General features: G+C 39.2%; 3 protein-coding genes and 1 long non-coding RNA gene across 4 annotated transcripts; 2 read left to right on the top strand and 2 right to left on the bottom strand.

Moving 5' to 3' along the window:
• The first annotated feature begins 4,886 nt into the window (after nucleotides 1-4,886).
• LOC145119000 (small ribosomal subunit protein uS8my-like) lies at nucleotides 4,887-6,125 on the top strand. The gene is made up of 3 exons (XM_079054640.1): nucleotides 4,887-5,084; nucleotides 5,541-5,701; nucleotides 5,805-6,125. The coding sequence occupies exons 1-3, from the start codon at nucleotides 4,955-4,957 to the stop codon at nucleotides 5,901-5,903; spliced, it is 390 nt and encodes a 129-aa protein (XP_078910766.1). The 5' UTR covers nucleotides 4,887-4,954; the 3' UTR covers nucleotides 5,904-6,125.
• Nucleotides 6,126-10,133: 4,008 nt separating this feature from the next.
• On the bottom strand, nucleotides 10,134-11,545 carry LOC145120505 (uveal autoantigen with coiled-coil/ankyrin). The gene is made up of 7 exons (XM_079056314.1): nucleotides 11,357-11,545; nucleotides 11,218-11,256; nucleotides 11,083-11,136; nucleotides 10,938-10,991; nucleotides 10,670-10,723; nucleotides 10,501-10,572; nucleotides 10,134-10,388 (listed from the first exon to the last, which is right to left on the bottom strand). Exons 1-7 carry the CDS (start codon nucleotides 11,396-11,398, stop codon nucleotides 10,323-10,325), a joined length of 381 nt encoding a protein of 126 aa, XP_078912440.1. The 5' UTR covers nucleotides 11,399-11,545; the 3' UTR covers nucleotides 10,134-10,322.
• A 27,751-nt stretch (nucleotides 11,546-39,296) lies between these two features.
• On the bottom strand, nucleotides 39,297-40,432 carry LOC145119201 (uncharacterized). The gene is made up of 3 exons (XR_013713733.1): nucleotides 40,350-40,432; nucleotides 39,855-40,020; nucleotides 39,297-39,338 (listed from the first exon to the last, which is right to left on the bottom strand). It is a non-coding gene; the product is annotated as an uncharacterized LOC145119201 (long non-coding RNA).
• A 2,599-nt stretch (nucleotides 40,433-43,031) lies between these two features.
• LBO1 (2-oxoglutarate (2OG) and Fe(II)-dependent oxygenase superfamily protein) lies at nucleotides 43,032-44,885 on the top strand. The gene is made up of 4 exons (XM_079056663.1): nucleotides 43,032-43,377; nucleotides 43,575-43,822; nucleotides 44,112-44,439; nucleotides 44,516-44,885. Exons 1-4 carry the CDS (start codon nucleotides 43,117-43,119, stop codon nucleotides 44,774-44,776), a joined length of 1,098 nt encoding a protein of 365 aa, XP_078912789.1. The 5' UTR covers nucleotides 43,032-43,116; the 3' UTR covers nucleotides 44,777-44,885.
• Nucleotides 44,886-72,089: the final 27,204 nt, after the last annotated feature.

Raw genomic sequence — 72,089 nt, 5'->3', positions numbered from 1 at the left:
CCAGAGAGGGAGATATTGACTTGGAGATGAAGAAGAAGAGGAAATCGGATCAGTTTCAGGGTTCAGAGGGTTCGGGCAAGAGGCCCAAGGTTTTTGACTCGAGATCGATAGGCCAGTAGGGCCGGGGCCGCTGCGACAATTTTGGCAAGGCACACAATGGGGGGTGCATGGTGGGTGGTGTTGGCTGCTTCAAGTGCGGAAGGACGGGTCATATTAGCAGGGATTGCACTGTTACTACCACCACCACCCAGAAATCTGACTTGATTTTCTTCCATTGCAATCAGAGGGGCCATAAGAAGGCCAATTGCCCGAGTTTGGCAACAGCGGGACCAGTGGTAGCACTCGCTCCATCTACTCTACAGATTACTGATGGCCGCCAGGGCAATGCAGATGCGCCTATTGTGAGGAGCATGGCTTTTCTGCTGACACCTAATGTGGTGACGGGATCGTTCCTCATGAATGGTATCTCTGACTTCATATTGTTTGATTCGGGGGTTACCCGATCTTTTGTATCTCTTGCGCTCAACAAGAGGTTTGTAGGTGATCCAAGGGAGCTATATTTTCCATTAGAGGATGAGATTACGGATGATCGATCTGTCCGGATATCAAGGGTTCATCGGGGTTGTGTTCTGCAGAGGTTCATCGAGCAGTATCCGATTGATTTGGTTCCTATTCCTTTGCGCGGGAATAAGGTTATTGTAGGGATGGACTAGTTGAGCCAGAATGGGGCATTGATTTATTGCGAGCATCATATGATGCATATTCAAACCCCGAGTGGGGGAGAGTTAGTGGTTCAGGGGGAGAGTGCTCAGCATGGGCCGATTCTATGTTCAGCAGCTACAACCAGACGCTATCTTCAACACGGTTGTTCCGGATTTGTTTCCTATGTTAAGGATACCCGAAGGAAGGGTAAGGAGACTGTGGATGATGTTCCGGAATACCCGGATGTATTTCCGGAGGACTTGCCTGGAGTGCCTCCGGAGAGGCAGGTTGACTTTAGGATTGACTTGGTTCCGGGTGCGACTTCTATAGCCAAAGCACTGTATCAGTTAGCTCCTCCAGAGATGCAGGAGTTGTCTGCACAACTGCAAGAGCTGTTAGACAAGGGGTTCATTCAACCGAGTAGTTCGCCTTGGGGAGCGCGGATCCTGTTTATGAAGAAGAAGGATGGGTCACATCGGATGTGTATTGACTACCAGGAGCTGAATAAGCTAACAGTGAAGAACCGTTATCCACTCCATAGGATTGATGATTTGTTTGACCAGCTTCAGGTGCATCTTCGTTTTCCAAGATCGACCTATGTTCGGGTTATCATCAGATGAGGGTCAGAGAGGAGGATGTGTAGAAGACGGCCTTTCGGACTCTTTATGGTCACTACGAGTTCCCGGTGATGCCCTTTGGGCTCACCAATGCTCCAGTCGTGTTCATGGTCCTCATGAACCGCGTATGCATGCCGATGTTGGATCGGTCTGTGATTGTATTCATTAATGACATCCTGTTCTATTCGAAGACCCAGGAGTTGCATGACGAGCACTTGAGGGGGTATTAGAGACTCCGAGGAGCGAGAGACTGTATGCGAAGTTCTTCAATAATCACCCCCTTAATTGGATTGGTCATACCACTCATTCACAACAACCTTTAATCATCTTTTTTCGAACTATCTCGAGTCTCGACTTTTCAGGACACCCGACCTTCACCTCGGTCATATCCAAAGTCTTCTCTCAAACCATTTGATTGTTAACAACACATGTGACATATACCATGGCATCCCGTTGGACATGTTCATTACCATCTCGACTTGTCCTGGATCAATGACCTCTTCGGCCACATCCAAAGCCATCCGATTTGAACTCCAGCATCATAATTTTCACACCGTGTTGCTTGTCCATTCCATTCTTGTCTTGACAGCCATATATTTGCCTATCTCTCCTAATCTGAGAGATTCTTCCACCGAACACTCTCGGTTCACCGTCTCCCATATGTCGTGTGCAACCATAATCGCTTTGACTTTGATTACCCACACCGGATAATTCATTGGAGTCAAAATCGGAACTTGATACATCGAACCTGCTTCTTTGACTATCGACATCCTATTCTCTCTTTTGACAACCCCAAAATCTTTAATCAAGCTTGTTCCGAGAGCACTCTTCCACCGAACAATAAGACAAGGTCACGGCCACCTTTACCGTCTTCTATCACCCGCAAAAACGAACTGAATCAAAGCCACCCGCTTTGATGTCTTCCCGTCCGTTTATTTGTCTCCTCCGGTTAGTCTCTCATTCCCTTAGAACAATCCCGATCAAGAGAAATCGGGGCTTCTTGCGATCAAAACCAAATCATACCCCCTTCAACATAACACGATTCCCGCTGCGTGAAAGGCTACACTTTTCTTGAAAGCGACTCTCAAATCGACCGCCCTAGGTCTTCACCAGCCTAAGCTCTGATACCAAGTGTAGGTTTAGAAGTGCAGGTCTTAATGCCAAAGACTTCTCTAATTTAATCAAAAACAAATTGTGAATACACCTTAAGTAAAAAACGCAAGTAGCATATTTATACTAAAACACAATGAATTTGACTCTAACACAAAAACAAGAAGAAAACAATTAAAATAAAAAACTTTCCAAAATGCCCTTGCACTTATAAATCCGATTAACCCAACACATTAAACCTAAAATCATATATTTGTATCATACATAAAGTTATGATACAAACTATATGCTGATTTTAACAATAATATTGTTGATATATATATATATATATATATATATATATATATATATATATATATATATATATATATATATATATATATATATATATATATATATATATATATTTAAGTATTTAATTTTTTCCAGGATGTTTTTTTTTGAGACATTAGATCGAACACCTTGTGGGCATCATTGTATTAAGCTTAACTTTGATGTTTTTATCTAAGTTCTTTTTCCATAAATCTTTCAAAACTCAGGAACTTAAAAGAATTGATCTTAGTATTCAGCTTATATATTGAATCAGGTAAAACTATTATATATATATATATATATATATATATATATATATGAGTTTGATAAATTGTACACAACAAACCATAAAACATAAGAGACAAAGCAAATGATCTACAATTAATACTAAACTAGGGTTTACAAAAAAAAAAAAAAAAAAAACCAAAATTCCAAGCTAAAACATGAAAATAAATACAGATTATGAAAATTTCTTTCTTGAATCTCCAACAATTACAAGGAATAAAGCAAATAATCAACCAAAAACACTAAACTAAGATTTACCTGATTCCATTAAACAATGTTTTAGATCGAATTTGAAGCATAAAGAAGAAGAAACGAAAGAGACAGATTGATAAGCTTAAATCACAAAACAATTGGAGAGGGTTTCATCTTCTGAACATAACATAAGAAGTGAAAGAGAAGAACACTCAATTGATTCGCAAAGACATTTTTTTATTTTTACAGTGACCAATTTACCCCTAAGATATTTATCCTTATAAAGAAAAAACATGAAAACTTCCGGTTATTATAAAAAATGCCACTGTGTTTTGTATTAAAAAAAAAAGAGAAAATTTCAATTAATTACAAACAATCATTTTTAGTAATCAAAGGCTAAAAATTGTCTTTGCAGTCTTCACCAACTTTCGAGTCCTTGCCCGATCATATATATATATATATATATATATATATATATATATATATATATATATATATATATATATATATATATATATATATATATATATATATATATATATATATATAAACAATAGGGTTTTAGTAAAAGGAAACTAAAAAACATAATATATCTTTGTTACATTTTAGAAGGTGCCACACACCTACACCCCACTCTCCCTCTCATTTTAAAGAAAAAAAAAGAAGTTTGTTGTTGATCTTGTTGGTAATCTAGTAGGCACTTATTCATGTGTTTGTATGGATGAACCGTAGAAATAATCAATTTTGGTAACTAGTCTTTTAACATCAAATGTCAACATTCTCATTGAGATTAGTTTGTTCTAATTGGATCCATGGTTCCTGGAGATTATAAATTAAATTCTAATTTTTTTTGTTTATGCTGCTTTTGATAATTAAATTGTTCCAATCAAGAATCCCCAACATGACAATGGCAGTGAAGTGTTTCATGATCGATCGACTGACAACGGTTTACCGAGGATCTCGTAAGAAGATCGATTAGTCATTTTGGTTTTCTCAGGATTTAGTAAGACTTTTTATTGGGTATTTTTGTTATATGATTTTGATGATACTTTTACGACCATAATATCCAATATCATGACACGTTTCAATGTTTTGTTAAGTTCGCGTATGTAACATGTAAAAACATTTTTTTATCGAAATAATTACATATCACAATGGTTTGCTTAAGATTCGGGATGTAAGATCCATGAAATTGTAGTTATTTCTTGGACGATAGCAACTTGCGTAAAAAATACAAAGTAATCTTTAACACATTTTCACCGAAGTTGCTATCGAACACAGACTTACATACCATTTTCTGTTCCCCGCAACACCTTCGTGACCTTTCACATTAGCCGACAACACCTCATGGCTCTTTTCCTTGATAAAATAACATTTATTGGTTGGATGACAACTAAAATGAAACCATACACCCGCATCACTTTCTTCTTTGCGTAATTATACTTCTTTATTGGATGACAATTCAATCGAAAACTACATTTCGATTCATCCAATACAGAGAACCTTTTAGTAACTTACTATATATAGGCGTAAAACTAAAAGCCATTTTTCATTGGGCCAAGCTTTTGTGGCCCACTGCAAAAAAATTAAAATTCCAAAACCACCTCAAAAAATTAGAGAAGAAACTAGTCGGGTGCCGAAATAAGGCCCAATGTCCATATCTTTGGAGCGGGTTTTTTTCCTAGGGTTCAGCAGTCACTGCATCGGCCGAGCAGACGGAGCTTGACGAAATCGAAATGGGGAGGAGGATACTGAACGACGCTTTGAGGACGATGGTTAATGCCGAGAAGAGAGGTTTTGCATCCGCTCAGCTTCAACCCATCTCCAATGTCATCTCTTCTTTTCTCACCATCATGAAACAACGAGGTACACTTCCTCATCTTCTCATACATCTTGTCATTTCAAATCGAGTGTGAGTTGTTGGATGTCGAATCAGAATTTCAACCATGTAATCCAGTGTTTATGTTCATGTTCATGGTGAACTGGATTACGATTGACTTGCTATTAGGCTTTCAGATTCTTCTCTGAGTCAGTTCGTATATGCATTTTCAATTCGTATCAGTTTCACCATAAATATGATAGGACTAGTTTCGATTATATTCTTCTTCTTCTTCTTAAGTGATCTTCTCATTTCTTAATTCTGACTATTTGTCTCAAAAGAGAAAATCAGTATGTAGATCGAACACTGCTCGTTGTGAAACATAAGCTAACTTAACTCAATCTCGCAGTTATTTCATGTCATCAAATAGGTTCATAAACATGATTCTTTATCTATTTGTAATCAGTTTCTTTATACACATATTTCACTGCTTTTAATTACAGGGTATGTCAAGAATTTCGAAGTGTATGATCCTCATAGAGTAGGAAAAATAAAGGTTGAACTGCTGGGTAGGATTAAAGATTGTCGAGCAATTACATACAGACAAGACATCAAAGCTCATGAGATAGAGAATTACAGACTACGAACACTTCCAACGCAGCAGGTTTGCTGTTCATAATTTCTTCTTATGTCATTTATAACTCTTGAAGTGAATCCAGATTCCATTTTTAAACTTCTTCTTCATCATGAAATTGTTTTTGATGCAGTGGGGGTATGTGGTGATCACGACGCCAAATGGTGTATTGGATCATGAAGAAGCAATTCGACAGAATGTTGGGGGTCAAGTTTTGGGTTACTTTTATTGAGCATATCTGCATATGTGTTATGTTTCCCCTTTGCATGTAGAACAAGTTGGGATTCATTTTGAAGTTGCAACTAGATATCATAAAAGTAGCAATTTACATATTGTTTGTTAAAAGAGAAATATGAAGCACAAGTGCTTTAAATCTAATTATCCGTGGTTTGATTCACATGTGAGAAATAATTCTGAAATTAATTGAAAGCCAAGTGAATCATGTTTTCAACCATATTACTTGTCTTTTTTTTTTTTTGTCGAACTTTGTAATATCTTGATTTCCTTTCTACCAGTAATTTCATCTCTACTTAATTAAGTTGATAATCAATGACTTAATTTTTGACTTAATGAGTAACTTTTGGCACCCTTTAGCTCCTTGTTAGGGGGTTGCCTTTTAATAAAATTTGCAGGTTCCAATTTTTTTTTTTTTTTTGACTTGATGAGTTTTATTGGTTAAACATACACTTGACAATTAATTATACATGATTATTTCCGTTTTACATAACATGGCAGAATTACTTAATGAGCTAAGTCAAAAGGTTTGGGCGTAATGTTATATGGCACCAATTATTTACCTATTTGTTTTAAATATTCTACCAAGCTATTTTTGTGTTAAATTTGATAAAATATTATAGAAATTGTTGGTTGAAAAAATAAATATAAAATCATTAACATGGTTTATTTGGTCAAACTTTACCCATATATGACTAAGAGTTGAAGTTGACAATAGTTTATAACATTGATAAATTTCTCAAAAGTCATTAAATTTTTACAACTCGATTTTGATATTTTTTTTGTCTCAAATTACGCATTATTTTACAAATTTGTTATAATTCTGATAATTAAAACCGATTAACTAGGCTGTCAACTGATGTAATATGCTGACATGACATGATGGCGTGTTAGTAAACTATTTGGTGACATCGTATTTTTAGGTGTGAAAAAAAAAGTCTAAAATGTTGTGACTTTGTGATAATTATCCCAAATACAGTAACATTTATGAAATATCCAAAATATATAGTGACTTTTGTGATATTTATTCAAAATATAGTGATTGTTGCAAAGTTTTCATGGATAGTCATGTTGATAAATTAATTTTGTTTTAACTAAACTGTTTTTGTTTAAAAACTTTAAAAAATCAATAAATATTTAGTTTAAAAACTATTTATGTTTAATAAATTTTTATCCTTATTTATACTTGATGTGAAGTGGATCTTCGTAGTATGTATTGTCGGTGGTCTGCTTCAGCCTTGATAAAGATCTGTATCACAAGAAAGGAAACATGTCGACAGCCGTGCTCCGGGAGGGTGTCATGGGAGAACGCTTTGACGATCAAGTTAGTCTTCGAGAGAGATGAATATGTGAGTGAGTATAAAGTGGGGAGAGTCAGAGCTCAATCCCTTTATCATCAGAGGCATGTGTCGTTTTATAGTGAGGCTCTTGGCACAGATCCCGCTCTGGTAGACATGGGTGTTAGGCCCGGATCGGGACAATGGCACTAATTGGTATATCGTACATTTATCTTCTGCCTAAGCCACAAATTGGCTTAGCAATGATAACGGTGTGTGCACCATTAGCAAAGTTCGCAGGTGCTCCTTTGTCACATGACTACTTGCATGCGCATGTTTTCAGGTTGGCCACTGAACCATGACACGACAGGAGGGCCGACATGCTGTCACCTAGAGAGGTTGATCCTTAGTATCTTTAGTTTTTCTAGTGTGGCTAGAAGGCACGTTATCAATATTGATTTTGATATATTATATAATACACTCTTTTGAAATAATGATCGATTCTTTATAACTTTGAAGATTTTTTTATAACTTTTGAAGAAATGGGTAGTGATTTAAAATCGTTAAAGAATGTTTCAAAGCTTGTGGATAGTTATATTCTGGAGATTGCATCAAATGTGAACTTGAAACCTAAAAAGATAAATTCATTTTCAAAGGCTCTTCTGAAATCTTCAAGATCTTTAAATGACAGAGTAGAACTTTAAATATTTATTTTAAAGTCTATTTCTTATATTAAAATAATTTAATAAAAAAATAATGATTTTTTTTAACTATATGAATTCAACGTAAGATCTCATGTAGGGGTAGCAACTATCGACCCAACCCGTAACCCGACACTGACCCAACCCGAAAATAAACGAGTCTGGGTTGAGATTTTTGACACGCCAACCCGTCAACTCCCCAACCCACTAACCCATTTATTTTGTAGGTTGGGTTGGGTTACCTGTTTGGGTTCGCGGGTCAACCCGTATATATATATATATATATATATATATATATATATATATATATATATATATATATATATATATAGGGTCCGGTTCCGATGATGACTCTTTTTAAAGTGAGAACTAATGAGGACACCTTAAAAAAATTGAAACAAAATCTAAAAAAAATACAAATAATAAAATCGAGCATAGAACTATATCCGAGAGAAAAAAAAATTGGAAATTTTTTTTTGCATCATTAAAATTGAATCATAGATCATAAAAGTTGAATCATTGATCTTAAAAGTGATTTATGTTTCAATTTTAATGATTCAATTTTTTTTTCTGATGTAGTATTATGCTCGATTTTATTATTTGTATTTTTTTTCAATTTTTTTAAGGTGTCCTCACTTTAAAAAAAGTCATCACTCGATCCTCTCTCTCTCTCTCTCTCTCTCTCTCTCTCTATATATATATATATATATATATATATATATATATATATATATATATATATATATATATATATATATATATATATATATACACACACACACACACACACTACATTTTAAAAAATTAGATATATTTAATTATTAATGAAATCTAATTTCCTTCCGTATTCGTAATGTTTCGTATCATTGTATTCCTTCCGTATGCGTATGTGTCTAGTTTGTGTTTGCGGTGCCCTAATGAAAAAAGAAAAAACACATGTCGTCATTTTTAGATACTCATGAGTCATGAACGAAGAACGCATCCACTTAATATAAATGTTTTCATTTTTCTATTTTATTTGGATGTTAATGACTTTATGCATTTATGTTGAAAACAATTTTTTATGTTAATTAGTTTAATCACTTTATGACTTTATGTTAAAAAAAAACCATTTTTTGAAAGTATGTCGCTTATTTATTAAACGGGTTATATGGGTTGGGTTTGACCCACAAACTTGTAAACCCGCAAACCCATATATACTTAAAAGGGTTATATGAGTTGGGTTGGGTTGAGGTTTCCAACCCACCAGCCCGTGACCCGCCAACCCATATATTATATGAGTTTAGTTGAGTTTATGTTTTCTGATCCGTCAATCCGTGACCCGCCAATCTGAACCCAACTCAATTGTCAGGTCTAATCTCATGTGTTTTCTTGATTACTAATCATTGTAGATTTAACATTGGTAGAGTAAGAAAATGTTGCCTTCAACTATATACATCATAATGCATTGTCGTTAAAGTTAAAAAAATATTATCATTTACAAGTAGGATAATGTTATTGACGATCAATCAACTATTCAAATCTTTTAATTTAGTCATTAAAAATTATTTATACATATTATTAGTTGAAATTTTAAAATGTTTATATTAACAATCAAATATTTACTCTAACATGCATTCGATTATACTATTTATTGTTTTTTTTAAGATGTTAAATAAAACAGAATTAATGGGAACATAATTAGTTTATAAATATGACCATACATGAAAACTTCACAAAAATCACTATATTTTTTATAAATATCCCAAAAGTCACTATATTTTAAAAACTTCAGAAAAATCATTATATTTTAGATTTTTTTTTCAATTTTTACATATTTCGATGTCACATACCACATCATCAAAACTAACACGTCGGCATGGCACACTTGCTGGCAACCTGGTTGACCGGTCTAATAGTCAGAATTATAACAAATTAGCAAAAAAAATATCCAATTTGAAACAAAAAAATATTCAATGTCAATCGAATTTTTGTGAAACCTGGTTAATTTCATAGAATTTATCATTTATAAAAAAACTTACACTTTATGTTATGTGTTATAAAAGTTAATGAACATTGTAGTAATTAGTAAGGCTACTTATATTAAACAACATAAATATGCAAGTGTCACGATCTTAAGTGTGTAAGAAGAAAAAATAGGACGTTATTTGATTTCTCCTTTCTAAAATACCAATTGGTCTCGAGCTTGTGAACAAAATGCATTCTTGTAAATAATAAATAAACAAAATAGTAATAATAAACTCCTCCAAATAGAAGTAATAACTAATCACTATTCATTGCAAGATCCATTAATAAATTGGTAGATGTTTGGATTAATCATGAATAGATGATGATGATGATAATACCATGTTCTTTAGGCAATACAAAATTGACACATGAATATGATTGGGTAAAAAGACGATTAAGGACATGACATGACCTCTTAATTCAAACTTCGTTTCATATGTTCTCTCCTTCCACCTTTGAACCTTCAGTATCTTTAACATCTCCTGAAACATCCTGCAACTGTACACAAATAAGCTTTTTATGATGAGTGTTTCTTTTGAACATATAAATAAATATACGTTTTAAGTATTATTTATCCAGATATCACTTTAATGGAAAAAAAATAACTTACACCCAAGTTCTTTAAACTAACAGTAACATCTTCTTGTTGCTGTTGAAGAGTTGTTCTTAGTTCTTGAAATTCCTAGATCCCATAAAACCATGATATAAATTAGTAGCATAAATCATCATATAAATATTTGCATAATAATTAAAATGAAAGGCATTGAAAAAGTCCTTACAGATCGAAGCTGATCCACTTCCACATTCAAAGTTTTCTTCAGATCTGAAAGCTCCTGTATAAACAATTCCAAATTGCAACACAGGCTTCATTCACTTTATATCAATTAACCTTTTACAAAAATGCAATTCTTGTAGTGTTTTCTTTGGCATTTTCACAAAAATGACATAAAAGTTAAAGAATTATGTTCAAAAAGGTAAACGATTCAGTGAATTATAAGATTTGCAGCGAACACTTCAATTTTTTTTTTTGATACAAGAGATACTTACATCACGGTAGCTTTTAACTTGAGTATCTAATTTTGATCTCCAACTTTGAAGATCCTACGCGTTAAAAACAACACAGAACTACGTAGTTACTACCTTGAACGAAAAAGGGGATAAATCATCAATCAATAATAAATCAAAGCTTTACATTCTTCAAATTTTGAATTCTATCTAACAGTTCTGCTCGCGATTCTCTCAATTCCTGAAAGCAGGAACATAAATTAGGGTTTGTTACTCGTAACAAATATTGGACAACGCGATGAAAAAGTATAGTAGAACGTACCGAAATCTTTGAATTAACTGGTGTCAAGTTCTCTTTCTTCTGCAAAAAACAAAGATTCATTGAAATCGATTAACAAGCAAAGCATCAAAGATGGTCTATAGAGCTGAAGCAAAACAAACACAGAGTAACGATTACACACCGAAGAAAGAGGAGACGGAGAAGAATCAACGTTGGCAGCCATCTGAATTGAGTAGATCGAAGATTAGATTGCAGAGAGATTTAAGTGGATTTCAAATTAGTTTGGGGCAGAAGAAAGAGGAGTTTGGGCGGGCGAAGTGATCTGCGGCTGCAAATGCAACCTGCGATGCGGTTTGAACTTCAATTCAATTATGAGTCTAATTTGTCGGTTGTATATTTAACTCATGGGTCTCTTCATTAAAATGACCAAATTAATATTTATTATCAATACTTTTGTAAAATTATTTAATAAAAAGACTTAGGTGCCATTTGATACCCGTGTGACTCCAGTCAGCGATTTTGGCTGACTCGGTCAGCCACCATGCGTTTTATAGAAGCTTTCTCCATCAGAATGTCTGACCCATCTCACTTTTTCGGTCAAATTCGAAATAAGACTGACTGGAAAAAATGACGGTCCTACCCTCTCCCTTCTTTCTTCCCATCGTGACCTAAAAGTGATACCCAACAAGAAAACTTGGCCGCCTCCATTGACAACTCTCCATCATCGCCGTCTTCCTTTAGTCGGACCTCCGCCCTCCCTCAGTCCGACCTCCGGCCAGAAAGACGTCATGACATGTAAGCAAAATCCTTCGTTTTTTCTGTGAAATCAGAAATCCGTCTTCATTCTCCTTCTGTGTAGGATTTATGAAATCAGAAATATGAAATTGGTTACAAGATCAAAAATTGTTCTTGGTCTAATGTTATAAAATCTAAAATTGGTTATGAAATCAGAAATTCGTCTTGCTCTAATGTTATGAAATCTGAAATTATTTGTTTAAATGCTATGAAATCAGAACCATTCTTTGCTCAAATGTTATGAAATCTGAAATTGGTTGTGTATAAGCTAATAAGCTATGAAATCCGAAATCTTGTTTGTGTATAACCTATGAAATAATAAATCAGATTTTTTTTGGTTTGTTTTGTTTATAAGCTATGAAATCAGAAATCTTTTTTGTTTATAAGCTATGAAATCAAAAATTTTGTTTGTTCTAATGTTATGAAATTGAAACATCCCAAAAAGACAGACCAAAATTTTCTTTTTAAAAAACCATAAATTATCCATCACCATAAAGAGAAAAATCAAGAATCATGTATCTCAAACATCGTGTCATAATCATATGAGAAAATATCAGAGTCTAAACAATCCCAGGCTGAAACTGTGGTGTGTGCCATGCAATCATCCCGAGCCCTTCCCCTTGCTAGTGGAAGTACCTGAAACCAAAACTGAAAACTGTAAGCACGAAGCTCAGTAAGTCTCCCCAAACTACCACATACCATACACACATAACATGCAACTAGGAGATACAGGCCCCACCCACTCTCATGGAGATTCGGGCCCCGCCCACACTCCGCTAGCTAGGAGATTCGGGCCCCGCCCACACCCCGCTGTCTAGGAGATTCGGGCCTCGCCCACACCCCTTTGTCTAGGAGATTTGGGCCCCGCCCACACTCCGCTGTCTAACATGCATACAAGTATCACACAGACAACAAGTATATCTACCAAACAATCACATATCTATACATACTATGAGAATCGGGCCCCGCCCACTCTAGGCTACTATGAGAATCGGGCCCCGCCCACACTCAGCTACTAACATATCACATATACGGGCCGACCTTGGTGCCGTAGACCCGTTCCTACTGAAGGAAACTCACCTCGTAAGACTGAGTGCTGAAAACTCGAGTGAGGAATCCTTGTTCGCTACTCCGGAGACCCTCCGGCTATCAATTCCATAATAACACTTAATCAGAATCTGCTAATCCTCTCTTAGGGTAAAATGACCATTTTACCCCTGGTCAAAGTTAAGGTCAACCCCCAATCAACCCAACTCGTCGAGTTATCTCCCAACCTGACGAGTCCCTAAATGCTTAAACTCGTGGTCGTCAACTCGTCGAGTCCCTTAACAGACTCGCCGAGTTCTTGTTGTTGTAATAATCGGGACAACCCGCTTCAACTCGTCGAGTCCTTCCCCGGACTCGGCGAGTTCCCCTGTCTGTTTGAGCCATCTCAATGGATTAAGCTCCTACCATTCAGATCTGTGTTCCAAACTTCATCTACATACTGGAAATGCACTCTTAAGGGTAAAGTTTCCAACTTTACCCGTCCTTAGTCCTTCCTAATGGGTTTAACCCAAACCCTAACTTCTTTAAGACATAAAACTTGGTCCACAAGCCATAATACCATAAACCAAAGTACAATATACTAGATCTAGGCTCTTATCATCTGTGGGATACGTAAAGTCCCGAGCTTTCCTCCCATGCATGGTCTTTTAGGTCTAAAAGGCCATGTTCTTGCATATAAACTTGCATGGGGTCTCCATGGTCATAAAGTTTGCACCTTTATGCCATGGAACCTTTCCTAGACCCTAGATCTAAGATGTACATCACTTGGGACGTCCCAATCCCAAGGGATAAGGTTCTTAAACCAAATCCTTCATAAAATGGAAACAAATAGATCTAAGAGAAGAAGGATCAAGTTAGGGACTTGATTACCTAAAATTGCAGTAAATAGAGTGTAGCTCCTGGATCTACTTCTTCCCCTCTGAGCCTTCTATCTTCTTCTTCTTCCACAAGCTTCAAAAGGCACAATAACACTCAAAATGGCAAGAACTAGCTCAAAATCACTCAAGGTAGATTAGGGTTTCGAGATTAGGGTTTGGAGGTGATAGAGGCTGGGGTGGAGGCCAGATATGATGTTTAAATAGGGTGAAAACCCTAAAGATTAGGGTTTCCTCCTGATGGACCTACTCGTCGAGTCAAGGCTTCGACTCGTCGAGTAGACCACTTAAACCCCGCGTCCAATCTGGCATCTACTCGACGAGTTAGGGCTACCAACTCGTCGAGTAGCTCTTACAAAATGAAAATTTTAATAGTTTAAATGCGTACCAGGAACGGGGCGTTACAATTCTCCCCCACTTGTTTTAGACTTCGTCCTCGAGGTCTGCTGCGTCGGAAAACAACTCTGGGTAGTGCTCCCTCATCTCCTCATCGGGCTCACATGTCCACTCTGAACCTTTACGGTGCTGCCACTGCACCTTCACTAACTTAACCCGCTTGTTCCTTAGCTTCTTCGTCTTGCGATCTAGAATCGCCACTGGTCTCTCAATGTAGTTCAGGATGTCTTCAACCTGAATATCCTCAAGGGGTACCATTGCTGAATCATCCACCAAGCACTTCCGTAACTGGGAAACATGGAAAGTGTTGTGGATCTGGCTGAGCTCAGCGGGAAGATCCAGTCTGTATGCTACCTTGCCCACCCGGGCTATGACTCAGAAGGGGGCGATATACCTGGGGCCTAGCTTGCCCCGCTTCCGGAATCGTATGACACCCTTCCAGGGCGACACCTTCAGGAGAACCATGTCGCCCTCCTGAAACTCCAAGTTGTCGGTGTAACTCTTCTGCCGACTCTGAGCGGTCTGGAGCCTGCTCCGAACCTGCTGGATCCGCTTGGTGGTCTTGAGTACTACCTCCGTACTTCCCATGAACCTCTGACCGACCTCACCCCAACAGATTGGGGTCCTACACTTCCTCCCGTGGAGCATCTCGAAGGGAGGCCAGTCTATACTGGCGTGGTAACTGTTGTTATACGAAAATTCCGCTAACGGAAGATACGTATCCCAACTGCCACCGAAATCTAGCACACATGCGCGTAGCATGTCCTCGAGAGTTTGTATCGTCCTCTCGATTTGTCCGTCTGTCTGGGGGTGGAAAATAGTGTTGAAAAGGAGACAAGTACCCATCTCATCGTGAAACCGCTTCCAAAATCTGGAAGTAAAACGGACATCTCGATCTGACACCACCGAGACAGGCACTCCATGACGTGCCACCACCTCTCGTACATAAATCTCGGCCAACTTCACAGCCGATATGCTCTCCTGAATCGGGATAAAGTGAGCGTTCTTGGTTAACCGATCCACGATGACCCATATCGAATCAACCCCACGTGTGGTCCTGGGAAGCTTAGTGATAAAATCCATCGTAATGTCCTCCCATTTCCACACGGGGATGTCTAACGGTTGCATCTTGCTGTGAGGCCTCTGGTGCTCTGCCTTGACCTTCCTGCAGGTCAGGCATCTCTCTACGTACTAAGCTACATCCCGCTTCATGCAGGGTCACCAGTAATCGAGTCGAAGATCTCTGTACATCTTCGTCGCCCCGGGATGGATGGAGAACCTCGACTTATGGGCCTCATCCATTAGAACCTGTCGTACTCCACCCCAGTACGGAACCCAGACCCTCTCATGCAGGGTCAACAACCCTCGACTGTCATAATCAAACGAGGCCACCCGGCCCACAATCCTCTCGCACTTCTGACGCTCCTCTTTCAGGCCCTTAACCTGCGCCTCTCTAATCTGCTCCAATAGTGGAGTAATCACTGTAATCCTCAGACAGATGTCTCGGATCGGGGCCGCTACCGCCTTGCGGCTCAGGGCGTCGGCACTACGTTGGCCTTGCCCGGGTGGTAAATGATCTCACAATCGTAATCCTTAACCACATATAACCACCGACGCTGCCTCATGTTCAGATTCGGCTGATCCATGAGGTATCTTAAACTCTTGTGATCTGTGTAGATGGTACAACGGATCCCATAGAGGTAATGTCGCCAAATCTTGAGGGCTAACACCACATCCCCCAACTCTAAATCGTGCGTCGGATAGTTAGCCTCGTGAGGCTTCAGCTGTCTCGAGGCATAAGCTACTGCTCCCATGCTTGTTATCGAAGCATCACAGTAAAATACGAAATCCTCTACACCCTCTGGCAGGGTAAGAATCGGTGCCTCGCACAACCGCTGCCTAAGCGTCTCAAAGGTTGTCTGCTGCTCAGGTCCCCAACGAAAAACCACCGACTTCTTGGTTAGTCGGGTCAAAGGAACTGTAATCTTGGAGAAGTCCTAAATAAATCTCCTGTAATACCCTACTAGACCTAGGAAACTCCGAATCTCAGTTGGAGACCTCAGAATCTCCCACTACATCACGGCCTCTATCTTGGCCGAATCGACCAGAATACCCTTGTGGTTGACAAGGTGCCCAAGGAACTGCACCTCACACAACCAGAAATCACACTTGGAGAACTTCGCAAAAAGTCTCTCCTTCCTTAGTGTCTCCAACACCTCCCTTAGGTGCTCGTTGTGCTGCTCTTGAGTCTTGGAGTAAACCAAGATGTCATCAATAAAAACTATTACAGACTGATCCAACATCGGTCTGCACACGCGGTTCATCAGGTCCATGAATGCCGCTGGAGCATTGGTGAGCCCAAATGGCATCACCACAAACTCATAATGACCATAGCGAGTTCTAAAAGCTGTCTTCTGCACATCATCATCCCTGACTCGCATCTGGTGATATCCTGACCGTAGATCAATCTTGGAGAACCAAGATGCTCCCTGAAGCTGGTCAAACAAATCATCTATTCTCGGAAGTGGGTAACGGTTCTTCACCGTTACCTTGTTCAACTCCCGGTAGTCTATGCACATACGATATGACCCGTCCTTCTTCTTTTTACAAACAGGATCGGGGCTCCCCATGGTGAACTGCTCGGCCTGATGAAACCCTTGTCTAGCAGCTCTTGCAGCTGCGTAGACAACTCCTGCATCTAGAGAATAGCCAACCGATATGGTGCCTTGGCTATCGGAGCCGCACCAGGGACCAGGTCAATCCTAAACTCAACCTGTCTCTCCGGAGGTACCCCAGGTAAATCCTCCGGGAATACGTCCGGGTACTCTCGCACTACCGGTACATCATCAACGGTCGTCTTACCCTTATCCCGGGTATCCATGACATAGGCGACGTATCCTGTGCAACCCTGATGAAGGTGGCGCCTTGCCCTCGCCGCCGAACATAAAACCGGTCCGCGTTGTGGCCTCTCGCCCTGAATCACTAGCTCTCCCCCACTAGGAGTATGAACCCTCACTAGCTGCTGCTCGCAGTCAATCACTGCCCCATTGGAGCTTAACCAATCCATACCCACTATAACTTTATTCCCACGCAGGGAAATAGGAACCAGATCCACTGAAAACTGCTGATCGAATAATTGTAGCGTGCATCCTCTATAAACCCTCGCAACCCTGACAGTCCTATCATCGGCTATCTCTACATCAAGTGCGCAATCCAGCTCCCCCGGGGCTCTACTAAATCGCTTGCTAAGTGCGAGCGACACAAAAGATCGGGTAGCCCCCGAATCAAACAGTATCATAGCTGATATGCCGTTCACTAAGAACAATCCTATAGGCAAACACACAAACATGAGTAATAATCAAAAATAATAAAGAGATAGTTGAGAAGATACATACACGTAACCACATCAGCGGCTGCACGTGCCTCATCTGATGTTAACTGGAAGACTCTGCTCTTCGTCGCTGGTGCCTCTGCCCGGCCCTGGTGGCTATTTGTAATCCTCAAAGTGGTTGGAGCAGGTGCCACCACCTGTCCTGCTGATGCTAGACTCGGACTGTAACGCCCCATTTCTGGTATGTGATTTAAATAAAGTAATTTTCATTTTCTTAAGGGATACTCGACGAGTCTGTAGCCCAACTCGTCGAGTAGAGACGGGATGTTCACGCATTTTAAGTTGGCTACTCGGCGAGTCCATATGAAGGGACTCGGCGAGTCTGCCTGTCTGGATGAAACCCTACTTTCAAGGGTTTGTACCCTATATAAACGTCATTATAGCCTCCCACCCCAGCCTCCAGCACCTTTAGAGCATTTCCCCTGTAAACCCTAGCCCCCATTGTTGAGCTTGATCGTTTCTCATGGTTATATGTTTTCGTATAGGGTCGTTCTTAGTGAGCGGCATTTCAGCTACAATATTGTTCGACTCGGGGGCTACCTGATCATTTGTGTCTCTTGCGCTTAGCAAGAGGTTTAGCAGAGCTCCGGGGGAGCTGGATTGCCCCCTAGAGGTTGAGATAGCTGATGACAGGACCGTCAGGGTCGCGAGAGTTCATAGGGCGTGTTCGCTGCAGTTATTCGATGAGCAGTTTTCAGTGGACTTGGTTCTCATTCCCCTGCAAGGGAATAAGGTTATAGTGGGTATGGATTGGTTGAGCCCCAATGGGGACAGTGATTGATTGTGAGCTGCAGTTAGTGAGGGTTCGCACTCCCAGTGGGGGAGAGTTAGTGATTCAGGGCGAGAGGCCACAACGCGGACCGATACTGTGTTCAGCAGCGAGAGCGAGGCGCTACGTTCAACAGGGTTGCGCAGGGTACGTCGCCTATGTCATAGATGCCCGGGAGAAGGGTAAGGCGACGGTTGACGATGTGCCAGTAGTACGAGAGTACCCGGACGTATTCCCAGAGGATTTGCCTGGAATACCTCCGGAGAGACAGGTCGAGTTTCGGATTGACCTGGTTCCGGGTGCGGCTCCGATAGCCAAAGCACCGTATCGGTTGGCTCCTCCAGAGATGCAGGAGTTGTCTACGCAGCTGCAGGAGCTGCTAGACAAGGGTTTCATCAGACCGAGTAGTTCACCATGGGGAGCCCCGATCCTTTTCGTGAAGAAGAAGGATGGGTCGCACCGTATGTGCATAGATTACCGAGAGTTGAACAAGGTAACGGTGAAGAACCGTTACCCACTTCCGAGGATAGACGACTTGTTTGACCAGCTTCAGGGAGCATCTTGGTTCTCCAAGATTGATCTACAGTCAGGATATCACCAGATGCGGGTCAGGGATGAGGATGTGCAGAAGACCGCTTTTAGGACCCGCTATGGTCATTATGAGTTTGTGGTGATGCCGTTCGGGCTCACCAACGCTCCAGCCGCATTCATGGATCTCATGAACCGCGTATGCAGACCGATGCTGGATCGGTCTGTGATAGTGTTCATTGATGACATTTTGGTTTATTCCAAGACTCAGGAGCAGCACGAGGAGCACCTGAGAGAGGTGCTAGAGACGCTGAGGAGCGAGAGACTTTACGCGAAGTTCTCCAAGTGCGAGTTCTGGTTGCGCGAGGTGCAGTTCCTTGGACACCTCGTCAACCAGAAAGGTATACTAGTGGATCCGGCCAAGATAGAGGTCGTGATGCAGTGGGAGGTCCCAAGATCTCCAACTGAGATTCGGAACTTCCTAGGATTAGCAGGGTACTACAGGAGATTCATTTAGGATTTCTCCAAGATAGCAGTTCCGCTCACCCGACTGACCAAGAAGTCGGTGGTGTTTCGCTGTTGGCCTGAGCAGTAGGCAGCATTTGAGACCCTCAGGCAGAGATTGTACGAGGTGCCGATTCTCACCCTGCCAGAAGGAGTAGAGGATTTTGTAGTTTACTGTGATTCTTCGATCACAGGTATGGGAGCAGTGTTGATGCAGCGAGGGCATGTGATAGCTTACGCCTCTAGACAGTTGAAGCCTCACGAGGCTAACTATCCGACACATGACTTAGAGTTGGGGGCAGTAGTGTTTGCCCTCAAGATTTGGAGACATTACCTCTATGGGGTCCGCTGTATCATTTACACGGATCACAAGAGTTTGAGGTACCTCATGGATCAGCCGAATCTGAACATGAGGCAGCGCCGATGGTTAGATGTGGTAAAGGACTACGATTGTGAGATCCTTTATCATCCGGGCAAGGCCAACGTAGTGGCCGACGCCCTGAGCCGCAAGGCGGTAGCCGCCCCGATCAGGGATATTTGTCTGAGGATGACGGTGACTACTCCATTGTTGGAGCAGATCAGAGAGGCACAGGTTGAGGGCCTGAAGGAGGAGAGATAGAAGTGCGAGAGGATTGTGGGCCGAGTAGCTTCCTTTGACTATGACAGTCGAGGATTGTTGACCCTTCATGGGAGAGTTTGGGTACCGTACTGGGGAGGAGTATGGCAGGTACTGATGGATGAGGCCCACAAGTCTCGGTTTTCCATCCACCTAGGGGCGACGAAGATGTACAGAGATCTTCGACCCGACTATTGGTGGCCCTGCATGAAGCGGGACGTAGCTTGGTACGTGGAGAGATGCCTGACCTGCAGGAAGGTCAAGGCGGAGCATCAGAGACCCCACGGCAAGATGCAGCCGTTAGACATTCCCGTGTGGAAATGGGAGGATATCACCATGGATTTCATCACTAAGCTTCCCAGGACCGCACGTGGAGTTGATTCGATTTGGGTCATAGTGGATCGGCTGACCAAGAGCACGCATTTCATACCGATTCAGGAGAGTATATCGGCCGAGAAGCTAGCTGATATTTATGTGCGCGAGGTAGTGGCACGACATGGAGTGCCTGTCTCGATGGTGTCAGACCGAGATGTCCGGTTTACTTCCAGATTTTGGAAGCGGTTTCATGACGAGATGGGTACTCGTCTCCATTTCAGCACCGCTTTCCACCCTCAGACGGATGGACAGAGCGAGTGGACGATTCAGACTCTCGAGGACATGCTTCGGGCATGTGTACTAGATTTCGGTGGCAGTTGGGATACGTATCTTCCGTTAGCAGAGTTTTCGTATAACAACAACTACCACTCCAGTATAGACCGACCTCCCTTCGAGATGCTCTACGGGAGGAAGTGCAGGACCCCAATCTGTTGGGGTGAGATCGGTCAGCGAGTCATGGGGAGTACATATGTGGTACTCAAGACCACAGAGTTGATCCAGCAGGTCCGTAGCAGACTGCAGACTGCGCAGAGTTGGCAGAAGAGTTACGCCGACAGGAGACGTTCGGATTTGGATTTTCAGGTGGGCGATATGGTCCTCCTGAAGGTATCACCCTGGAAGGGTGTTATCAGGTTCCGAAAGAGGGGCAAGCTGGGCCCCAGGTTCATTGGTCCTTTTAGGGTTTTGGCCCGAGTAGGTCGGGTCGCCTATCGGTTGGATCTTCCAGCAGAGCTTAGCCAGATCCACAACACTTTCCATGTTACTCAGTTGAGGAAGTGTTTGGTGGACGAGTAAGCGGTTGTACCCTTGGAGGATATTCAGGTTGATAACAGCCTGAATTATATCGAGAGACCAGTTGCGATCTTGGATCGGAAAACGAAGACTCTGAGGAACAAGGTAGTCCAACTAGTGAAGGTGCAGTGGCAGCACCGAAAGGGTTCAGAGTGGACGTGGGAGGCCGAGGAGGAAATGAGGGAGCATTATCCAGAGTTGTTTATAGATTCAGCAGCAGCAGACTTCGAGGACGAAGTCTAAGATAAGTGAGGGAGAGTTGTAACGCCCCATTTCTGGTATGTGATTTAAATAAAGTAATTTTCATTTTCTTAAGGGATACTCGACGAGTCTGTAGCCCAACTCGTCGAGTAGAGACGGGATGTTCACGCATTTTAAGTTGGCTACTCGGCGAGTCCATATGAAGGGACTCGGCGAGTCTGCCTGTCTGGATGAAGCCCTAATTTCAAGGGTTTGTACCCTATATAAACGTCATTATAGCCTCCCACCCCAGCCTCCAGCACCTTTAGAGCATTTCCCCTGTAAACCCTAGCCCCCATTGTTGAGCTTGAGTGTGTTTGTGCTAGTTTGGAGGTTTTGGAAGAGAAAGAAAGAAGGAAGGATCCAAAGGAGAAGAAGAAGATCCAGAGTCTCTTGATCATCAGCCTCACATTCTGGTACTAAAGCTTATACCTTGCTTGTTATTTCCATTTGATAGTCTTGTATGCTTAGATGTGCTTCTTTTTGGGACTTTTTGGATCCAAACTCGAGATTGGGACTCCTATAAGGAAATGGATCATAGATCTGAGTATATTTGAGCTGTAAGAGCTTAAAGTAGTTGCCTTTATGCACCCAAGGTCGAGTTCCAAACCCTAAGACCCCATTCTTAGCTTATTTTGATGTTCTAGCCTCATTTCTTCATGCATGCACGTAAAGTTGGAAACTTTACGTGTAAAACCAACCCTAAGAGCCTAGATTTATGATTTGGAAGCACTGAAATCGATTAGAATCGACTGTATAGTAATAGCATGCTTGGGACTCGGCGAGTTGTTCTTCAACTCGGCGAGTTGTTCTTCAGGCTCGACGAGTTGTTCTTACGACTCGGCGAGTCGCAGACTGGACGTGTTCATATGATGAAGGAGAACTCGACGAGTTGTTCATACAACTCGGCGAGTCGGATGAAGTTAGACTCGATTTATGTATCGAAGAAGAACTCGTCGAGTCTTCGCCAAACTCGACGAGTAGAAGCGAGTAGAGGACTAGAACGAATGAAAGGGACTCGGCGAGTTGGCGGCCCAACTCGGCGAGTATGGTCAACTGGAAGTTAACTTTGACCAGGAAGTTGACTTTGACCAGGGGTAAAATAGTCATTTCACCCGCAGTTTAGTTATCAGTATTTGATTGAGTATATTTATGGGAATTGTAGCCGAGGAGATACCGGAGCAGCAGCAGACAGTTCCCGAGTAGCTTTTTCAGCATCCAGCTTACGAGGTGAGTTTCCTTCCAGTAGGAACGGGTCTACGGCCACAATGCCGGCCCGTTTAGTTAGCAGTAGTTCCGGACTACGGTCCGATGCAGTAGTTCAGTATGCTTGGTGTCTTCGTGATACATGCATGGTATGTGTTATGTGTTCCGGACTGTGATCTGAGGCAGTATGCAGTATATGTGTTTATGCTAGTAGTTGTGATTATGCTATGCTATGTTCTGTCAGTTCCAGACTTCGGTCCGATGCAGAGGGCAAGGCCCTGGTTAGTTCCGGACTTCGGTCCGATGCAGTTTCCGGACTTCGGTCCGATGCAGAGGGCAAGGCCCTGGTTAGTTCCGGACTTCGGTCCGATGCAGTTTTCGGACTTCGGTCCGATGCAGTGGGCACGGCCCAGTAGTTGCTTTATATGTTATTATGTGGTATGTGGTAGATTGGGGGAACTCACTAAGCTTTGTGCTTACAGTTTCAGTTTTTGGTTTCAGGTACTTCTGCAAGTAAAGGGAAGAGCTCGGGATGATGACATGGCACACACCACAGTTTCAGTTTTATCCTGGGAGTTTTATTCAGATATTTCGATATGATTGATATAGTATTTGTTTTGACACAGTTACTTGACTTTTGAGTTACTCATTCTATGGTTCTTAGTATGTATGACATTCGATGATGTGATTTTAGTAATATTAAAACAAAAATTTTTGGGTCGTATTTATGGACGTTTCACGGACACTGGGACTTCTTGTGTCCCCTCTGATTGCACTGAAATCAAATTAGATCAGATGTTGTAGTGGTGGTGGTAGTGGCAGTACAATCCTTGCTGACATGTCCAGTTCGGCCGCACTTGAAGCAGCCCGAACTACCCGCCCTACACGGCCCCTCATGCCCCCTGCCGCACTTGCCACAACGGCCTCAGACCTATTGGCCCTTCCCTCGGGAATCTACCTTGGGCTTTTTGCCCGAGCCTTCGTGCCAGACACTGCCTCTGGCTTCCTCTTCCTCTCCATCTCCAAATCAATCTCCCTCTCACGAGCCCTCGCTATCATATCCTCCAGCGTCCTGCAGCTGGACCGGCTCACAAAATGTCTGATATCACTCCTCAACATCTCATGGTATCGGGCCTTTTTCATCTCCTCGTCTGCCAGTACTGCGGAACGAGAAGGGCCCTCTCCCTGAACTTGGCAGTAATCTCCGCCACTGTCTCAGTCGTCTGTCGTAAATCCTGGAACTCCCTAGCAAGCTGTTGCACCTCAATAATAGGTGCGAACTCGGCCTTGAACCTGGTCGTGAAATCACCCCAGGTCATCGCATCTAACACTGTATCATCACCAATAGCTCTCCCAACCTCCTCCCACTAGTCACGTGCCTTGTCCTTCAGAAGACAGGACGCAAGATTAACCTTGTCCCCCTCAGGACATCTGCTGGTGCGGAACGCGTTGGCGACATCACCCAACCACCTGCTGCTAGCAATGGGGTCCCGTGCCCCATGGTAGTCGGGAGCTCTACAAGCTCTGAACTCCCTGAAAGTCAGTGTGTGCGACCCCATCATGGCTGCCATCTCAGTGTGGAAAGTGCTCAACTTCTCATCCAGAAGCTCTAAAATACCCTCCTTGACCGATCCAAAGATCATAGGAGTCTGCTCTAGAATGCTGCGTGTAACCTCAGACGAAATAAACTCCCTCGTCTGCTCATCCAACTGCCTGACTCCAGAGCCCGAGCCTGATCCCTCACCACTGCCTGAAGTGCCCACTGGCCTAGTGCGTAGAACCGCCATACTGATAATACACCATAACAAACATCAGTATACTCAACATATCTCGAGGGATCTAACATACTACAGGTTCCCTGGATTCATCTCAGCTTTCCTTGAGTTGAGTACGGATCCTCTGCTTTCAGTAATACGGGCCCATACTACCTTCCACATCTATTCATACTTTCCTCAAGAACTGCCTCGACTCCACCAAGTCCCTTCTACTGCTACTTCTGATCTCATACTAAACTCTTCCTAGGCTTGCCATAGGGTAACCACCAACCCACTCTCCGCTATCAGCTGCATAAGAAGTCCCTGCTACCTCCCCCTAACTAGCTCATGAATACTATTACATATCACTAAGACTAGATAATTCTTAGAATGAGAGATCCTACCCTAAAACGGTTGGACTCAAACAAGAGCTGCACAATAGAGCTAGACCTAACCTTCTGAAATTATTTAATCCTCGCAATATGTAACGTAACATATTCACTTACTAGTTAGTAAGAGATAACTAGAACTGCTAAAAGCACAAAGCAAGCAGCATTCAAGCATTGAGTAAACATAATCAAGCATATATCTCTTAGGCTATCCCTGACTAATCTATAGTAGCATGCAGTTCACAAAACTGAGATACATATAACAGACACATAAGACATCCTTCCTAGATCCTTAGTCCTAAACTAGCATGCAATTCTCATAAAGCTGATACACATATAATAGGCACATAAGGCATCCTTCCTAGATCATTAGTCCTAATCTAGCATGCTGTTCTCGTAAAGCTGATAATCATAACATAACATAAACTTGTATGGGTAATTTGGGAGTACTTACTTGAGCTCGGCTGATTGCATGCACAACATCCTTTTTATCTTTTTCAAAGTTCTTTTCTCTTTTCAAAAACTCTTTTCTTTTTCTCACAGTTCTTTTTATAAAAATGATTTTCTTTTGAAAATTTTCATACCAACTCCTTAGTTTGAGTTTAGATACACCCGAGAGCGTGCCTGAATCCCTAAAACCAAGGCTCTGATACCAACTTGAAACATCCAAAAAATATAGACCATAACTTTTTTTTAAAAAACCATTAGTAAAACCATAAATCATCCATCACCATAAAGAGGAAAATCAATAATCATGTATCTCAAACATCGTGTCATAACTGTATCAAATCATATGAGAAAATATCAGAGTCTAAACAATCCTAGGCAGAAACTGTGGTGTGTGCCATGCGATCATCCCGAGCCCTTCCCCTTGCTAGTGGAAGTACCTAAAACCAAAACTGAAAACTGTAAGCACGAAGCTTAGTGAGTCTCCCCAAACTACCACATACCATACACACATAACATGCAACTAGGAGATACGGGCCTCGCCCGCTCTCATGGAGATTCGGTCCCCGCCCACACTCCGCTAGCTAGGAGATTCGGGCCCCGCCCACACCCCGCTGTCTAGGAGATTCGGGCCCCACCCACACTCCGTTGTCTAGGAGATTCAGGCCCCGTCCACACTCCGCTGTCTAGGAGATTCGGGCCACGCCCACACTCTGCTGTCTAGGAGATTCGGGCCCCGCCCACACTCCGCTGTCTAACATGCATACAAGTATCACACAGATAACAAGTATATCTACCAAACAATCACATATCTATACTCAAATAATACTATGAGAATGGGGCCCCACCCACTCTAGGCTACTATGAGATTCGGGCCCCGCCCACACTCAGCTACTAACGTATCACATATACGGGCTGGCCTTGGTGCCGTAGACCCGTTCCTACTGAAGGAAACTCACCTCGTAAGACTGACTGCTGAAAACTCGAGTGAGGAATCCTTGTCCGCTGCTCCGGCGACTCTCCGACTATCAATTCCATAATAACACTTAATCAGAATCTGCTAATCCTCTCTTAGGGTAAAATGACCATTTTACCCCTGGTCAAAGTCAAGGTCAACCCCCAATCAACCCAACTCGTCGAGTTATCTCCCAACCCGACGAGTCCCTAAATGCTTAAACTCGTGGTCGTCAACTCGTCGAGTCCCTTAACAGACTCGCCGAGTTCTTGTTGTTGTAATAATCGGGACAACCCGCTTCAACTCGTCGAGTCCTTCCCCGGACTCGGCGAGTTCCCCTGTCTGTTTGAGCCATCTCAATGGATTAAGCTCCTACCATTCAGATCTGTGTTCCAAACTTCATCTACATACTGGAAATGCACTCTTAAGGGTAAAGTTTCCAACTTTACCCGTCCTTAGTCCTTCCTAATGGGTTTAACCCAAACCCTAACTTCTTTAAGACATAAAACTTGGTCCACAAGCCATAATACCATAAACCAAAGTACAATATACTAGATCTAGGCTCTTATCATCTGTGGGACATGTAAAGTCCCGAGCTTTCCTCCCATACATGGTCTTTTAGGTCTAAAAGGCCATGTTCTTGCATATAAACTTGCATGGGGTCTCCATGGTCATAAAGTTTGCACCTTTATGCCATGGAACCTTTCCTAGACCCTAGATCTAAGATGTACATCACTTGGGACGTCCCAATCCCAAGGGCTAAGGTTCTTGAACCAAATCCTTCATAAAATGGAAACAAATAGATCTAAGAGAAGAAGGATCAAGTTAGGGACTTGATTACCTAAAAATGCAGTAAATGGAGTGTAGCTCATGGATCTACTTCTTCCCCTTTGAGCCTTCTATCTTCTTCTTCTTCCACAAGCTTCAAAAGGCACAATAACACTCAAAATGGCAAGAACTAGCTCAAAATCATTCAAGGCAGATTAGGGTTTGGAGGTGATAGAGGCTGGGGTGGAGGCTAGATTTGATGTTTAAATAGGGTGCAAACCATAAAGATTAGGGTTTCCTCCTGATGGACCTACTCGTCGAGTCAAGGCTTCGACTCGTCGAGTAGACCACTTAAACCACGCGTCCAATCCGGCATCTACTCGACGAGTTAGGTCTACCAACTCGTCGAGTAGCTCTTACAAAATGAAAATTTTAATAGTTTAAATGCATACCAGGAACGGGGCGTTACAAAAATCAAAATCCAAATGTTATGAAATTGTTCGGGTATATGTTGGTATTGTTGACCTTAATTGTGCTATTATTATTTAGGATGATTTTGATTTCATTGGTAGAAAATTATTTTATGTTTAAAATTGTTCTTGATTTTGATAAAAGTTATGATAAATTAGTTTAAATATTTATGTTTTAGGATGTTGGTTTGGAACGAGAGTGAGGACAAAACCTTTCTTGATGCCTGTATCCACGAACTAACCACTAACGGTCGTGAGGGTTTTGGGCTTAAAGCAAGTGAATGGAAGACAATACGCGATAAATTGATATATGAACACGATAAAGAGGTTGATCAGAAGCAAATGAGAAACCACTTTGACTACTACAAATCAAAGTATGTTGTTTAGGTGAAACTGAAAAACAAAACTGTCAATATATATTATCTTATAAAAAATAAATTTAATTTGAGCGATGAACAATGGAAGGAAGAGGGAAATGTAATATTTTTATAACAAATACTAGTATGATTATTTTTATAGCAAATGCTAATATTTATAAAAATTGTATCTAGTTGAACAAGTTCGTTTTATCATTGAAATCTAAGTCCATGTTGTTCCCTGATCTTTGCACCCAACTATTTGAAGGGTTGACCTCGACCGACTTTCAAATTCGGGGACCATCTTCTACACTCCCTCTTCATGTTGAAGAGTTTAGTGCCCATGATTTTGATGATGATGTTCCAATGGAAACCGTAACAGAATACATAGGTGCAAGTGAAGAATCTTGAGGGCATTTAAAAAATAATGAAGTTGGTGAAAAAAAAGAGATGTAAGGGCACTAGAAGTTAAGGACGATATTGTCATGCTTGCAAGGTCGTTGGTGGAAAAAAAATGAAAGAATTGAAAAAAGTGAAATGAATAGGGATGTTAATGCATGAATGGATAAATTGAAGAAAATGGAATGGGAAGAAAAAGATGAAAGAAACAAGACCGCTCTTTTGCTATTTGGTGAAAGTGCCGATGTTCGGAAAGTTTGGTTATGACTTTCGCCTACTAGTTGTGAGTCGTGGGTGATGGGTGCGGGTAGGAAGTTTGGTTACCTTTGATGATTTTTACTAGTTTTTTGTTGCATGACTTTTGGATGCTATGTTTGATGACTTTTAGGATGTTACTTTGGATGATTTTTACTAGTTTTTTTGTTGGATGACTTTTGTTACTTTGGATGTTATGTTATTGGATATTGAAGATTACTTTTGTTATTTACTAGTTTTTTGGTGCATGATTTTTTTTTTACTTTAACATGTTATTTGTAATTATTTGTATCAGGTCAAGTATGGTTTCTGATGGTGAAGTTGTAGCTTTTCTTTTACTTGTGTTTTATTGGTTGAGGTCAAACCAGCGAAGGCTAAACAGAATTCATAGAATAAGAGATAATGATTCAAGAGGGTATGCGTATACGCAAGGTCTGATGCACAGAGACCCTACACAATGTTACGATATGATGTGTCTTACACAAGAGGCATTTGTATTATTATGCAACCATTTTACTCAAAAAAAAATTGGTTGCAAGCTAGTAAAACAATAAGCATTGAAGAGAAGATGGTTATGTTCTTACATGTTATAGGACATAATGAACGTTTTCGCGCAGTTAAGGAAAGATTTCAACACTCCACACAAATGATTCATCAATGTTTTCACGAGGTCCTAACTGCAATGATGTGTTTTGAAAAAGAAATTATAGTACCAACAAGTCCTAATCCAACAAGTCATAACTCGAAACGTCATAGACGGTTAAAAGAGATTCTTTTCGTAGAAATAGGTGCATTAGATGGAACTCTTGTACATGCGGTTGTGCCCGTTGATCAACAAACTCGTTAGAGGGACAGAGGATAAGGTGACTGTTTTCAAAATGTAATAGAAATTTGTGATTTTGATATGATATTCACATTTGTTTGCGCTGAATGGAAGGATATAACACATGATTCGAGAGTTTTGAAAGAAGTTGCATTTAATCCAACTTCTGGATTTCCATTTCCTCCATCAGGTTTGTAATCTTTATATAACTTTTATTATCTATCTTTTTTATATAATATATGTCACACTCATTTGCAGATACATATTACCTTTATGACGCCGCATATACAAACACTCGCGAGTTTATGGCTCCGTACCGCAATACGAGGTATTGGTTAGCCGATTTTTGAAGAAGCATACATTTAACTAGATAAGAAAGGTTCAATCATGCTCATGCACAACTTAGAAACGTTATTGAACGTGTTTATGGTGTATTAAAGGCGAGATTTTCAATCTTAAAACAAATGACTCCTTATCCTTTACAGTGCAAAGTGACATAGTCATTGCTTGTGTCGTGGTCCATAAATTTATAAGGAAATACAATCAATATACAAGATGACTTGTTTACAGATTTTAAGGAGAACACTATGGTTACTCCGAACATCCAAGATGGAGGAATTGATAGAAAAAACATACAAGGCATATAATGGGGTCCAGAAGTCGTTCAATATATGCGTGTTTTGCATGATCACATTGCAAATCAACTACTTTCACCTACTTTACATTAAATTGTTATGTTATTTTAAATTTCATTATGTTTTTATTTGGATATTAAATTATTTATGTTTAATTTACATTTTATATGACAATTTTTATTTGAATTTTTAAATGATTTGCGTGTAATTTACATTTTGTATGACAATCTGTATGTTTTTATAATTATTCAACAACTTCATTCATCACTATATAGTGCAGCAAGGTAAAATGATCATTTTTCATCAGTCAACACATTCAGTCAGATGTAAAATCAAACACTATGGTTTCTTATTCAGTCGGGATTTTTTACCCAAACAGATCTTTCCCAGTCAAAACTTTCTCAGTCAACAACTATCAAACATGGCCTTATTCATGAATAAGCAACCTCAATTGTTTAGTATTATTTCAATGAGTGGACGAATGTATGTAACATCCTTACAAAAACTATTTTCTTAGATGCATTTTTTTCTTTATAGTTAGAATTTGTCACCACTCAATAGTCAATAACATTGGAGTGGTATTTTTTTTAAATCTATTAATAAATATTGAATGATCAATTATCTTTTTAAGTTTTTTCATATATAACTCTTTTTAATTCAATGGTATTTTATTTTATTCTATTAAGATTATAACTATTTGTTATTTATTATTAAATAACAAACTTATATATATATATATATATATATATATATATATATATATATATATATATATATATATAGTGCGAACTCAAATATTGTTAATCAGGTCTTGGTGTCGGATATGGATCTTGGATATGAGATGATTGCCATTAGCATATTGCTGACTACATTCCTAGCTGCAATCAGGTAACAAAACCGTTAGAACCACCCCAACGCATGTGTCCCGGGAGCAGGTTCGGACGATCAAGTTAAATCGGTGTGTATGAGTAGATGTTTCCCCAGATGGGAGAGAACTATCTTGGCGAGGCATGTGTGTAGGTAATGCGGGCTAATCTCCCAACCCAATGTGGGAGATGTCTGAGGGAAGTCCCTCATAATTAATGAGGATATATTCTAGTTATATGGAGCAATTACATTAAGAGGAATTAAGTCAGACTTTGGGCCAACCCAATTCAGGCCCAACTAGCCAGAGGTTAGGCAATGCCGCTTGGCTAGAGCGTCAGGCAATCACGATGTATTGTCTGGTTCTACTGCTAGAGAGTATGGTCATGCAATGCTTCCAGGAAGTTAAGTTATGTTGTGTGGGTCATGCAATGGACCTAATACGATCAGTATATATATATATATATATATATATATATATATATATATATATATACTCTAACAAATAAAGATCTTTTTGCCACATGTCACATTCTTATTCATTTTGCCACATGTAATTTTATGGTTATTTTAAATTAATTTTTATTCCACATGTCATTTTATGGTTTTTCTATTTTATTAAATTCCACATATTATTTAAATTTAAATCTAAAAATAAATGCATATCAATTTCATTAATATACTTTCCTTCTAATTTCAAAATTAATAAATTAAAGTTTTATTAATTTCCTTTATTTATTATCTAAATTATTTGTTTAAATTTAAAAAAGAAAAAAACACTTTAACTTTTATAATTCAATATTTTTCTTATAAATTCAAACTTCTTAAATATTTTGAATTTATTATTATTATTTTTAAATAAACCCATGTAATACATGGGTCTCACACCTAGTGTATATATATATATATATATATATATATATATATATATATATATATATATATATATATATATATATATATGAGATAGTAAATATGAGACTGTTATATACTTAAGCTTAGGTGTGGAACCTATCAATACTATGCCATTTCTTTTTCTTTTGTTCTAAAAAATCATAAAATTTGGACTTCATCTCCTTGTGATATTCGTTTTTTTATTTGACAAAATCTGATCATCATTATTCTTTGCTTCTCAAGATCATAATCAGCGGATTTCATCATCCATCTCGTGTCGTTCGATTTTTTTTATTATTATCCACGTATCCTTACAAAGCAAAATCCAACAACAATAAATAAGTTTAGCAATTGATTCATCAAAAAACGGAAATCGTATTCACACACGAATGAAATCCTATAACATGCGGTAAAGGTAAATTGGTTAGTGTATATTAAATTCAATTTATAGTACATGTCTTCTTTGAAATAGCATGTTAACACGTACCCTGTTACAATCAATTTTTTGCAATTGAATTGTGGAAACAATAGACTTAGTTTCTAATTTATAAGGAAAAGAAGAAGACAATGATCAAAAACAACGAATTTCCAGAAGAATTATCGGCAAGAAATTTTGAAGGACGGGAGAAGAACAGTATAATCAAAGATTAAAATGAGGAAAATTGATTAGCGATTTTGAAGTCATACGTCGAGAAAATCCTTTGATATTAAAATTAAGGAAATCACAATACTATTTTTTTAGGATTTTATATCAAAACTACGCTGTAACATCCGGATTCCCAGGTATCTTATTTTAAGTATTTACCTTGAGTTTTAGGGAGGGACTCGGCGAGTAGGCGCTCAGACTCGCCGAGTAGGATCGCGAATTCTTGTCTGATTTAATGAGGGACTCGACGAGTCGATGCGTGGACTCGGCGAGTCCGCGCTGTAAACTGAAACCCTAAATCTCAGGGCCTGAGCCCTATTTAAAGACCTTTATGGCCTCCATTTGCGGCCACTTCACCCCTGAGAAACCCTAGAGAGCAGAGAGATCGTTTGTGGTGCAAGAGGAAGGCTAACTCACCATTTCTTGTGTGTTTTAGCAAGAAGGAAGGAGGTAGAACAAGCTAGGCTGATTGTGGAGCTTGGATCTGTGTTGTTCACACTGAGATTCACCTTTTGAGGTACAAGTTCCTTCCCATTTCGTGTATTTGATAGATTCCTTGAATCTAGGGTTTCCTTTGCACAATTTTGATTTAGATTGTGCAGCATATGAGGTCCCTTTGGGTATAGATGATAGATCTGGACCTTGAGAGGTCCAAAAGGTCCCAAGCTTCCAGCTTTATGAGCTTTCATGTGAGCCTTGAGAGTAAAACCCCATTTAAATGGTTATTTCTTCATTTTTGGTCTTATAAGCATTGCATGAACGTAAAGTTTGAACCTTTACGTGACTTTTGAGTGTTAGAAGGTTGGATCTACTGGTTGGTGAAGCAGATCTGACCTCAAGAGATCTTTTGAGAGTTTTCATGGGAGGAACTCGCCGAGCCCATAAGGGACTCGATGAGTCGAGTCGGGTTGCCCCGCGACTCGCGACCTGTGACGACCCGTGGAGTATAGGGTTGAATCAGCGAGTCAAGTGAGGACCAGGGGCGAAGAGGACATGCATGTACTCGCCGAGTCACTCTACTGCACTCGGCGAGTCCGGTCAATGTTGACCGTTGACTTTTGTTGACTTTTAGGGTTTAGTCAGTGTTTGGACTTATGAGCCATTAGAGGGGTAAAATGGTCTTTTACCCTTCTTAGAGAACTTATAGAGAGGGGTTGGCCTAGCCTTTAGAAGTTGTATTAATTAGAGTAATTATTTATGTGATTAGGCGAAGGCTAGTGCAGTATTTCAGAGTTCGAGGTTTACCGAGTTACCCGAGGTGAGTCTTCTCACTATACTTTACCTAGAGTGGTAATTAGAGTTGTGTGACAGAGTATCTTGTATGCTATTTATGTGATTGTGATACACTGCATTATTTCTATGTGATTCATGCCGTGTATGTTCCAGAGTTACAGAGTTAGAACCGGAAGGTTCACAGAGTTAGGACCAGAGGGTCCATAGAGTTAGGACCGGAGGGTCCACAGAGTTACAGCCTCGAGTGGCTAATATGTGTTATATGTGGTATTTTGGGGAACTCACTAAGCATTTATGCTTACGGTGTTGTGTTATGTGTTTTAGGTACCAGTGAGGATCGCGGGAAGGTGCTGGCATGATCAGTACACACATGAGGAGTTTTTATACATTATGATCTTGGGATGTGTTTATATGGATTGATATGTGATACAATGAGATTTTTATAATATCTATGAATGAAAGTATGTTTTTAAAAATGTGAAAAATTGTTTGAAAATTTACGGTGTTACATACGCTGTTTTCATTGGTTCCCCATCTAAGCTTAGATATATAACAACCTTATATTGACTTTTTATATATATATATATATATATATATATATATATATATATATATAGAGAGAGAGAGAGAGAGAGAGAGAGAGAGAGAGCTAGGTTCAAATGTTTCTAGCAACTATTGTAATCCAATATGCACTAATCAGAAATTAACAAATAATTAAATAAATAATTACTTCAAAAATGGTATTTCTGGTTTTTTGCACCTTACAATTAGTGGGGTCATTTAATAAAATCTCTGCAATTAAGGAAACAAAATAAATACCTAATCTCTCTTTTATAAACAAAGACATCTATTTTCTGCCCTTATTATCTATTCTCCGTCTCTTTATCTAAGCCTACATTTGCATCTTAATAACCCTAGCCAAATTGTCGACCATGAGAAGCCCAAAACTCTTCACTCCCACTGGCCATCCCATTATTGACTCAAGTAAAAAAAATGCTCATCAATTATTTCTGTTGGTGAACATCCATTCCCCTTTTATGTTTTTAATCCATTCAAAACCATGATTTCACATGAATTTTATGATACATCTGCCGTTCATATCATATCATATGAAATTTATCAATAATTGATTTTTTTCTTCTTTGTGAAAAAAGAAACAATTATGTGTATATTTTTTTTTTGCGTTTTCTGTTTCGTGGTTTTTATATCTCATTGAATATCATATGCAAATGTAAGAATATGTATATTATTGAAGTTATATTATTTTTTAATAATCGTGTGTGGTATGTGTTTGATGGGTTGGTTCTTCATTTAAAGTAAGTGCTATTCCACATGATTTTAAATATTTTAATTAATCAAGTAAGCCAAATTGATATTACTTCAATCCATACTTTGCATGTAATGATATTTTTGAAATGATTTCTTGATTTACTATTTCACTTGAACGATTTTATCCTCTTTATCATACTCCAAATTAAAATGTTGTATGCATTCTGCTAAAATTTAAAATGTATTATGTATAGCGTCAGAATTAAATGGTTATATGCTTTAAGTAGATGATAATAAGACATGTCTTCCAAGTGTTTGATATAATGTCAAAAAGAGAAGGTTTTTGTGTAAATGAGGTAATTTTGATATGTTGAACTATTTGGGAAGATTCTGTCAGAATCTGAGGTAATTTTGATATGTTGAATTATTTTGGATGATAATGAAACATGCCTTACATGTTCTTTTATAGTGCTAATGTTATTCGACTTTATAGTGTTAATGTTATTCGACTTTATGGCGATTATTCTCATTGCAGTTTTACGATTACATTCTGTTGGAATAAATTATAATTCTTTAATGTCTACAACATTCTGTTAGAATATCTAGTTTTTATTCTCTATTATAATTTGTTAGATTTTATAGTTTTTACTACATTCGGTCAGAATTCATAGTTTTTATTCTGTTAGAATGCACATAATTTTTTAATATTTGAAACTTGATTATGTTTTTTATTTGTAGATTTAGGTTTTGAAGTGGAAAAAGAAGAAAATATGGAGAACATGAGTGTATTCTACCGAAATGTATTCTGCAACAATCTACTCTAATAAATGAAGATTTTTTTGCCACTTGTCACACTCTCATTCAATTTGTCAAATGTCATTTTGTGGTTATTTTGAATTAATTTTTTTTCCACATGTCATTTTAAGAGTTTTCCTATTTTATTAATTTCCACATAATATTTTAATGTAATAATTGCAATAAATATAGTAATAAATGAATATCAATTCCATTAATCAACTTACTTTTTAATTTCAAAATTCTCAAAATTAAAGCACTTTAGTTTTTTTTTGTTTAATTATTTAAATTATTTGTTTAAATTTAAAAGATAAAAAACATTTCCATTATAATAATTCATTATTTTTCTTATTTTCTTATAAATTCAAAGCTCTCAAATATTTTGACATTTATATTTAACTTTTTTTTTAAATTAACTCATGTAATATATGAGTCTTACAACTAGTGTATAATATGTTTCTTAATAGTAATATTCTTGCAGAATCAATTAGTGTTTTTATTAGATTTTGATGTTTTTTTTGTAGCCATGTTTAGTTTTAATCTTTAAGATTAAATGTAATTCTTAAACCATTATACGTTAGATTTTTTTTTTCAGAATGAATGTAAAATTGTTTATAGTCGTATTATTTACGAATTAATATAATTAGTGATTCTTAAAGAATAAAATCCGTAATCTTTAGAAAATGTTATTATTGGTAATATGTTTTATAAGTTTTTAAGAATGTTAATTTAAAATATATATATATATATATATATATATATATATATATATATATATATATATATATATATATATATATATCTTGAATGTAACCATATTCTGCAAGAATAAAAAATATATTTACTAGTTTATGGTTGACTTTGTCATTCTGAAAGAATAAAATCGGTTATTATTAAAAACTCTATTAGAATTAATTTAAGAAAAAAATCAGATTTTTAAAAATAAGAGATCTAATTATCCCTTAAAATCCGAAAATTTCCTTTTTTAATATATGTCGTTTGACAAAAATACCCTTATGCTGAAATTTATGTGATTATATGGTACATGTTACCCTATTGTAATATCATAAACTCCCAGATCATGACATTTGAATCTACTTCATCCGATGGTCTAGATCTATGCATTCTAGCACACAATAGTTAGTAAAAACATAATAACCTAAGCGCGCGCGCACACACACACACACACACACACACACACACACACATATATATATATATATATATATATATATATATATATATATATATATATATATATATATATATATATATATATATATATATATATGAGGGTTCAATTGAGAAAAAAAAAGGTTGAGAATGAGAGAATCAATCTCAGCCACACATTTGTTTTGCCGCAAAACAGTTAGGCGTACCGACGGAGATGGATAACGGATACACATGTGTTTTCCAACTAAACATGTTTCTTTAAACTATGATAATCATTACCTTAATATACACAAAAACATATTTTTTTTTGTTTTTTTTTTTTATTTTTAAAAAGCTATTTTTATCAAAAAATTATTTTAAATATATCAAAATTCATAATTTTTTATTGTCTATAAATAGACATCCATATTGATATAGTTTAAGATAAAATAAAAAAATTATTTTTTTTAGAGTTTCAGCTCTCGTTATTTATAATTGAGTAAAAATCAATCAGATTTTTCAGTACATTCGTTATTCATTTATGAATAAAACATATGCTTAACTTTTTTACAGTTTAAGTATCATTCATATATAAATATAACACATAATAAAACTTTTTTACCAAAAATATATTTTTTTACATCATCTTTCGTCACACGTTATATTTATATATAAATAAAATGTGTATTAATTGTCGTTATATGTTATATTCATATATAAATAAATAATTTATCAGATTTTTGTTATAGTTCATTTTTTATTCGAATATTAATAAGCAGTATGTTAATAAAAGACGACGTGTTTTACAATTTTCAACTATTTATTCATATATGAATAACAAATGAACCGTAACAAAATTATGACAAATGTGTTTTTCATTTATGAATATAACTTGTGAGGGAGACTAATACACATTTTATTCATATGTGATTATAACATGTGACGAAAGCTGATGTAAACTGTAAATAGTTTATATGTGTTATATTTATATATGAATGATATTTAAACACTAAAAAAAATTAATCATAATTTTTATTCACAAGTGAATAACGAATGTACTTAGTAAAAATCTGATGCGTTTTTATTCACTTATGAATAACAACAGCTGAAACTATAAAAAAATAAAAATTTCATTTTATCTTAAAACTATATCAATATGGATGTCTATTTATAGAGAATAAAAAATTATGAATTTTGATGTATTTAAAAATCATTTTTCGATGAAAATAGCTCCTTAAAAATTAAAAAAATGAAAAAAAAACTATGTTTTTGTATATATTAAGGTAATGATTAACATACTTTAAGGAAACATGTTTTGTTGGAAAACATATTAATATTCATTTTTCATTTCTATCGGTACGTTGGAGGCTTTTGCGGCAAAAATAAATAATTGGCTGAGAATGATTCCCCCATTCTCAACATTTTTTATTTTCTCAATTGAACTTAGATATCTCTCTCTCTCTCTCTCTATATATATATATATATATATATATATATATATATATATATATATATATATATATATATATATATATATATATATATATATATGAATTTTATTATATTTCCTAACAATCGTTTGATACATTTCAATTACTTCGTATATGAAATATTTTAAAACTCAAATTTCTTTCACATATTCGAAATCGTTAAATCGTTCAGAACCAAACATTACATAAGTGGCCTTCGATTATTTTTTAAATCACTCAAAAAGCAAACCAAAAATATACACCAAACACAAAAACGAGTAACATATTAAAATACATGTCTAACAAATATATATATATATATATATATATATATATATATATATATATATATATATATATATATATATATATATATATATATATATATATATATAGGCTTAGGTTATTTTGTTTTTACTAACTATTGTGTGCCGGAATGCACAGATCTGGACCACTGGATGAATAGAATCAACAATCATGATCTGAGGGTCTATGATATTACCATAAGGTAGCATGTATCATATAATCACACAAATTTCAGCAAAAGGGTATTTTGGTCATTTAACCTATTTTAAAAAAGGAAATTTTCGGATTATAAGGGATCATTAATTCCCTTATTTTTTAAAATTTTGAATTTTTTAAATTAATTATAATTAAATTTTAATAATATTTTTAATAATAACCGATTTTTATTCTGTCAGAATGACAAAAAGTCAACAATAAAGTAGTAAATATATTTGCGGTTTTATTTTTGCAGAATATTGTTTCATTCAAGATACTTTTTATATTAAACATGCTTAAAGAATTATACAACATATTATCAAGAATAACATTTTTGTAAAGAATACGGATTACATTTATTCTTAAAGATTAAAACTAAAAAATCGTTAAAAAAGAAAAAAACATCAAAATCTAACAAAAACACTAATCCATTCCAAAAGAATATTATTGTTAAGAAACACTTTATACATTTTAGAATAATACATTTTGCAAGAATACACTCTAGTTTTCCATGTTTTTTCTCCTTTTCCACATCAATGGCAGTCTCTTCAAAATCTAAATCAACAAAAAAAAACATAATCAATTTTCAATTATTAAAGAATTCGAAGCATTCTAAAAGAATAACAACTATAAATTCTGATAAAATGTAGTAAACATCAAACAATTGTAATTTATTCTAAAAACATGCATTACTGGTTATTCTGCTAAAATATACTATCGTTATTCTAATAACATGCATTACTCGTAATTCTGCTAGAATGCATTACTAGTTAAACAAATATACTTGTTGTTAATAAAACATTCTTAAAAGACTTTTTGACAGAATGCATTTATATAAATAAATTCTGACAGAATACACACAAGTTTTAACTTATATTCTAATAGAATTTACAACATCTTTTTTTTATAAAATAAAAACACCAAAATAACATAACTACACATATTAACATCAATTCTAAAAAAATATTTCATTTCTATTTGTTGCTTAAACTTCAATTCTTTAAGAAGTCTAACAAAATATTATCTACTTACTTCTAACACAATATTTCAACACAAGTATAAACATGTTACCTTAACATATTCTGACAGAATCTTCCCAATAAGTCCAACATATCAAACTTGCCTATTTTATACAAAAACTTTCTCTTCTTGACATTATATCAAACACTTGGAAGACATGTTTTATTATCAAACACCTAGAAGGCATGATAGGTGATTCCTTGGTAAATCTTGAAACCTATGAAAAACATGAAAAACAAAAATCTTGTCTCTTAGGACTTTTAACAAACAGTGGGTAGGCGCTGAACAAATAACAAATGTGTTTTTCCAAGCTTGAATAAAAACATATAGATACATTGTTCTGTGTGCTTTGCTTTTCAAAAACATAACAATTGCAAAATATTCCTTTTTTTCTTTTTTTCGAAAAAAATCAATTCTTTGTTAAATATTATAAATAAACATTACTTATAATCACTAATTAACATGTTAAAAACAATAACTGTGATCTTTTTACAACGATATATGATTTTTATACAAATGTCAAATTAATTATTATAATAAACGTACCTGGAGGAGGTGGAGCACAAAGTTCCAAAGCCATGTCCTTGTGCAAATTAGCTTTAAAGATAATCTTGACTTTAATTGCCGATTTGTCGGCGGTGGATGAATAAATGAGTGATGGTGGTATTTGAGTGTGGCAGAGTCCCACTCATACACTCTTCATTATAATTGTCGATACAAATCTTAATCGCGTGCTTCATGTCAATCTCGATTAAGGCTTGATTGCTTCGACGAAATGGATGCGAAGAGAGAAAGTGGGCAGCGGTTATGGTGATGGTGTTGATGCTAATGATGAACGTGTTCTACCACACATGACTAGGTCAAATATATTTACTTTATTTCCTTAATTGCAGGATTTCAATTAAATGATTTCCTTAATTAAAAGTACAAAATGTCCAAAATACTCTTAAATAATTTATTTAATTATTTGTTATTTCTTGAAGTCTCATTGGTGCATTTAGGCACACAATAATTGTTAGAAACATTTGAACCTATCTCTCTCTCTCTATATATATATATATATATATTCAATTTCTTCGGTCAATATATTAAAAATAAACGTCCACCAAATGTAAACCGCCCAATAAAAAATTATATTCATCACGTGTTTTTGGAACCGTGATAACAAATTTTGGCCTTAAGATTAAAAAAATAAATAGCCAGGATTTGATTTTTTTTATTGTTAAAATCCCATGAGATGATATAATATTTTCGTAATTAATTGCGAGATTTTAATAATTTCTAGGGAAGGTTAATCGTTTGGAAGGTACAACTGACAAAAGCAAAAAAATTAAAAGAAAAAAGAAAAAAAATTTGGTCATGTGTCTCCCCAGGCGATGACATGTGCCCCCACCCAGCATGACAAGTGTCCAGTCCTCATTGGCTGGTGAGTTTTTTTTACCCGCTTAGTTTTTTGGTCATAGCTTTTTTCTCTTTGGTAAAAAAGATTCTAAAAATAGAAGTTTTTAAAATTTAATTCTCTACAAAATAAGCACAATCATTAAAAATTGATTTTTTTTATATTTATAAAAAATCCAGAATTTTTTTTTCCAAAACTAAAAAATTTAAGGAATACTTCTACTCACTATTCTAATGACTTTGTAAAAAAATTTTAAAAAATGAAATGTTTTAGATACCAAACTTGATTTAAAAGATTAATAAGTTTTTAAAAAAAAATATTGAACATAACATGATCCAAATAGAGATGATTCAAAATATTTATGATTAAATATGTTTATGTTCTAAAAATATTTTGATCAAAATATTTAATGATCCTTAATTATTTTATTTTATATGATTTAAAATTAAATGATTAAATATATATATATATATATATATATATATATATATATATATATATATATATATATATATATATATATATATATATATATATATATATATATATAAAGATCCAAGTGTTGTATTGAACAATAACTTTATTTAATTCAATATATTATGATCCATATCAATATGATCCAAAAATATATGATGCATAATATCATTATGATTTAAAATACCATAATTCAAAATTTTATGACCCAAAAATAATATGATTCCAAAAAAGTATGAACGAAAAATATTATGATCCTTAATATTTTTCTTATTCAAAATTTTATAATTGTTAAACATTAAAAAACTCAAAACGATATTTAGTTTAAAAAAAATACTAAAAAATCATAAAATAAAAACAAAAATAAATAAAAAACCTTACTATCTTCAAGTTTGTAGTAAAAATATGAAAAAAAAAATTAATAACTTTAAAAAAATGTAAAAAAAATAAAAAAGCGTTAAAACCGAGCATATATCTATTTAATTTTTTTCTGAATTTTTTTAATAAAAAAAAAATACCGAAAAAATACCAAAATAAATGAAAAAGAAAAGGAAAACACATTTAAATAACGTTTTATGGACGTTCGTCGCATATAATTATTCCTCGAGTCCGTATTGCGTTCCATGCATGTGCGCCGCGTGCAAACGCGTCACGACCAAATAAATAAGTTTGGCGTTTGTGCATTTGACGAAATGATTGATGGAGAATAATCTTCGCGGTTCATATCAATTTTTGGGATTCTACCGGATACCTCTATATATATATATATATATATATATATATATATATATATATATATATATATATATATATATATATATATATATATATATATATATATATATATATTGGTGTTTACTTTATTTTTGTAAAAAAAGTAGAATAATATAATTCTCCACTTTAATATCATCATCAACAATATATATATATATATATATATATATATATATATATATATATATATATATATATATATATATATATATTGGTGTTTACTTTATTTTTGTAAAAAAAGAAGAATAATATAATTCTCCACTTCAATATCATCATCAACAAAATTTATTTTCAACACCATTCACCAATGTATTAGGAATGAATAAAATAATGATGACAACGTCACGCTAGATTTGGTCCGCATAGATGGAGTCAAATGTTTTTTTTGTTTTTTGTTTTTTTTTTTTTCATTATACACTAGGTGGGGTAAAATTGGAACCAGTGATTGAGAACCCAAATTACATAAAGTGTTGATGAAATCTTTAAAGTGCAAAGCATGGGCCAATACGTCATCCCACATGCATTGTAGAGTCTTTAAAGTGCGTAACAAAATCATGACTTTCCTCTCTATAAATACTTGCATTGTAGAAACGGAAAAGCCATCAAACCGAGGTTACTTAGCAAACCTGAGTTCATTTGTAACCTCTCTATAAACTTCTTATAACCATGGCTCCTGTACTCGATTTCCCTATTAATGTAGGCCTAATAGACGATGTTCAGGAATTGAAGAAGGCCCGAAAAACCAAAATTCCGAACAGGTTTGTTCGCGATGTGGCTGAAAGGCCAGCGGTAGCAACAACCCAATCACCCTTGTCGACTAGTATACCAGTCATTGATCTTTCAAAACTCATGAAAGGAAACAAAGAAGATTTTCACTTTGAAATCATGAAGCTCTCAGCTTCCTGTGACGAGTGGGGTTTTTTTCAGGTATAAAGTTACTCTCTTAAAAAGGTACTTTTTGTTTAAGTAATTAACGAAAGGTAAAGCTTTTAAAAAGCATATTAGCATCTTGTAAGAGAACTATTGTATTGTAACACTTGCATGCGGAGTAAAGGAGTTGAATTAAATGCAACAGGGTCATTCTTATGTGACCATATATATATTGGTTGTGTCTCTACATGCAGGTGATAAACCATGGGATTGATCTTGATCTGCTGAAGAAGATAGAGAAAGTAGCCATGGAGTTCTTTATGCTTCCCGTGGAAGAGAAACAAAAGTATCCAATGGCACCAGGAACTGTTCAGGGATATGGGCAAGCTTTTGTGTTCTCAGAGGATCAAAAGTTAGACTGGTGCAATATGTTCGCTCTTGGACTAGTGCCTCACTCCATAAGAAACCCAAAACTTTGGCCAACCAACCCACCAATGTTTAGGTAATTCTCCACTAAAAAAGAGAGAGAACCTTTGACTTCTAGGTTAAAGGTCTAATTTCTCCATTTTTTTGACTTCACAAAAAAAACATAAACACTCAACAACCTTTTTTGTGCTAAATAGTAAATAACACAAGAGAAATTTACAATTTGATGTTTTGACCATAAAATTCAAAGTGTTTTCTATATAAAATAATTAGGACTCGAAACATTGCCATATCAAGAAAGCACATTTAACTTTGGTACTTTACGACCATTGAATACTTTTACAAAGGAAGTTTATGTTTTGCAGTGACACTGTAGAGACTTACTCGAGAGAGATCAGAAAGCTATGTAAAGATCTTCTAAGATTTATAGCATTAAGTCTTGGGCTTAGAGGCAATGTTTTCGAAGATATGTTTGGGGAGAGTGTGCAAGCGATGAGAATGAACTACTACCCAGCATGTCCTAGACCCGACCTTGTATTGGGTTTAAGCCCCCACTCAGATGGAAGCGCTCTCACAGTGCTGCAACAAGGTAAGGGCAGCACTGTTGGCCTCCAAATACTCAAAAACAATACGTGGGTTCCAATTCAACCTGTTACAAATGCACTTGTGATTAACATTGGTGACACCATAGAGGTAAAGTAACTATTCTTTCAAGAATCTTTGGCATGATCAGAATTAACTGAAGATAGATTGATCTTGATGTTAACAGGTTTTGACGAATGGGAGATACAAGAGCTCAGAACATAGAGCAGTGACACACAAAGAGAACGATCGACTGTCGATTGTGACTTTTTACGCTCCAAGTTATGAGATAGAGATAGGTCCAATGCCAGAAATGGTGGATGAGAACAACCATAGCAAGTATAGAAGATACAATCATGGAGAGTACAGTAGACACTATGTAACCAACAAGCTGCAAGGCAAGAAAACCCTTGATTTTGCCAAAATACCACCCAAAAAATCATTCTAGACTAGAAATTAAATCAAATAACCCCATGAGCATATTGTTTATAATGTATAATAATATTGTGTTGAAATCTTAAATAAATGAATGCAAGTAAATAATTATTGATGATGTATTTTCCTTCTCTATCTTTTTAAGACCGACCGGAAGCCCTTAGAGTTGTCCAAGAACCGATCAATGCATGTTGGTCAATTTGTTTATTAGGCCGCAGGGTATACTCCCCCACGCCGCCAAAGAGTGCGGAGAGCTAGCTTCTAGATCAGCAAACGACACAACCACAAACCACCAACGAAGAAGAAGAGATGATAATAAGAGGAAGAGAGTTGCAAGAGAGAAGAAGAGAGAGAAAGAGATGGAATTGGTCTGACTGTCCGAACATCTCGTGCCACTCTCCACAAACCACCACAGTCGTGGCACCGGTATTATATGCCACGAGTGTGTCTTGTGGCTTGTATAGCCTTAGGCTTAGGTGATATTTGGTTCACGAGCCATCGCTAGAAAGCATTAGGTGTGATTTTGGACTTTTATATATATATATATATATATATATATATATATATATATATATATATATATATATATTCAAAACTTGTAGGCATCTATAATACACTGTATGTTATATATTTTAATAGATTGACACATAATTATTTTATTTTTCTTATTATTCTAATACAAAAGTTCAAGATGAACTTCACAAAAGTTCAAGATAATATTTACTTTAAATTTAAAAAAGTTTTATCTCTCCCATTGAAGATTTTGGTGAGGAACTTCATATCAATTAAACAAAAACACAAACATCCATTATGATTAAGTTTAACCTATTAAATACTATTAATTGGGGATGCTCTCATGAGGACTATGATTGGAAATTTATTTGAGGGTGTGCAAGATCATCCACACTTGTCAATGTCATTATTCTTTCAATAATGACATGCTAGTTTTTGTGATTAGCTCTACATCAATGTAAGATGTCAATATTTTTCAAAATTTATCCTCATTTACACATCAACTATTATTTACAATTTATAAATATCCTAATTATTTATAATTCGTTTTCATATATATATATATATATATATATATATATATATATATATATATATATATATATATATATATATATATGGGTTAACTTAGCATGATAACCAATATTTGTGTAATAACTTAAGAACCAATTTTCTAGTAAATATGTAACATCCCAAAAAATCACAACAATTTTAAACTTTTTAAAACAACTCAAAACCATAAAATGTTTACAAAATCACTGTTTCCAAAGTGTTTATCAATATCAGAGTATCCCAAAATCATAAACCAATAAAACAGGAGGATGTGTATGGTCACGCCTTCGCCTTCTCACGGTCATCAGAAGTACCTGAAACAATAAACTAAATCCGTTAGCCAAAGCTTAGTGAGTTCTCGCAAATTACCACCACACAAAACACATATAATAAACGGACAAGCATGTTGGGTCCAATCAGTTGTCGGACTGGAATACCCACAGGACCACAGCCATCGGGCTGGATTACCCCCCTCCTGGCCCAATCAGTCATATAACTGGAATGCTAATATACAACAGGTACACTCAGTCATCAGACTGGAATACCAATATACAACGGGCCCACTCAGTCATCGGACTGAAATACCCTCGGGTCCACTCAGTCATCGGACTGGAATACCCCCGGTCTGTTGACTCACGCACAAAGCAGTAAAGTCTCAACCCAATATAATATGTCGACATATAATAGATAACAAATATAATCAACAAACAGATAATCATGCAATCAGAAATCACAGGTAGTCCTACAGATTTACCGGTCTACGCATACCAGCAACTAGCATATAATCATACATATCTATCCTATACTCAACATATCAATGTATAGCAGGATATCAATCCAATGGGCCAACCTTGATGCCTTCGAACCGTAAGTACAGTGAGAAAACTCACCTCATAGTCTGAACAATAGCTGATGAGGTCCCAACTCCGAATCTCAGCTCTAACCGTCACCTATTCATCCAAATGACAAATTCTCAAACACCTTTCAAAATACCCAAAATACCCCTTGGTCAAACTTGGTCAAAGTCAAAGTCAACGAGTCAACACAGTCGAGTTGACTCTAGCCTCGTACGCGGGGCGTATTGAGGAGGTATGTGGGGCGTACAAGCGTCCGAGGCATCAAGGCCATATATGCATACGTGCAACGTACCTTGCTGTAACGCTTGGTTCCTGGTATGTATTTAATTTATTAATTATTCAATTTATAAGAGCAACTCGACGAGTTGGAAGCCCCAAACTCGTCAAGTAGAGATCATATGGGCCGCATAATTTAAGTAACCTACTCGACGAGTTGGGAGGCCTCAACTCGATGAGTAGGCTGGCAGATTTGAAACCCTAATTTCTGGGTTTTGCACCGTATTTAAACGTCTTAAACCTTCCCTGTTGGACTCATTTCCAGCCTCCAAGTCCCAAACCCTAAATCTCGAAACCCTAATGCTATTGTGAGTATTTGTGAGCTATTTCAAGTGTTTTAGTGTGTGTTTTGAAGCCATTGGAAGAAGGAGAAGCTTGAGAACACAAGAAGGAGTTTGTAGATCCATAACCCTTGCTTCATTTACGACATTTTATTGGTATAAAGCTTGAACCTTGATTTGTAGCTGATTAGATCTCCTTTTGGGGTTATTTTGCTTGTTTTGGTTCAAATGGTATGATCCTTGGGACTCGGACGTCCCAAGTGAAGAACATTTCAGATCTAGGGCATTGAAGGGTTTTCATGGCATAAAGGTGCCAACTTTATGGCCATGGAACCCCATGCAACCTCTAGACCACCATTTTGGTCTTTTGAAGCTTTTATGGCCATGGATGCGGATAAAGTTTAAGACTTTACGTGATTATTTGGTCCCTAGAGTCCAGATCTATGACCTTATGGTCTATCTTAACGTTTTGTTGGCTTTTGATTTCGGATCTATATCATTTTGAGTTAGGGTTTGATTTTTTGCCTTGGGGAGAGGTTCTTAACGGGTAAAGTAGGAAACTTTACCCTTCTAGACGTATTTCCAGCTTAGATCTAGAAGATAGGGCCCTGGTTTGAGGAATGGTGACTTAATGCATTAAGAAGGGCTAATTGACTGAAGAACTCGATGAGTTCATAGGGGAACTCGACGAGTTGGGTCGAACTGTCCAGATTCTGTTAAAGGGAAGAACTGGGCGATTTGAAGGAAAACTCGATGAGTTGGATCGCGATTTCACGTTTCTGTGATTCATGGGAACTCGACGAGTTAAAGAGCAAACTTGACGAGTTGAGTCAAATCGGAGCGTTGACTTTGACTTGACCTTGACTTTGACTTTGACCACAGTTGACCTATAAAGAAGTATGAGTATAAATGGTATCTAAGGGGTTGTTTTGATTCAGGTAGTGTGTAGAGCTGATTTCAGGACAGAGACGTTTCAGCTATCATTCGACATTGGAGGTGACCTGTATGAACGGGTCGAAGGCACCAATGTCGGCCCGTATATGTATGCTAGTATGTTCCGGACCAAAGTCTGATGCCGGGCAGTGCTCGATGTAGGTTTATATGTTTCCGGATTCTGATCCGATGTCGGGCAGTGCTCGAGGAATGTTTTTACGCTTGATGTCTTCGTGATTCTTGCATGTGTCTATTTTGTATGTTTCCGGACTTCGGTCCGATGCCGGGCAAAGCCCGAGGAATGTTCGTATGCTTCCGGATTTCAGTCCGATGCCGGGCGGGGCCCGAGGTATGTTTATATGTTTATGTTATGTGATTATTTATGTGTATTTGTTGATATGTTTATATGTATACCGAGCTTTTCTCAATTCCGGGAGGGCCCGATGCTGGATTTCGGTCCGATGCCGGGAGGGGGGGGACGATGCCAGACATTGTCCGATGCCGGGCGAGGCCCGCTGAAATAGGCTAGGCCCATGTTATGTTATTATGTGAATATTTGATTATGTGTATGGTATGTGGTATTTTGGGGAGACTCACTAAGATTCGTGCTTACAGTTTTCAGTTTTGGTATTAGGTACTTTCGGTAGCAAGGGGAAGAGCTTGGGATGAATGCATTGCACACACCACGATGTTGTAGCCTGGGACGTTTACTCAGATATTTTGACATATGTTTTTGGATATGATGTTTTGAGATACTATGATTTACACTTTGGATGAGATGATTTTATAACAATGGTTTATTTAATAATTTAAAACGAAAATTTTTTGTCATGATTTTTGGGATGTTTCAAGTTGGTATCAGAGCCTTGGTTTGAGGGATTCGGGCATACTTTCGGGTATGTCTGAACTCAAACTGAGGACTTGGTATAATTTTTTTTAAAAGAAAAACCATTTTTATAAAAAGGATTTTGAAAAGAGAAAAGGGTGTGGTGCATGCAATCAACCGAGCTCAAGTAAGTTCTCCCAAATTACCCATACATGTTTGTTATGCTATGATATGATTATGAGAACTGCATGCTAGATTAGGGCTAAGGATCTAGGAAGGATGCCTTGTATGCCTTTTATATGTGTATGAGAACTGCATGCTAGATTAGGGCTAAGGATCTAGGAAGGATATGCCTACTGTATGAGCTTATGAACTGCATGCTAGTACTGATTAGTCAATGATGTGATGGCCTGGTTAGGATATGCTTGGATTTGTTTACTCAATGCTCGAATGCTGCTTGCTTTGTGCTTTTAGGAGTTCTAGTTATCTTTAACTAACTAGTAAATTAATATGTTAAGTTACATATTACGGGGACTAAATAATTCAGAAGGTTAGGTTTAGCTCTATTTCACAACTCTCATTTGAGTCTAACCGTTGTAGGGTAGGACCTCTCATTCGAAGAATTATCTGGTCTTAGTGATATGTAATGGTATTTGCGAGCTAGTTAGGGGGAGATAACATGGACTTCTTATGCAGCTGATGGCGGAGAGTGGGTCAGAGGTTACCCTAGGGCAAGCCTAGGATGAGATTAGCATGAAGAGAAGTAGTAGTACGGATAGATGTGGAAGGTAGTATGGGCCCATACTACTGAAAGAAGAGGATATGTACTCGATTCAAGGAGAGTTGAGATGAATCCAGGGAACTTGTAGTGTGTGTGATCCCTCGAGTTATGATGAGTAATCTGATGTTTGTTATGGTGTATTTTCAGTATGGTGATGCTACGCACTAGACCAGTTGGTAGCTCTGGCGCCGATGAGGGATCAGGCTCGGGCTCTGGAGCCGGGCAGCTCGATGATCAGATGAGGGAGTTCATCTCATTTGAGATCACGCGCAGTATATTGGACCAGACTCCTGTGATATTCGGTACGGTCAAGGAGGGCATCCTGGAGATTCTTGACGAGAGGTTGAGTGCTTTCCGCACTGAGATGTCGGCCATGTTAGGGCGCGCACGATGACATTCAGGGATTTCCGATCTTACAGAGCTCCAAGCTATCATGGGGCTCGGGTGTAACATCCCAAAAATACGGTCCAAAAATTTCATTTTTATTTAATAATTATAAAACCATTTGTCTGAAAACATCATAGAACTATCTCATATCAAAACCAATGTATCCATAGTCAAAACATGTCATAACAAAATAATATCATAGTATAAATCCCATAGATCTCATGAGTGGAGATCCTGGTGTGATGCGCTGCAGTCATGCCGACTCCTTTCCCTTCGAAGCGGAAGTACCTGAAACAAAAACTAAAAACCGTAAGCACAAAGCTTAGTGAGTTCCCCCATCATACCACATACCATATAATAAATATACTGCCAGGCATATTTGGGTACCCGACCTACCCTGTTGAGCATACCTGGGTGCTCAACCTACCCTTGTCAGGCATACCGGGGTGCCCGACCTACCCCTATCAAGCATATCTGGGTGCTCAATCTACCCTACTAGGCATATCTGGGTGCCCGACTTACCCTCCAGTTTATTTCAACAGTTATGGGCAATATTCCACCCCTACCACTACCACATAATATCATTGCATAACATACTGTCATGCATATCTGGGTGCCTGACCTACCCTCCAGTTTATCTCAACCGTCTACGAGGTCTAACCTTCCCCTCCTACCACTATCATATAATATCATAGAATACTAGCACATAAAGCATAACAGATAGTGGCATACCAGACAATTATCATGAAGACAATCATCTCAACTATATCAACTACTAGTGGGCCGATCTTAGTGCCTTCGACCCACTTCTACTGGAGGTAACTCACCTCGATAACTGTGAATAATTGCAAAAACTCCTTCTCTGAATTCAACCCTTCTCAGACTCCTACACATAAACATTTTCTTTAATTACCCTTTTCATACTCATAACCTCCTTAAGGGTCAACTTTGGTCAAAGTCATAGTCAAAGTCAGCATCCTGGTCAAAGTCAACATCATGGTCAAAGTCAACATCCTGGTTGACTCAACTCGCCGAGTTGATCCATCAACTCGTCGAGTTCCATGAATCAGGAACCCTTAATCACGATCCAACTCGTCGAGTTCCTCCTTATCCATAGAATCGGGACTTCTTCAATCAACTCGTCGAGTCATCCTTGAACTCGTCGAGTTTTTCCCTTTACAGACTCGAGATACTTCGACCCAACTAGTCGAGTTCCTCTATGGACTCGACGAGTTCTTCAGTCTGATGGGTCATCTTAATAGATTAAGCTCTTATCCTTCAGATCTAAGCCCCATACTTTATCTACATACTGAAAGTGTCCTTTTAAGGGTAAAGTTTCTAACTTTACCCATTAATATCCATACTTAATGGGTTTAACTCAAACCCCAATTCTTTAAGATCTAGATCATGATCCAAAAGCCATAATAGTTCAATTTAAAGCATAAAAACTGAGATCTAGACCCTAGATACCATATGAACACGTAAAGTCCCTGACTTTCTCTCCATGCATGGCCTTTTGGAGCTTAAAAGGCCAAAATGGCATCCTAAAGCTTGCATGGGACTTCCATGGCCATAAATTTTGCACCTTTATGCCATGAAAGTCCTTCTAGACAATATATTTGCAAGAGTAATTACTTGGGACATCCAAGTCTCAAAAGCTAACAATCTTGGACCAAGACATGGAAAAATCACTCCAAAACTAGATCTAAACAGTGAATAGATAAGATAGGAGCTTTATACCTCCAATGAACCAGAAATGGAGCTCAACTTCTGGATTTACTCTTCTCCTTCACTTCCTTGCTCCTTCTTCAAGTCTCTTCTTCTTCAAAACCTCAAGAATGCACCAAAAGTGGGTCAAAACTCTCAAAAACGTATTAGGGTTTCATGGCTAGGGTTTGGGACAATGGAGGCTGCAAATGAGGCCAACCTTTGGAGGTTAAGGTGTTTAAATAGGGTGCTAAACCCTGAAAATTAGGGTTTCATTCTATAAGCCCTACTCGTTGATTTGAGTCCCTCAACTCGTTGAGTAGACTTTAAGTCCCGCGTCCAATTTTCGTTCCTACTCGATGAGTTTGGGGCATCCTACTCGTCGAGTTCTTGTTCAAAAATGAATAACTTGATTTAAAATACATACCAGGAACCGAGCGTTACAAATCTCCCCCACTTATTTTAGACTTCGTCCTTAAAGTCTGCTGCTCCTGGAAATAGCTCTGGGTAGTGCTCCCTCATCTCATCCTCCGGCTCCCAAGTCCATTCTGAGCCCTTGTGGTGCTGCCATTACACCTTCACTAACTCAACCCTCTTGTTCCTCAGATCCTTCGTCTTCCTGTCGAGGATGGATACCGGTCACTCGATGTAGTTCATGCTGTCATCCACCTGGATATCCTCTAGGGGCACCATTGTGGAGTCATCTACCAAGCACTTCCGCAACTAGGAAACATGAAAGGTGTTGTGGATCTGACTGAGCTCGACTAGCAGATCCAGTCGGTATGAAACCTGGCTCAATACCCTGAATGGTCCAATGTATCTGGGGCCTAACTTGCCCCGCTTCCTGAACCGGATGACACCTTTCTAAGGTGACACCTTTAGGAGGACCATATCTCTTATCTAAAACTCTAAGTCTGATCGTCGTCTGTCAGCGTAGCTCTTCTGCCGACTCTAGGCCGTCTGGAGTCTACTCCGGATCTGCTGGATCATCTCTGTCGTCTTAAGTACCACATCAGTACTCCCCATGACCCTCTATCCAACCTCACCCCAACAGATTGGGGTTCTGCACTTCCTCCCGTAGAGCATCTCGAAAGGAGGCCGGTCGATACTAGCGTGGTAGGTATTGTTATAGGAAAACTTTGCCAAGGGAAGGTATGTATCCCAGCTACCACTGAAGTCTAAGACACACGCCCGCAACATATCCTCCAAGTTCTTGATGGTACGCTCACTCTGACAATCTGTCTGCGGGTGAAAAGTCATACTAAAGTGTAGAGAGTACTCAACTCGTCATGAAATCCCTTCCAAAATCTGGAAGTGAGCCGTACATCTCGGTCAGAAATCACGGAAAATGGCACTCCGTGTCAAGCTACTACCTCCCTGATGTAGATGTCGGCCAGCTTCTCGGCCGAAATGCTCTCCTGGATGGGAATGAAATGGGCACTCTTGGTCAACCGATCCACGATGATCCAAATCGAATCCACTCACTGTACGGTCCTGGGAAGCTTTGTGATGAAATCCATAGTAATATCCTCCTATTTCCACACAGGGATATCCAAAAGCTGCGTCTTTCCGTGAGGTGTCTGGTGCTCGGCCTTGGCCTTCCTGCAGGTCAGGCACCTCTCAACGTACCAGGCTACATCCCGCTTCATGCAGGGCCACCAGTAATCAGGGCGAAGACTCTCTATACATCTTCGTCGCCCTGGGATGGATGGAAAATCTGGACTTGTGCGCCTCCTCCATCAGGATCTGGCGTACACCTCCTGCATACGGAACCCACACTCTGCAGTGAAGTGTCAACAGCCCGCGGCTATCATAGTCGTAAGAGGAAATCAGGCCCACGATACACTCACTCTTCCGGTGTTCATCCTTCATAGCCTCCTGCTGGGCCTCCCGAATCTTCTCCAGAAGCGGAGTCACTACTGTTATCCTCAGACAGATGTCTCTGATCGGGGTTGCGAATGCCTTGAGTCTAAGTGCATTAGCCACAACATTGGCCTTCCCCGGGTGGTAGAGGATCTCACAGTCATAGTCCTTCACCACATCTAACCACCGACGCTGCCTCATGTTCAGATTCGACTGATCCATGAGGTACCTCAAGCTCTTGTGGTCTATGTAAATGGTACAACTGACCCCATAAAGGTAGTGTTGCCAAATCTTGAGGGCGAAAACAACCGCCCCCAACTCCAGGTCGTGCGTCGGGTAGTTCGCTTCGTGAGGCTTCAGCTGCCTCGAGGCGTAGGCGATGACGTGCCCCCTCTACATCAATACTGTGCCTAAACCCGAGATGGACGCATCACAGTACACTACAAAATCCTCCACGCCATCTGGCAGGGCTAAGATCAGCACCTCACACAACCTTTGTCTCAACGTCTCGAACGCTGCCTGCTGCTCAGGCCCCCAACGAAATACAACGACCTTCTTCGTCAGCCGGGTGAAGGGTACTGCTATCTTAGAGAAATCATGTATTAATCTCCGGTAATAGCCTGCTAACCTGAGGAAACTCCGAATCTCAGATGGAGACTTCGGAACCTCCCATTTCATCACGGCCTCCACTTTGGCTGGGTCGACCAAAATACCGTTCTGGTTGACAAGGTGCTCCAGAAACTGCACCTTGCGCAACCAGAACTCGCACATGGAGAACTTGGCGTACAAGCTCTCCCTCCTCAGGGTATCCAACACCTCCCGCAAGTGCTCCTCGTGCTGCTCCTGCATCTTGGAGTAAACAAAGATGTCGTCAATAAAGACTATCACAGACCGATCCAGCATCGGTCTGCATACGCAGTTCATGAGGTCCATGAACGCGGCAAGGGCGATGGTGAGCCCAAAGGGCATCACCACGAACTTATAGTGGCCATAACGAGTCCGGAAAGTAGTCTTCTATACATCCACCTCTCTGGCTCGCATCTGGTGATAGCCTGAACGTAAATCTATCTTTGATAACCAAGATGCCCCCCTGTAGCTGGTCGAAGAGATCATCAATCCTTGGGAGTGGGTAACGGTTCTTCACCGTTACCTTGTTCAGCTCCTGGTAATCTATACACATCCGATGCGACCCGTCCTTCTTCTTCACAAACAGAATCGGGGCTCCCCAAGGCGAGCTACTCAGCGTGATAAATCCCTTGTCTAACAGCTCCTGCAGCTGTGTAGACAACTCCTACATCTCGGGAGGAGCCAACCGATATGGTGCCTTGGTTATCGGAGCCGCATCTGGAACTAGGTCAATCCTGAACTCCACTTGCCTCTCCAGAGGTATCCCAGACAAATCCTCTGGAAATACGTTCGGGTACTCTCGCACAACTGGCACATCACTCACGGTCGCATTACCCGTCTCCCGGGTATCCATAACGTAGGCGACATACCCTGCGCAACCCTGCTGAAGGTAGCGCCTAACCCTCGCTGCTGAGCACATAGATGGTCCACGTTGCGACCTCTCGGCCTAAATCACCATTTCTCCCCCACTTGGGGTCCTGACACGTATCAACTGCTACGCACAGTCGATCACTGCCCCATTAGGGATCAACCAATCCATACCTATGATGACCTTGTTCCCACGCAAAGGAATGGGGACCAAATCCACGAGGTAACGCTCGTCATACATCCTCAAAACATAATCTCTGTAGACCTCCGATGGCCGGACAGATCGGTCGTCAGCAATCTCGACCTCTAAAGGACAATCCAACATGCCTGAAGACTCAAAAAACCTATTGCTGAGCGCAAGAGATACAAATGATCGGGTAGCCCCCCGGTCAAATAACTCCTGTACTGGGATACCGTTCACATGGAACGATCCTAAACAAAACACATAAAACAAAAAACATAAATATTATAACCGACATGTAATAAGAGTTAGGGAGAAGAAAACATGCCCGTTACCACATCCGGTGCGACACGCGCCTCCTCGGCGGTCAGCTGGAAGGCTCGGCTCCTCACCACTGTAGCATCTGTCTTGCCTTGTCGGCCATCCGTGATCCGCAGGGTAGCTGGAGCTGGCGCCACCACTGGCACTCCTGATGTCATTCTAGGGCAGTTGGCCTTTTTATGGCCCCTCTGATTGCAATGAAAGCAAATCAGGTCTGATGTCTGACTAGTGGGGGTAGGGGCTATACAATCCTTGCTAACGTGCCCATTCTTGCTGCACTTGTAGCAGCCCGATCCCCCAGCCCTGCACACTCCCTCATGTAGCCTGCCACATTTCCCACAACGGCTCCGGCCCTGCTAGCCCTTCGACCTCGAGTCGAATCCATTGGGTTTCTTCCCAGAAACCCCAGTCGTCTGCCCAGTCTCTGCCTTCCTCTTCCTGAGGTGCTCTATGCCAATCTCCCTCTCCCTCGCCCTGACTATCATATCCTCCAAGGTCGGACATGATGAATAGCTGACATGTTTTCGAATGTTAGCTCTCAACATGTCATGGTACCAGGTCTTCCTCATCTCCTCGTCACCTACATACTGAGGCACCATTAAGGCCCTCTCCCTGAACTTGGCGGTAATCTCCGCCACTGACTCAGCCGTCTGTCTCATATCATGAAACTCCCTGACTAGCTGCTGAATCTCCACAGTTGACGCAAACTCAGCCCTAAACTTGGTCACAAAGTCCGACCAGGTCATAGTCTCAATGGATGGGGCTCCCAACGAGTCACCGACTGCCTCTCACCAGTCTCTAGTTCTGTCTATCAAACATCCTGCAACATACCTGACCTTCGACCCCTCAGGGCAGAAGCTCGTCAACTGTGCAGACTCGATGTCTGCAATCCATCTCCTGGCCATAATGGGGTCTTTCATCCCGTGAAAGTCTGGCGCACCGGAATCCTTGAAGGAGAGCGTGCGTGTGCCGGACTGGCCAGGTGCCATGTCACTCCCGAACGCCCTAAGGCGCTCCTCCATCAGCTCGATGATCCCTTCCTTGATCAACCCGAAAATCATCGGGGTCACCTCAAGGATGCCTCTTGTAATATCAGATGCAATGAACTCGCGTAATCCGTCATCAACCGGCTCGGAACCCGAACCCGAACCCAAACCCGAACCCGAACCCGAACCCGAACCCGACCCAGACCCTAAACCTCCTGCTCCGTGACGTGTTACCACCATTCTGAAACAAAACACATAATCCTCAGGGTCATACATAATCTCGAGAGGTCTCACAAACTCTACAAGTTCCCTGGTTCTATCTTAGCTATCCTTAACTCGAGTACGGATCCTCTGCTTTCAGTAGTACGGGCCCATACTACCTTCCACATCTAGCCGTACTTTCCTCAAGGATTTCCTTGACTTCACCAAGTCCCTTCTACTGATATTGCTCTCCATGCTAATATCATCCTAGGGTAAACCACCGACCCACTCTCCGCCATCAGCTGCATAAGAAATCCCTGCTACCTTTACCTAACTAGCTCGCGAATACCATTATATATTACTAAGACTAGATATTTCTTCGAATGAGAGGTCTCTCCCTACAATGGTTAGACTCAAACGAGAGCTGTGAAATAGGGCTAAACCTAACCTTCTGAAATTATTTATTCCTCGTAATATGTACTTAACATATTCGTTTACTAGTTAGCTAAAGATAACTAGAACTCCTAGAAGCACAAAGCAAGCAGCATTCAGGCATTGAGTAACCTAACCCAAGCATATCCTAATCAGGCTATCATATCACTGACTAATCAGTACTATCATGCAGCCCAATAAGCACATACAACAGGCATATCAAGCATCTTCCCAGATCCTTAGCCCTAATCTATCATGAAGTTCTCATACACATACAGTAGGCAAAGAAGGCATGATTCCTAGATCCTTAGCCCTAATCTAGCATGCAGTTCTCATAATCATATCGTATATCATAACAAACATGTATGTGTATCTTGGGGAAAACTTATTTGAGCTCGGCCGATTGCACGCATCACACACCTTGTTCTTTCTCAAAACTCTTTATTTTAATTTTTAGAAAAATTATTTTCTTGTAAAAATCTTTCAAAACCTCGATTTGAGTCCAGACACCCCTGCAGGTGTGTCCGAATACCTCAAACCAAGGCTCTGATACCAACTTGTAACATCCCAAAAATTCGGTCCAAAAAATTTCATTTTATATTTAATAATTATAAAACCATTTGTCTGAAAACATCATAGAACTATATCATATCAAAACCAATGTATCCATAGTCAAAACATGTCATAACAAAATAATATCAGAGTATAAATCCCATAGATCTCATGAGCGGAAATCCTGGTGTGATGCGCTGCAGTCATGCCGACTCCTTTCTATTCGAAGAGGAAGTTCTGAAACCAAAACTGAAAACCGTAAGCACAAAGCTTAGTGAGTTTCCCCGTCATAGCACATACCATACAATAAACATACTGCCAGGCATATCTGGGTTCCCCGCCTACCCTGCTGAGCATACCTGGGTGCTCAACCTACCCTTGTGAGGCATACCGGGGTGCCCGACCTACCCCTGTCAAGCATATCTGGGTGCTAAACCTACCCTTCCAGGCATATCTGGGTGCCCGACCTACCCTCCGGTTTATTTTAACCGGTTATAGGGACTATTCCACCCCTACCACTACCACATAATATCATAGCGTAACATACTGTCAGACATATCTGGGTGCCCGACCTACCCTTCGGTTTATCTCAACCGGATATGGGGTCTAACCTACCCCTCCTACCACTATCACATAATATCACAACATACTAGCACATAAAGCATAACAGATAGTGGCATACCAGACAATTATCACAAAGACAATCATCTCAACTATATCAACTACTAGTGGGCCGACCTTGGTGCCTCCGACCCACTTATACTGGAGGTGACTCACCTCGATAACCGTGAATAGCTGCAAAAATTCCTGCTCTGAAATCAACCCTTCTCAGACTCCTACACATAAGCATTTCCTTTAATTACCCTTTTCATACTCATAACCCCCTGAAGGGTCAACTTTGGTCAAAGTCATAGTCAAAGTCAAAATCCTGGTCAAAGTCAACATCCTGGTTGACTCAACTCGCCAAGTTGATCCATTAACTCGTCGAGTTCCATGAATCAGGAACCCTTAATCGCGATCCAACTCGTCGAGTTCTTTCACAACTCGTCGAGTTCCTCCTTATTTATAAAATCGAGACTTCTTCAATCAACTCGTCGAGTCATCCTTGAACTTGTCGAGTTTTTCCTTTTACAGACTCGGGATACTTTGACCCAACTCGTCGAGTTCCTCTATGGACTCGACGAGTTCTTCAGTCTGATGGGTCATCTTAATAGATTAAGCTCTTATCCTTCAGATTGAAGCCCCATACTTCATCTACATGCTGAAAGTGTCCTTTTAAAGGTAAAGTTTCCAACTTTACCCGTTAATATCCCTACTTAATGGGTTTAGCTCAAACCCTAATTCTTTAAGATCTAGATCTTGATCCAAAATCCACAATACTTCAAACTAAAGCATAAAAACTGAGATCTAGACCCTAGATACCATATGAACACGTAAAGTCCCTAACTTTCTCTCCATGCATGGCCTTTTGGAGTTTAAAAGGCCAAAATGACATCCTAAAGCTTGCATGGGACTTCCATGGCCATAAAGTTTGCATCTTTATGCCATGAAAGCCCTTGTAGACCACAGATCTGCAAGAGTAATTACTTGGGACATCCAAGTCTCAAAATCTAACAATCTTGGACAAAGACATCGAGAAATCACTCCAAAACTAGATCTAAGCATTGAATAGACAAGATAGGAGCTTTATACTTCCAATGAACCAGAAATGGAGCTCAACTTCTCGATCTACTCTTCTCCTTCACTTCCTTGTTCCTTCTTCAAGTATCTTCTTCTTCAAAACCTCAAGAATCCACCAAAAGTGGGTCAAAACTCTCAAAAACGTATTAGGGATTCGTGGCTAGGGTTTGGGATGATAGAGGCTGCAAATGTGGCTAGCCTTTGGAGGTTAAGGTGTTTAAATAGGGTGCTAAACCCTGAAAATTAGGGTTTTATTCTGGCATCCCTACTCATCGAGTTGAGTCCCTCAACTCGTCGAGTAGACTTTTAGTCCCGCGTCCAATTTTCATTCCTACTCGACGAGTTTGGGGCCTCCAACTCGTCGAGTTCATGTTTAAAAATGAATAACTTGATTTAAAATACATACCAGGAACCGGGCGTTACATCGGGACCCCATTGCTAGTAGCAGGTGGTTGGCTGATGTCGCCAACGCCTTTCACACCAGCCGTTGTCCCGAGGGGGACAATGTCCGACTTGCTTCCTGCCTTCTGAAGGACAGGGCGCGTGATTGGTGGGAGGAGGTTGGACATGCTATTGGGGAGGATGCAGCTCTTGATGCGATGACCTAGAGTGACTTTTTGGCCAGGTTCAGGGTTGAGTTTGCACCTGTGATTGAGGTGCAACAGCTTGCTAGGGAGTTCCAGGATCTCCAACGGACTACTGAGATGGTGACTGAGATCACCGCCATGTTCAGGGAGATGTCCCTTCTTGTTCCGCAGTACGTGGCAGACGAGGAGATGAAAAAGGCTCGATACCATGGGAAGTTGCGGAGTGATATCCGCCAGTTTGTGAGTCGATCCAGCTGCAAGACGCTGGAGGACATGATTGCGAGGGTTCGAGAAAGGGTGCTGGATTTGGAGATGGAGAAGAAGAGGAAACTAGAGGGGGTTCAGTCAGGGAGTGCGGGAAAGAAGCCCAAGGTATCAGATCACCGATCGAGGAGCCAGCAGGTCCGCGGCCGCTGTGGCAAGTGCAACAAGATGCACGAGGGGACGTGCAGGGCGGGTAGTTCGGGATGCTTTAAGTGCGGCCGAACAGGTTATGTCAGCAGGGATTGTACTGCTACCACCACCACCACCACCACAGTATCATATTTGATTTTCTTCCTGTGCAATCATAGGGGACACAAGCGGTCCCAGTGTCCGAGTTTAGCAGCAGTAGGACAGGTGGCGACACCGGTCATGCTACATTGAGTATTACGGATGGCCGACAGGGTCGGTCAGAGGTGCCTGTGGCGAAGAGTAGAGCCTTTCAGCTGACAGCAGAGGAGGCACGTGCAGCTCCCGATGTGGTGACGGGTATGTATCTTCTCCTTATTTCTTTATTTATATTGATTATTGCTTATGTTTATGTGTTTTATTATAGGGTCATTCCTTGTGAACGATATATCTGCTCTGGTATTATTTGATTCGGGGGCTACCCGATCTTTTGTGTCGCTCGCGCTCAGCAAGCGATTTGTGGGAGCTCCAGGAGAGCTGGACAGTCCACTGATGTAGAGATAGCGGATGATAGGACCGTTCGGGTTGTGCGGGTTCATCGGGGATGTACACTGCAGTTTTTTGATGAGCAGTTTTCCGTGGATTTAGTCTCCATTCCCCTGCAAGGGAATAAGGTTATCATGGGTATGGACTGGTTAAGCCCCAATGGGGTAGTGATCGATTGCGAGCAACAACTAGTGCAAGTTTTGACCCCAAGTGGGGGAGGGTTGTGATTCAGGGCGAGGGGCCGCATCATGGACCGACTTTGTGTTCAGTTGCGAGAGCTAGGCGCTACCTTCAACAGGGTAGCACAGGTTATGTCGCCTATGTTATGGATACCCGGGATAAGGGTAACGCGACTGTGGATAATGTACCGATCGTACAGGAGTACCCGGACGTGTTTCCAGAGGATTTGCCTGGGGTACCTCCGGAGAGGCAGGTAGAGTTCAGGATTGACCTAGTTCCTGGTGCGGCTCCGATAGCCAAGGCACCATATCGGTTGGATCCTCCCGAGATGCAGGAGTTGTCTACACAGCTGCATGAGCTGTTAGACAAGGGATTTATCAGGCCGAGCAGTTTGCCATGGGGAGCCCCGATCCTGTTTGTGAAGAAGAAGAACGGGTCACATCAGATGTGTATAGATTACCGGGAGCTGAATAAGGTAATGATGAAGAACCGTGATCCCCTCCCGAGGATTGATAGTTTATTTGACCAGCTTTAGGGTGCATCTTGGTTCTCCAAGATTGATCTGCGATCAGGTTATCACCAGATGCGAGTCAGGGATGACGACGTGCCGAAGACAACGTTTCAGATTCGCTATGGTCACTATGAGTTCGTGGTGATGCCGTTTGGGCTCACGGATGCTCCTGCTGTGTGTTCATGGATCTCATGAACCGCGTGTGCAGACCAATGCTGGACCGGTCTGTGATAGTCTTCATCGATGATATCTTGGTTTATTCCAAGACTCAGGAGCAGCATGAGGAGCACCTGAGGGAGGTGCTAGAGACAATGAGGAGGGAGTGACTTTTCGCAAAGTTCTCAAAGTGTGAGTTCTGGTTGCGTGAGGTGCAGTTTCTGGGGCACCTTGTCAACCAGAAGGGTATTCTGGTCGATCCGGCAAGATAGAGGTCGTGATGCAGTGTGAGGTTCCGAGGTCTCCATTTGAGATTCGGAGTTTTCTTGGTCTGGCGGGTTATTATCGGAGATTCATCCAGGATTTCTCCAAGATTGTTGTTCCCTTGACCCGATTGACCAAGAAGTCGGTGAAATTCCACTGGGGGCCTGAGCAGCAGGCAGCCTTCGAGACTCTCAGACAACGGTTGTGCGAGGCACCGATTCTGACCTTGCCGGAGGGCGTCGACGATTTCGTAGTTTACTGTGACGCTTCGATCACGGGTATGGGTGCAGTGCTGATGCAGCAGGGTCACATGATAACTTACGCTTCGAGGCAGTTGAAGCCTCATGAGGCTAATTACCCGACGCATGATTTGGAGCTGGGGGATATTGTTTTCGCCCTCAAGATTTAGTGACACTACCTCTATGGGGCTCGTTGTACTTTTGCATCTTCAGAAGGTCATAACTTTTGCATACGAAATCCGTTTTTGACGTTCTTTATATCCACGCGTAGGTGGAGACGTACTCTAAAACTTTCTTTTAGATCAACAAGGCTAGAAAGTACTTTATCATAAACTCACTTTTTACGATTCCCGGTGTCATGTCAGTTTTGTCGCGAAACTTCGACATGCCATAACTTCTTCGTTATAACTCGGATTTCAACGTTCTTTATATGTACGGAAACCTTGTGACATATAATACAACTTAGTTAAGATTATTTATTCTAAATAACCCTCTATCAAAAAGTCATTTTTGATGCTTATCGTCTCTAAATTGACTAGCCCGAATCAGCGGGCGTTACACTAGAATACCCTCGGGTCCACTCAGTCATCAGACTGGAATACCCCCGGTCTTTTGACTCACGCACGAAGCAGTAAAGTCTCAAACCAACACAATATGTCGACATATAACTGATAACAAATGTAATCAATAGACATATAATCATGCAATCAGAAATCACAGGTAGTCCTACAGATTTACCGGTCTATGCAAACCATCAACTAGCATATAATCATACAGATCTATCCCATACTCAGCATATCAATGTATAGCTGGATATCGATGCAATGGGCCGGCCTTGGTGCCTTCGACCAGTAAGTACAGTGAGGAAAACTCACCTTACAGTCTGAACAATAGCTGATGAGGTCCTGACTCCGAATCTCAACTCTAACCATCACCTATTCATCTAAATAACCAATTCTCAAACACCATTCAAAATACCCAAAATACCCGTTGGTCAAACTTAGTCAAAGTCAAAGTCAAAGTCAACGAGTCAACATAGCCGAGTTGACTCTAGCATCGTACACGGGGGCGTACTTCGGAGGTAGGCGGGGTGTACAAGCATCCGAGGCATCGGGTCCATATATGTGTACGTGCAGTGTACCCCGCGGTACGTCCAACGTACATAGCTGCGTACTTCTTAACCTATTTAACGCTTAACTCTTCGACTTAATGCTTCCAATTACAGATCCAAGGCTAAAATATCCTCAAGAGTCATAAATTTTCCAACTTTATGACCTTGCATGTCCATTAAGTGCTTAAAACACAAAAATACAACATCTTAATGCATTAAGAACTTCTATAGCATGCATGGAGTGAAACTAACCCTGAAGACTACCTTTTTATGACTTAAGACCCCTCCTAAGGTCTGAAAGGACGACTTATTGGGTTAAGAACATGCTATGCTCAAGAATCACCACATTTGGGACGAAAAGAACCTAAAATCAACCCCAAAACAAGATCTAAGTGAAACTTCACCAAGTTCATAACTTTATACCTCCAAGTGATGCCAGATGTTTGGGTGATTTTGGATCTAAAGTGATTCCCTCCTTCAAGACTGTCTCTACTTCCTTCCTTCTTCTTCAATGTGACAATCGTCAATTTTTGGCCAAGTTAAAGTCAACTAAAGTCAACAAGTCAAACCGGTCAACTCATCTAACCCTTGTACATTAGGGTTTCCATTATGTTTCTTATTGAACAACTCGCAATCTTAATACAAAGTATCACTTAGAGTTTTCACGTGTTCGGAATTTATAAACCCTAATCAGGGCAAGTGATGAAACTACTCGATAAAACATTATTCCTTAACCCTCAGGGGCATATAACAATCATAACGAGACTTAACGGGATGTACAAACCTTGCGTTGCGAAGCCACACTCAAAAAGGTCACAAAAGAAGTCTCTCTCAATCTCTTTCACTCTAACTCTCCCAAAACTCTCTAAGTAGGAGAAATCGCTACAAATGTGTGTAATCTCTCCCAAATCTCTCCAAGTATGTGAAATCTCTCCCAAATCTCTCCCTGTATGAGAAATCTCTCCATGAATGTCAAATCTCTCCCAAATCTCTCCAAGTATGTGAAATCTCTCCTAAATCTCTCTCTGTAGAGAAATCTCTCCAAGAATGTCAAATCTCTCCCAAATCTCTCCAAGTATGTGAAATCTCTCCCAAATCTCTCTCTGTATCAGAAATCTCTCCAAGAATGTCAAATCTCTCCCAAATCTCTCCAAGTATGTGAAATATCTCCCAAATCTCTCTCTGTATGAGAAATCTCTCTAAGAATGTCAAATCTCTCCCAAATCTCTCTAAGTATGCCAAATCTCTCCAAGTATGACAAATCTCTCCCAAATCTCTCACAAAATCTCTCTCAACTTTTTATAATCACTCGGGGCATCCCGACCCTCGAATTTGACGAAAACAGCTCGAAAACGGAAGTCTACGCGAAAAACAGCCTTAAGGAGCCGAAACTCCTCTTAGGAACCGAAACTCCTCTTAGGAACCGAAACTCCTAGAGCCGAACCTCCTGAGAACCAAAACCCTCTCAACCGAAATGGACCGAACGGTCGGTCTATTTCGGTCCCCTGACTAATCAGAACCGAGACCTGACTTTCGGCTCTTCCCTTCTTACCTTCGGTCCGAGAAGACTTCTCACTTTCGGTCCGAGAAGCACCTGCGCAGCCGAACCCCTCCACTCTCAGTCCCTTCTGATGAGCAGCCTGCGAGTCCTCTCGGTTCCCATGCACAACCGAGCCTCGCCTTCGGTTCTATGCTCCTAAGGAGCCGAACCTGCGCACCTTCGGCCCTGAAGTTCGGATTTCAGCAATTCCTACCCGGTTTTCAATATTTTTAGCGTTTTGAGCCCGTTTTTCGAGATTTTAACACGGGATTTTCACCCAAACTCATATTTTAACATAATAAACCCCAAATATTCATATTTTAATTATATTTTGAGGAAAATCCTTGCCTAAGAATAAAATCTAGTTGGTAAGATATTTAGGAGGAGTGTTGACTTATCCTTTGAACAAGGACACAAGCAACCTCCCCATACCTTCATAGTACAACCCCTAGTCACTATTCACCCATACCTAGTCAATCATTGTCTTTTTCCCACTCTTTTTCAGCCATAATGTTGAACAAAAGCTGGAGATATCCTCCCCTCTCCTCCCACTTTATTCACTCTTTCTTAAGAAGAACAAACACCTCTCTTCCACTTTCTCTCTCTAAAAATTCGAGATTCAAAGGCTGGTCTTGGGTTTTTCCTCCACATTTGGTAAGTATCTTCCTCCCACACTTAGATATTCTACTGTCTTTCATCCAAATCATAGATTGCTTACACAAATATCGTCATATTTGTGTTAGATCTTCAAATCTTCAAGCACCTCCCAAGTGTTCTTGAGTTGAGCACTTCTTTTATCCATCATCCATCTACTGAAATCACTCAAGGTGAGTTCATACCCCTATCTTTTCATGTTTTTTGTAAGTTTTAAGGGGGGGGGGGAATACAAGTTAAAACACCAAGAACACAACTAAACTCATTTAACAGCCTTCATCAGAAAAGTTCAACTCCATTCACGGACTGTTTTGGTCAACTTAAACATATTAGTTTTCAAAACTGTATTAGGTGCAAATAGTTCAGATTCATACCTTTAAAATGACTACTTGCACATCACCATACGATGTTTCTACGATTTATGGTGATTTTTACAAAACTGCCTATCATTTCAAAAATGAATTCGGACCAGTCTGTGAATATGAACATTTTAACACAAGTTAAAGACTTCCAAAAATCATAATAAAAATTATGAACAAACTAGACATATTTTATGAACTCTCAGAATTTACGGATTCAGTTTTTGACTTCGTATGATTTTTCTAAAACAGTGCAGAACGGTTAAAAACTAGTTAACAGCTTATAACTTTCATAACACTTTGTAATATGTTGAGCAAAGTGCATAACCATAAGTTCTAAATATTGAATGTATTATCTTGTTAGTTTATCATCTTAAACTGAAATTTAGTCATTCATGATAAGGTTTACTCATTCGCTTCGAGCACATATAATAAACTTCAATAAGTATAGTTTATGGATTTTACTACACGAAAAAGGTTTTACTCTCAAAACAAATGGGTTTTTCATATCCTACGTGATAAACTATAATAGTAATAGTTTAAGGATTTCGTATCACTATTTGTTCAAAGAAGGTGATTTTTCTTCCTCCACGGAAGAGGTTTTAATATCAAACCATGTGTAAACTAGTTAACTTAGGTTGTGAGGCAATTCTCTCCCCGTACGTTCGAGTACGGGATCCCAATTCCTGTAAGTTATAACCAGAGTCTCTTGTAGGGAGAGAGTGATAATTGTGTATAGATCTATATTGGGTTTGACACCCCACACCTTGCTGCTAGCTACAGTGGGACCTGCAGGTCTACGGGTGACAAGAGTCATAGTATCTTAACGTCTGAAAAACGTTGTGCAGGTTATTTCTCGTCATAGTATGGTTATAGCGACTCACATAGGTAGTTAACAATCATTCAAGTTTACATGGAAAATTCTACTTTGAAAAAGGGTTTTACTTCTAAAACTAAACGAGTTTATGTCGATTTAAACTTGCAAAAATTACTTTAAGTATGGGAAAATACTTGTTCATTTTCGGTCCTGGGATTTAGGACTACCTAACTTTAAAAAGGGTTTTATGCCGATTTAGAACCACTTTTATATCTTTAAGTATGGTAAAATACTTGTCTATTTTCGGTCCTGGGATTTAGGACTACCTAACTTTAAAAATGGTTTTATGCCAATTTAGAACCACTTTTATATCTTTAAGTATGGAAAATACTTGTTTACTTTCGGTCCTGGGATTTAGGACCACATAACTTTTATAAGGAAAATATAGGATTTTCTTTGGAATCATATCTCTGTTAAAACTATATTTCATCTAGAATTGTTAGACTTCAGCTATAATTGCTAAGTGTATATGCTAGAGTTATATAAGAATCTAGTCATAATCGACTTAGAATTGGTGGGCCTGCCTTACTTCCTGTTCCTTGTTTGGTTGTGGACCTAGGGCAGACCCATTATATTCGACGGTTTATTTAACTTAAATTTTATATAACTTATATACACTAGGCGATTATAGAAGGAAATCTATGGGCCTTTCTAGGGTTCATTATCGCATAACATAGAAGCATTAATTTCACTTAATAAAGAAAATATTGGATTTTCTGGAAACATACTTTGTCGCTTTTACAAGGAAAACGGTTTCTTTCTCAAACAAACTCTTATGAACTCACCAACTTAATTGTTGACACTTTTTCAAAACTACTTGTATTCTCAGGAAATCAGTGAAACAGGAAAACCAACAGCATTTTGAGGATGGGACGATAAATCGTCAAACGTTTCATTTTGTCATCATAATGTAATTGATTTTGAAACATGTAAACTTATTCCATGGTGTAACCTTTTCAATTATATTTATGATAGTTGTATTTACTTTGAGCACTATTATATTCGTTGTTGTGATACTATACATGAAGTCCTCCACCCCCGGACGTTTCCGCCATCCTTGGTTTGGGGGTGTGACAGATTGGTATCAAAGCATTGTTTATAGTGAACTAAGTATATCGAACCACATAAGATATACAAACTATAAATGCATTGGGACTAAGGTCTCTGATTTAACATTTTTCAAATAACTATACTTTTAGAAATAAATAGTTTCTTGTTAAAAGTATACATGCATGCATACATACTAAGGTCAGCATCATTCTAGAACAAAACAAAAGTAATGATTGTTGAATGACACAAGTAGGCTTGGGGATGTATAGTCAGGTCTGGGAATGACATAGCCTGATCAACTATGTCTGACCCAGAAGTGATTAGCATATGCCCGGGAATGGTTGTGGCGTTGCAACAAGTCTAAAAACTTACCAACTCTATCTAGAAACAACCATCGAAAACATAAGACAAACATTAAAAATACTATAGGAGTATTTGGTGATACTATAACCAACTTATGTGAAAACTAAAGACCCCTATTAGTTGGTCTATAATGACTGAGTGCATACGCTAAGGTTATACATAATTAAAGATATTATAGACTCAGAATCTATGACTATTGCTCTACTTCCTGTTCCTTGTTTGGTTGTGGACTTAGAGTAGAGTTATTTATTCGAAGGTCTATTCCATCTCAGATTATGTATAACTGGTATGCACTAGGTGATTATAGACATGACTGATAAGGATCACCCCTATAAGTAATTATAGGATTAGACGTCTATTAATTATCTCTTCTACCCCTATTCTCGCGCGAGCAACGTAATGGGTAAATCTTAACGCCCGTACAAAACCTACTTCTACCCACTACCATAACTCCGTCTCAGGGACGTTAGCAGAAACACCGAGAATAGTTCAGTAAAGTGCGAAATTTATTACGTGTGTATATAAAGGGTAAGGATATAACCAATGTATATCAATAAAAATTGGCATGCATTTTATTTCAGTGGGAGTTTACCACATATTTCATAACCTGTTATTACAAATAATTTGCTTATGGCAACTATAAGATTACTTGATATATACCTCAAGGTTATGTGTAATTAAGAGACGATCGGCTTAGAAATGGTAAGTCCGCCTTAGGTCCTGTTCCTTGTTTGGTTGTGGGCTTAGGGCAGACTCATTAAGTTCAACGGCCTATCGGACCTTAATTACACACAACTGGTATACATTGGGTGATCTTAGGGGTGGATCGGGCATGGAACAAATCACAAGATTACAATCGATTCATTTCTACTAAATTCATAAGTTTATTTATATAGACCTCTGTTATCAATTGTTTTCCACATTCGAAGAATCGGGAAATACTATACTTGAAAACTAATAACCTAGTTTTTACGACGCCCGACTAATAACCAATACTAAAAGACTTATACTCATTTCGTCTTTGAAATTCTATAACAGAAAGATGCCGCCTCGAAGGTCCGTTAGACGCACTAGCGGAACGCAAACAAATCCACCACCGCCGCCTCCCCAATATGATCCTGTTATGTTCCAAGCTGCGGTCACGGCCGCGGTGGCAGCTGCTATGTCCCAAATCAGCACTGATGGTGCAGGACGGGCAGGGAGCGGTACTAATAACTCCACTCAAGGAGATAGCCAAGGGCGTTCTAGAGAATGCTCCTTTAAGGACTTCACCAATGGTAAACCCGATCCGTTCAACGGTAGCGGGGGAGTCATCGATTTGATGCAATGGTTCGAGAAGACCGAATTTGTCTTCGAAATCTGTGTGTGCCCCGAAGCGAACAAGGTCAAATTCGCAGCTCGCACTTTCTCCGGTCGGGCCCTTACTTGGTGGAACGGCCACGTTAAGTCACTGACGCTTACAGTGGCTAACTCGATGAGTTGGGAGGACTTGAAGGCAAGGATGCTGAAAGAGTATTGCCCAAGGGGCGAGGTGCAAAAGCTAGAGCAAGAACTGTGGAACCTCAAAATGACAGGCTCTGACCTTGCAACTTATACCGCCCGATTCTGTGACCTAGCACTCCTTTGTCCCGCTATGGTCACCCCGGGAGACAAAAAGTTGGAGCGATACCTCTGGGGATTGTCCTCCGAAATTCAAGATAGCGTGTTGGCCTCAAGACCAACTACCTTTGAGAGTGCCAAGGAATTGGCACAACAACTCATCGACCATCGTTCCAGCCATGACACGGCGACAACCACCTCGAATCAAGCAAGAGGAGGAAACAACAAAAGGATGTTCGGGGACAACAAAAAGGACCAACCAACCCAGGACTTCACTAAGTAGCAACAGAGCGTTGCTGTTCATGCTGCCACAACCCACGCCACGCCAGCACCCATAAATCGATACGCTGGAACCCTTCCGAAATGCAACGAGTGTAACTTCCATCACACTGGGGCTTGCCGAGAGATGCATTGCAAAAATTGCAACAGAAAGGGGCACACTGTCCGTTTCTGTAAGGCACCAGCACGACCCATCAACCAGGTCCCCGGCACTGGAGTTAGCCCAACCTGTTACCAGTGCGGCGAAACGGGACACTTTAAAAGGGACTGCCCAAGTGCACGAAATGCCGGTGATGGTGGAAGGGTGCTCGCGATCACTGCCGGAGAGACCACCCCGGAACCGCCCATAAATATCAGTACGTGTTTCTGACATCGACGTTTAAATTTTTTTTTTTACTAAATCTAGCATCGAATAAAGTATACCAACCATAAATCTTGAGAACATGACAAAACCCAAATAAGTCTTACCTCCTATATAAAAACGCAGGGTTTTTACCAGTGAATCTATGATGGCTGGTGTAAACATTATGGTCATATATCATTAAGATTCTACGGACTTAGAATGTGTGATTCCGCCTCATTTCCTGTTCCTTGTTTGGTTGTGGGCTTAAGGCGGGGTCACCCATCCGAATGCCCTTGCAATCTTAATGATATACGACTAGTTTACACCAAACGATTATAAAAGAACTGGTAGGACTTATAATGCAAATTTCGTCACAAATTGTTGAAACATTCGTAATGCTGGAACTCGCTAACTACATTATAAAATATTCATAGTGGTAATACCAAGTATAAAGTGGAGAGCATAAAGGCACACGTAAAATACACTATCATTCCAAAACAATAACTCCTTTAAATCGACTCAGCTCAAGTTACAATAAGAAATTCCAAGGTCGTCACTTAACATCAAGCGGGTTGTTCCCCACCATATCAATTCCTTATACTACGAAAAGTTCCCCCATCTTTCCTCCAAATTCTTGAAGTCCCAGTCGAAACGCTAATTTCGAGACGAAATTCCTTCTAACGGCGGGATGATGTGAAAATTTTCGGGACGAAATTCCCAGTCGAAAATTTTTAAAAAGCACAAATAATATTTGAAAAAACGAATGTGTATATGTGCACATGATGTAATATATGCACATTTTTTAATGTGCCGATACACACACCTATAATAAAACAGAATCATTTTTTTGCAACTTTTTATTTGCATTTGGCCTAGACAAAGATGCTTGTGATGGTGTTTTGAAAGAAAAATGTTGGCCAAAATTTTTTGGCTCTTGAGATGATACTACGATTAAGTTTAATCATTAAATACGTACTAGAAACTTCATCTCATTCATTTCGGTGCTCATACGAGGACTATGATTGGCAATATATTTCAAGGATTTCAATCTTCTTTATGATATATATATATATATATATATATATATATATATATATATATATATATATATATATATATATATATATATATATATATATATATATATTAAATATGACTTGAGCATTTGGAGCATTTGCATGGAGTATTTGAGTTCAATGGAGCACTTGGAGTTCATGGAGCATGTGACAAAGGAATGGATTGTGTAGCAAGGGAATATATCATGTAACAGAGGAACGAATCATGTGACAAAGGAACAAATCATCATAAATGGGGAATGAAGCATCTATGAAGGATAAGGAGCACCTAGGAGTGGAATGGAGAAGCTTGGTGCATGGATGCACCATCTATGCTCAAGATGTGTCACTCCAGGAATGGATGTGCCACTAATGATCATAATGCACCACTTTTGCATCA

This window comes from Lactuca virosa, chromosome 6 (genome assembly GCF_052849685.1).
Source record: "Lactuca virosa cultivar CGN04683 chromosome 6, Lactuca_virosa_CGN04683_v6, whole genome shotgun sequence".
Lineage (NCBI taxonomy): Eukaryota > Viridiplantae > Streptophyta > Magnoliopsida > Asterales > Asteraceae > Lactuca > Lactuca virosa.
The sequence above is the reverse complement of the archived record's forward strand: the minus strand, read 5'-3'. Positions and strand labels throughout refer to the sequence as shown.

Excerpts from the sequence above, each read along its gene's own strand:
- LOC145119000 (XM_079054640.1), top strand. The coding sequence starts at position 4,955 with ATGGGGAGGAGGATACTGAACGACGCTTTGAGGACGATGGTTAATGCC. Across the intron at positions 5,085-5,540 it reads CACCATCATGAAACAACGAG|GGTATGTCAAGAATTTCGAA; the intron begins GTACACTTCCTC and ends TTTTAATTACAG. Across the intron at positions 5,702-5,804 it reads GAACACTTCCAACGCAGCAG|TGGGGGTATGTGGTGATCAC; the intron begins GTTTGCTGTTCA and ends TTTTTGATGCAG.
- LBO1 (XM_079056663.1), top strand. The coding sequence starts at position 43,117 with ATGGCTCCTGTACTCGATTTCCCTATTAATGTAGGCCTAATAGACGAT. Across the intron at positions 43,378-43,574 it reads ACGAGTGGGGTTTTTTTCAG|GTGATAAACCATGGGATTGA; the intron begins GTATAAAGTTAC and ends CTCTACATGCAG. Across the intron at positions 44,440-44,515 it reads ACATTGGTGACACCATAGAG|GTTTTGACGAATGGGAGATA; the intron begins GTAAAGTAACTA and ends TGATGTTAACAG.
- LOC145120505 (XM_079056314.1), bottom strand. The coding sequence starts at position 11,398 with ATGGCTGCCAACGTTGATTCTTCTCCGTCTCCTCTTTCTTCG. Across the intron at positions 11,137-11,217 it reads CAGTTAATTCAAAGATTTCG|GAATTGAGAGAATCGCGAGC; the intron begins GTACGTTCTACT and ends TCCTGCTTTCAG. Across the intron at positions 10,389-10,500 it reads TTAGTTTAAAGAACTTGGGT|TTGCAGGATGTTTCAGGAGA; the intron begins GTAAGTTATTTT and ends ATTTGTGTACAG.